The 72,089-nt window shown below is 35.7% G+C and overlaps 1 long non-coding RNA gene across 2 annotated transcripts; it reads right to left on the bottom strand.

The window, feature by feature from the left end:
- Positions 1 to 7,984: 7,984 nt before the first annotated feature.
- LOC124888530 lies at positions 7,985 to 55,006 on the bottom strand. Of its 2 annotated transcripts, none has more exons than XR_007046914.1 (3): positions 52,971 to 55,006; positions 51,343 to 51,428; positions 7,985 to 9,247 (listed from the first exon to the last, which is right to left on the bottom strand). It is a non-coding gene; the product is annotated as an uncharacterized LOC124888530 (long non-coding RNA). The 2 variants fall into 2 exon arrangements; XR_007046913.1 differs by lacking the exon at positions 7,985 to 9,247 and adding an exon at positions 14,401 to 15,022.
- Positions 55,007 to 72,089: the final 17,083 nt, after the last annotated feature.

Here is a 72,089-nt window from a genome sequence, read left to right on the forward strand (position 1 = left end):
TTCTCAGCTTTTTCTTGATTCTAAACCGTGCCTCATAAATACTTTTGCAGGTAGCTATCTGAAATTGTAGATTTTATTTTTTAATTGTAGCATCCTTGTAAGAGGGAAGAATCTATTCAAAAATTATCTACATAGCTTATTCCAAGTAGTGATTGAACCTCTCAAAAGTTTCCCTAACCATAGTGATGCTTCTTTAGTTAGTAAAAATGGGAGCAACCTTAACCTCAAAGCTTTTTGGTTCACCCACGATATAGCATACGATGTACATATCCCAGTAAAATTAGCAAGATGTATGTTTGCATCATCAGTTGCTGATCCCAAAAATACACCCTTCAAGTTTAGAAATTGGATCATTGTACTAGTAATGTCAAATTTAACATTGGGTAGTAGAGCAGAAGGAATGATAGATCCTATCTCAGCAGGTTTAACATATCCCATGTTGTCGTCTTTGTTATATGGCTGAGGATGCTAATATGGAGGAATCATCATAGCTCTTCCTCTTTGAACTCTATTTCAATACTCGGCCACTTATCTTAGCCTAGCTAGTGTTGTTTGCTAGGCTACCGTAGCCTCTTCAGCTAGCCGTTCTTCCTCTGATACTCTAGCTTCTTTAGTTATTGCTAGTAATAATTTCTTAGTCTATCTGTCAGCAATATTTTATGGGTCATTAGGTGGGGAAGGAGACACCATTTGATTGTCTCGAACCCCAGTAGGAACACCATCATGAATTTGTGCTACCATCCTTGACGATGTTTGAAGAATTCTTTCAGGCTCTGGATCAAAAAGGGAGTAAGGGATTGCCTCTTCTCATAGTGTTTGACATATATCAGTGTATGCCAAATTAAGAACAAGAAATAAAACTCGCAAACTTCTCCAACTTCAATCAATAATTCACATCTTCTTCCCCGGCAATGGCAATAAAATTTGATATTGGTAAAAAACTAACCTCCAAAGAAGTATGCTGTAGTTGATATCAAATATAGTAATCCAAACTAGGTTGGGGTCGAACCCACAAGGAAAACGTTGAATAGTATCTCAAACTTGACAAAATCCACGGGTAGTGCGAAAAAGTAAATGAGGGAATTTGAAGTAAACAGTAAGTAGTAACTGAACTTGAATGCTTTGAGTTTGTACACATTAAAAGATGAACACTAGGACTATTTTCCCCCTGGCTTCTCAACTCTATAAATTTCTTATATTCAACCAACTATTCTATTGCTCTGCATATAAAGTTCACAAGTTAGGTACTATTAACCGTCTTATGAACATGATGATAAATCTTACCCTATACCTTTTGAGTTTTAGGGGATCTCCTTATTGCTCCTTGTCTATAACCTCAGTTCAACTTTTACCTTTTGGGTCTCAAGTTTATTGGATGAGATGGCAGAATAATAAGATGGACGTGAATCTCAAATTACTATCTTTATCCTCTTTTCCTAATCTCAAACTCCTATGTGAGGATGTTCTAAAATATAGTCTATCCTCAAGATTCTACAGTAGCTATGAGGCCAGTTAATATGAAGAAGATTAAGATATATGCAATCACAATAGAAAATAGATGAATCTCCCACTTCTTTTATGTAGTTAATCTACTAGGGTTCCCACAACCCTAGTTAGGGAGATTATCCACTTATGTTCAAGAAACAATCCATGATCATCAATAAACAACACATGTAATTAATGGCACAAGAATAAGAAGAAGAAAATTTGAAGCCCTTAATTGAATCAGAACCCAAAGATCTTAAGAACACAATCTCAAAGAGCAAAGTATGTGGAAAATAGTAAAAGTATTTTAAAAATATGTAACCTAATAAAGGAATAACCCTAAGGTGTTTTAGCATCTCAAAATAACCCAGAAATCCCAATTAAAGAAGAATAAGAAAAGTAAGTCAGCACAAAGTATGACTCACGGAGTTCACTCGTAAGGTATTCTTATGAGTCGTACAGTGCTTGTCTATGTTCTCCAATGAATGATCTTCCAACGCTTTAAATTTCTATTATCTTTATGGTTCAGCCTCACGAGTGGTACCTGGACCATACAACTCGTGGTCTTCACTTATCACCACAGAGGCATTAATCTTTCCAAGCTCTGGAGACTGGTATTTTTATGATTTATCCTTATAAGTCATACTCAAAAATTCTGACTCGTCTTCTTCTGTGACTTTAACTCTGAATGACTAACTGATTTTCTATTCTCTTTATGGTTTCTCATCACAACCCAATCTACAACATATGGTTCATACTCTTAAGTCATATCTATACTTCACTTTGTTTTTCTGCTTGGTTTTTGTTACTGTTGTGCTTACGAGTAAAACTACGAGCCATATGCTGTGTTTACGACTTGTATGATGACTCGTATCATCCATAGACTTTATTTTTTTTATCTTCTTTATCCAATTTCATTCTAAGATTATTATTTACCAGTTTTACCTACAGCAATCACAAAACCACATTATATCTACCAAAATAACCCAAGTCCAAGCATAAATTCTTTGATTTTAGCATCGAAAGTGTCGTATTTCCATTCCGCAATAGTTTTTGTAAAGAAGGAAGGAATAAGTACTTTAAATATGGTTATACTAATCATCTATAGAGGTATTGTCCTTCTAAGGTTGCATTTAGGAAGAATAAGATTCCTATTGCTACTTTATCTGCTCCTGCACCAAGGGTGCTACTTTTGCCTCTAGCTTCGATGTGGGTCAGAACCGTCCGTATGCTCTTGCCACCCGTCAAGATTCTAAAACACCCCTGATGTTGTTACTAGTATGATCAAACTCTTTCCTCGTGATGTATATTTTATACTTGATCCTGGGTATACTCTCTCTTATGGGACCCCTTATGTGGCTAATCATTTTGGGTTTGATCCTAAGCGTATTCTTGATTTTTTCCTGTGTACACCCCGATGGGGGACTCCATTATGGCTTGAAGGGTCTATAGGGGTTGTGTGATGTAGGTCCATGGTAGGGAGACCTTGGTGGACCTTATAAAGTTGGACATGGTAGACTTTGATATGATTTTGGGGATGGATTGGTTACATTCAGTCTATGAGTCCCTTGACTGTTGGACCCACAGGGTCAATTTCCATTTCCTAAATGAGCTAGTGATTGAGTGGGAAGGTAGTTCCCTAGTACATAAGGAAAGTTTATTTCGTATATTAGAGCCTGGAAATTGATTTCTAAAGGGTACCTTTATCACTTAGTGCATGTTAAGGATTCTATATCTGAAGGCCCTTCTTTACAAACTGTCCCTGTGGTCTGTGAATTTTCTTAGTTGTTCCTTGTGATCTTCGTGGTATTCTTCCCGATAGGAAAATTGATTTTGGGATTGATCTTCTTTCGGACACTTATCCTATTTCTATTCTTCCTTACAAAATGGCTCCGGCTGAGTTCAAAGAACTCAAGGAGTAGTTAAAAGACCTCCTGGTAAGGGTTTTATCCATCCTAGTATATATTCAAGCATTTCTCTCATGCTTTTCGTGCGTAAGAAGGATGGTTCCCATCAAATGTGTATTGATTACCGCCAATTGAATAAGGTGATCATGACGAATAAGTATTAATTTTTGAGGATTAATGATATGTTCGATTAGGTTCAAGGTTCTAAGTTCTTTTATACGATTAATCTTCGATTTAGGTACCATCAATTGAAGATTAGGGAGTCAGATATCCCTAAGACTGCCTTCCAAACTCGATAGTCATTCTGAGTTTTGGGTGATATCAGTTGGCTTGAATAATGCCCCAATAACATTTATGGATCTTATGAATCGAGTTTTTTTATTAGTTTTTGGATTTTATCGTGATTGTCTTTATTGATGATATTTTTGCATATTCTAAGAGTGAGGTGGATCTTGCCGATCACCTCTGCCTTGTGTTGTGATCCTAAAGGATCAACATATGTATGCTAAGTTCTTAAAGTGTGAGTTATAGTTGAATGATGTGAGTTTCCTAGGTCATGTTGTATCTAGCGAAAGGATCATGGTAGATCCACAAAAGGTTGCGATGGTTAAGAAGTGGCCTAGACCCATGACACCAACTGATATTCGAATCTTCTTGGGTTTAACTTGTTATTATAGAAGGTTTGTGGAAAGTTTCTCTTCTATTGTTTCCCAATTGACTAAGTTGACCTAGAAGAAGGTGAAATTTTTGTGGTTTGATGCTTGTGAGGGTAGTTTTAAGAAGTTGAAGGATAAGTTGACTTTGGCTCTGATGTTGTCTATGCCTGAGGGCACGGATGGTTTTGTGGTTTATTGTGATGTGACTCATGTGGCACTGGGCTGTATGTTGATGCAGCATGGCAAAGTGGTTATTTATTTTTCCAGACAGCTGAAACTTCATGAAAAGAATTATTTGACTTATGATTTGGAATTGTTAGTTGTGGTGTTTTCATTAAAGATCTAATGGTATTATTTGTATGGGGTCCTTGTTGATATTTATTCTGATCATAAGATCCTGGAATATGTGTTCAATAAGAAGGAGTTATATCTCAGGTAAAAGAGATGGCTTGATTTGCTAAAGGACAATGACATGAGTCTCCACTATAATCCAGGTAAAGCTAACATGGTTGCCGATGCTCTTAGCAGGTTGTCCATGGGATTCAATCAACTGACTTATTATTTCACAAATATATATTATTATCATCCAATTTGAATATTGACTCATCTCAGAATTTCACATTTTAATAAATCAAATAGATAAATAATATATACAAATCATAATAGTTATATCAGGATTGAGAATATAAGTACATTTATCAATCTAGAGAATATATTTTTATCAGTTAGTCCAAAACAACTATTTCTACTCGGTCTCATTCAACACATACAAAATGCACAAGAAGAATAAGTTAGAACTATATCGTTCTCGTAATCAAGATAAATTATATATAATCTTGTGCTACAATCATTCAGATGGTTTGCCCAAATTCCCATCTACGATTGTGAGCTAAAGCATTAACTTATTAGAATTGATAATTTAATCTTCTGTGTATAATATACACCAAATTATCTACTATATATGTTGAGGACACATATATGGTAATGATATATTTAATGTAATGATTTATTGAATTAAATAAATAAATAAATAATTATTCAATAAATAATACTATTTCAAAATCACAAGGTTTATAGTATATCCTAACAATCTCTTACTTAGACTCATTACTATGCACCCACAACACTACCACCAACTACTTCTACATGTCTTTCAAAGGGCTTCTGCGGTAAAGATTTTGTAAAAGAGTCTGTCAGGTTGTTTTATCATTCAATCTTTGCATCTACCACATCTTTCTTTGCAATATTATCTATTGTTTGAAAATCAAGCACACACAGTGGAAGCAAATAGACACGATCACTTGCATGTAATATAGACAACCAACATAACACATAGTTCACACAAAAGATGCTTAAAATAATCAGGAACACTTCATTAAGTATGAGCAGATATCTTAAGGCAAATCTGTCTTCGAATCTACGATCTTCTACAATGATCCTAAATTTACAACAAAACTCTCTCAATACTTGGATAGGAAAGTATTGAATAGAATACCTAATTCTTTTTCTTATTATTATTGTTCATGAATTTCTAGTCTAGGTAAATTCCTATTTCAGCATGTTGACGTTACCTTGCTAGTGTAGTTGGTATGATGATACCAACAATGTATGATTAAATGTGTATTATGGTTAAATGAATTTGAGTTTGTGTTAATTGTTTTAATTTGGCTTTAATGAGGGTTGTGTAGTTGAGTCGTAAAAGTGGAGCACTCAAGGGACCAATAAGGGAAACCACAGTTGCCGATGCGGGGGTCTATATACCAGGTGGGTTGAGTTCCCCTGATTGTTATCATATGAGAGATTCGAGTCCCCCATATTATATTACATAATTGGGTGCTTGGATCACCTTGATATGCGGGGAGGTTTAAGTCCCCTATAGTGTATATGTATACCCTATGGTTTGTGTGGCCACATACATTAGGTCCCTACCAGCTGGGGGAGAGCTATGCCCATATATCTCGTGGGTGCCTGCTTATATTATGACGGTTCAACTACTTAATCCAGGATAAGTTTTAAAGTGCATGTTAATCCTTGTTCCCTATCCCAACATATTACTTATGTATGTATTCTGATGTGATTCATATGGTATTGAAATGATTGGACTTGACATTAGTTTATCCCCTTTCCCCGAGTTACATTCTAGTGTTCACCCCACTAGTCATTTTCAGATGCTGTATTCCCATGCTATGTAGGCACCAGAGATACCTCTACTTTTCCTGCATAGAGTTAGGTGGATTGGCTCAGTTTATCGATTCATTGTTGTGAATTTGTAAGTTTCATTATCCAAAAGACTTAGAAATTTCATCAGTTCTTGTCATAAATTAAGATTGAGAGTTTTCATTATTATTAACATTATCATGGTCATTGTTAGAGTCGGGGACATGTACCCCCCAAGATTGGTTTTTGGTTATTTTTGCATAGAAGCTTTGTAGGATAACAATGGACTTGAGCGTGTTGGTTGGTATGTTTGATCGGTTGCCGATTATTGGTTATTAGCATAACTTTTATTCTTTGAACTTATATTATGCTATCTTGTTAAATATTTGGAATATAACCATTATTGGGTGGTGTATGGTGTTTAGTTGGATTCAGGGGGTGGTCTCCGATCGATGGTGGATTGGAGGTGCCCGTCACGAATGACCTTGGTTCAGGTCATGACAAAGTTAGTATTAGAGCCTAGATTTGGTGTCATTAGGAGTCCACAAAGCCGTGTCAAGTTGAGTTTCATTTATGGGTGTCTTGCACACCATACTTATAATGGAGAGGCTACGAGGCATTTAGGAATGTTTTCCTTTCTTGTTGTTTTATTTCAAGCTATAGAGTTTGAGCTCATGAAATCTCCTCTAATCCCGGTATATTTTCTTTTTACATCATATCTCCTAGAAGATTTGACGCTCGTGGAAACTCTTCTATCCAGTCTGAGGATAATGTGGACGGAGCTCATCCTACTTAAGGAGTTCAGATCCGGTCTAGGATTACTGTTTCTGATTGCCCCAGTGAGTTCCACCGGTTCCCTCTATCCCTCCTTGGGCAGCTCAAGCTGATGTGTATAATGTTGTGTTTCATTATTCAATTCATTTTTTTACCCAGTTGGCCTCCTAGACTGAGTGTGTTGCTTCTGTTAATCGACCCTCTAAAGTCACTAGAGTTTGCCAATTTATAAGGTTGAGTCCTCCGACTTTCACCAATTCTAAAGTTGAGGAAGATCCTCAAAATATCATTGATGAGATAGAATTTTTTTTCTGTGTGATACATGCTACAACTGTAGAGGGTGTGGAGTTCGCTGCCTAATAATTACAGGATTTGGTTTATTAGTGGTATGAGGAAAAAGAACAATCTAGATAATGATGCTTAGTCTGCATTGTGTGATGACATCTTTAGTGCATTTCTTGATCACTTCTTTTATCAGGAATTAAGGGAGGCAAAGGCTGAGGAATTCGTGAACTTGAAGCAAGGTAGGATGACAGTGAAAGAGTATGCCTTGAAGTTTTATCAGTTGTCGCGATATGTTCCAAATTTGGTGTCCAGCATGAGGGATAGAATGAGGAAGTTTTCTTTTGGGTTATCCCGTGAGTTGATTTTGGAGAGCAAAGTTCCCATGTTAAATAAGGACATGTATATCTCTAGACTTGTGGTGTATATGCAACAAGTGGAAGATAAGAAGAAGAAGAAAGTTGAGATAAGTGAAAGGGAGAATAAGAAGTTTTAGTATTTGGATCAAGGTGGAGGTCAGCAATAGATTGGTAGAGACAGTGGAAAATGGTCTAAGAAGAAGTGGGGAAATTTTGGTTCCTACTCTACGGCTAGTGATCCTAATCCAAGGCCATCGGTTATTGTTGTTTTCAGAATAGTGTTGGTTCCGGGGTAAAGGGTGCCCAACCTTAGGCAAGTGGGGCTCAGTCAGCTCCATCATATCCCTCTTGTAGATTTTGTGGTCAAGTGCATCGTGGTGCTTGTGAAGAAGGGAGGAACAAGTACTTTAAATATGATCAGATTGGTCATATACAGATGGGGCTGTCCTTCCAGGGTTGCTTCTAGGGAAAATAAGATCCCTGTTGCTACTTTGTCAGCTCCTACACCAAACGGTGCTACTTCTGCTTTTGGCTTCGACACTGGCTGGAGTTGTCTGTATGCTTTTGTAACCCACCAGTGTTTTGAGGCGTCCCCTAATGTTGTTACTGGTATGCTCAAATTTGATCCTAAGAGCCTACAATGCGTGTTTGTCATGACCGGAACCAGTGTCTTTCTGTGATGGCCATCTAAAATCCCATGTGGACCAGAGACCGCCCCCTTTGCACCTAACCAAACAACACAATATCCCTGCTGTTGGATGAATTTCAAACATATAAAAAGAAAGAATGCAATAAGCTTAAGGGAAATTTAAAACATGTCTATCACCAATGACCAGCGACCGGCCAAACAACCAGCTAACATCGCCCAATATCCACAGTAATCCAAACAAAGACTTCTAGACAAAGAAGAAAAACTGAATATAAAAAAAGTATCGGGAATGCCCTCGGCTATAGCCAAAAATAAGTCTAAACAGTGTGAGGCATAAGAGACCAAAACATGAAATGTAGACTTCAAAAGTATGAAAACTCACCACTTTAATGTCAACTTATGAGCTGATCCTGAATTATAATCACTGAGTAGAAAAAGTAGGGGTATCACCAGTTTCTGCATCGCGTGGGGATACAACATCGGAAGACATTTAGCGGGATGAACGCTAGCATGTAACTCAGGGATAAGGATGAAAATAATGCCATAATCAATAATTCAAAATCATTCGAATCCAACATACATAATCAAATACATATACACATATATATCATATGCCGAGATAGGGAACAACGCTTAACAGGCACTTTAAAACTTTAGTCTGGATTGTATAGCTTAACCATCATAATATACAAAGGTACCTAGGGGCTATTTGTGCCCATGTCTCCCCCAGCTGATAAGGTGCTAGTGCAAGTGGCCGTACGAACCAAAGGGTAAACATATGCACTACGGGGAACTCGAACCTCCCAGCATATAAAGGTGACACATACACCAAATAATGTAATAAGATATGAGGGACTCGAACATCCCATTCATGTGTTGATAATAATAAGGGGGACTCAAACCTCACGGTCATATAGACCCCAGCGTTAGCAACTGCAATTTTGTGGGTACCTCGGGACCACCACTTTCACGTCTCATCTGCATAGTCCTCATTAAAGCCCAATCAAAACAATTAGCACATATATTACCATTCAATGATCCATGATACACACTTAGGCATATATTTTTTGTGATGTCATACCAACAACACTTGCAAGGTAACATCAACATGATGCACCAATTATTATCATTTGGGTAAATTAATAACTCCCTTGGTTCAATTATAATTCATTATACTTCATTAACCCTTTTCATTACGCAATAGTTTAAAAACAGTTTCAAATCCCTACATTTTCATAACTAAAGCCAATTTCACAATATGGGGTTGGGGTTATCCCTTCTTCAAAATTCACAAGTTTGGGAAATCACAATCCTTAGTTCATTCACCATTCCTATGCATCAAGTTGACTTTAAAACCACCATTAAAATATAAAACATACAGGGACAAACATGAAACATAACATTAACAATAGTTGTACAAAACCCTCAACCATGTCTTCAAAATCAACATCAATATCTCATGCACAATACTTTAAACATATGATTTTAACAAATTAACAATGAGGGAAGAGTAACATGCCTAAAATACCAAATTTCACAAAAGGAATTCAACCCTTAAGCCCTTCGATGTCCTACTTCTTAGAAACCCTAAGTATGGCTGCTTGAGAGAATTTGAGTGAACCTTTTGAAGTTTTTGAGTATGTTAAGGATGAAATATAACCCCATAAAGTGCTTTATGGCATGGGGTTTTGATTGGGAAAAAGGGAATTGTCTAACGTGCACTCATTGAAAGAACTAAAATTTAGTCGTCAGTGACTACGGGCCACTATACGACTTGTAAGGATACATTACGATTTATCACAAGGAGTCATCGTCAAGACAAAACCACCAAGGCCCATACTGGTTTGAAAAAAAATCATAACACCGACTCGTAACTACACTTAATAACTCTTAGCAACTGCTCGTACTCAAGACATCAACAATTTGTGATGACACACTAGACACCCTATGATTTGAACATAACAACTCGTCATGAGTCTTTATGACTCATGGATTCAAGTCATAATGAAGACATTGTCTTGGTCCAAACTTTTAGGAAACCTTACGACTTGGTTTTTATGATCCGTAAGAAGCCTGGACGACCAGTTGAAAGCCACTCGTACTCAGAGCAGGATACTAAGCCACTTGTTTTGATTAAGTTACGACTGAGTCCCTACCACTCGTCAATACTTCCTACGACTTATCATAAGAGTTATAGTCAGGATAGGGAGGATAAAAATTCAAAAAAAATTTCAAGGAACAAAAACCCGGGGCATTACATACCCCCCCCCCAAAGATCATTCATCCGCGAATGGTAGGACAAGGTACTTATTAGCATAATTTGACTCCAAACACATCCACATTACCTTTAATAAAGACAGAAAACTAAGATGGTGAGGAATACACATATCTTAAGCATAACTATCTAGAATAGTAAATAAGAATAAATACTTGGACTTCATGTCCTCCTCGACTTTCCATGTAGCTTCCTTAACCTTTCAGTTTCTCCAAAGAACCTTCGCTGATGCCACATCCTTGGTCCGCAACTAATGGACTTGCCTATCTAAAATATCAAACGAGAACTCCTTATAGTATAAGGAATTTGAAATATCTACCTCTTCTAAAGGAACAACCGTCGAAGGATTACCCAACACTTTCTCAACATCGAAATATGAAAAACCAAAAGAAAAAAGCTCAAACTAGGAGGCAATACCAATTCATATGCAACATTACCAACCCTCTTCAAAAACATGTACGGACCAACATAATCGGGACTAAACTTCCCTACTTTTGGCTAACTGCATCACCCCCTTCATGGGGGACACCTTAAAAAATAATCAGTCACCAACACTAAACTCCAACTCCCTCCGCCTCACATCCAGGTAGGAATTTTGGTGACTTTGGGGTGACCTTAAGTATATCCTAAATCACCTGCTTTTTCTCCATGGATTGGTGAACCAAATCAGGACCAAACAACTTATTCTCACAAACCTTAAACTACCTAATAGGAGACTTGCATCTCCTACCATATAAGGCCTCAAATGGAGCCATACCAATGTTAGAGTGACAACTATTGTTGCAAGCAAATTCTATGAGAGATAAGTGGTCAACCAAACTACCACTAAAATAAAATACGCAAGCTTGAAGAATATCTTCTAACACCTTTGTCTTTTCCACTTGCCCATCTTTCTGCGGGTGAAAATTGATACTAAGGGGTACCTTAGTCCCTAAACCTCACTGGAATGAACTCCACAAGTGAGATGAGAATTGGATACCTCGAACAAATATGATGGAGACTAGAGTACCATGTAAATTCATGATCTCCTCAATGAACAACTTGGCATAATCCTCAGAAGAGTAATTAGTCCTCATTGGAAAAAAGTGAGTAGACTTAGTCATTCTATCCATGATAGCCCAAATCAAATCAAACTACTGGAGAGACTACGGAAGTCCCATAAAAAAGTCTATATTAATTATCTCCCATTTCCACATCGGCAACTCAATCTCCTGAGTCAACCCACCGAGACTCAGGAGCTCTACCTTCACTTGCTGACACACCATGCACATAGCCTTAAAATTTGCCATATCCCACTTGTGATACCCTGAGTTTCCCATTAAATATTTCACTCCCAAATGTGTCGAGTTGTTAAAGCCTTTTTATCTTTACAAGAGTTTGTTAAGATCTCGGACGAAAATATATTAAATTCTATTCTTTATCGTGATTAATAATTTTTCTATGTGGAATTTCTGGATATGCGACCCGTCATTGCGTATATCATCGAATAAGATTTTCAACGATATGTGGATCATCTAAAATGGACACTCGAGTAATGAGTTATGATCATTTCGATCTAATCATGAATAGTGGTGAACAGTAAATGTGCAGGAAAAAAATATACTGTGGCCAGGTGAATTTTAGGGTCAAATTCAAATGATCATAAATCCTTGTACATAATGATCTAGATGAGCTACTATATATCAATAAAAATCTCTGAGAGTTCTCTTTCCAATGAAATTGGTTTCATCCAATTTGTCTATCGGAGCAAAAAGTTATGGTCGATCTACTTCAGCCTATCAAAACAGTCCACCAAAGGACAGATTTGACATTATTTGATTTTTAAGAGTATTTTGGTCATCCCACTCCAATGCATCCGGGTAAACCATGGATTTAAGTCCATTAAGAGTATGCAATAACTCATTTTCTCCAAAATTTCCTAAGGCTCAAACCCCAACCCTACTACTCTAAATTTCATCCTTCTATGTCTCTTGATTGAACTATAGAAATTTCAAATTGATTTGGGATTCGAGTTGATCATGCTAAGGGCTTCGAGAAGCACCCTTTATTTTCGTGAATAAAGTTCTGAAGTCGAAAGTTCATATTCATCTTCCATTTTTAGGTATGTGGGGCTTTGAACAAGAATAATTTTTTCATTCTTGCGCCCGTATCTTTAATTTTTATTATGGATTATTATGAGTTTGGCAAATGAATTTATTTTCAAAATATCCTACCATGAGATTTTGATTATTTATATATTTAAATTGGTCAAGCTTTCCAATTATGATTATTTAATGGATTCATATTGTTCTGTAAGTTGAATTATGTCTAAATAATTCGATTATGAACTTATAAAGATTTGAATTGTAAGTTTTGAATCACATGAGTATTTGACTATTTTCGTTCTATGAATTGAGATTTAATATTGGGATTCTTGGTGTTTCTATCAAGAATTGATATATTTTGAACATGTATCCACGTTTTTAGTTAAAGAATGAATTATTGGTATTTTCAAGTGTTTTCAAGCCATGTGTCAAATTTTGAGCTTCCTTATGATGATTTGAGTTATTGGGTATATTGATATCGAAATTGCAATGAGTTTTGGTATTTTCCGGATGATTTTGATGAGTTAAATTTTTGAAAATATTATGTATTAAGTCTTCATATCCTTGTCCAAATGTTGAGTCAGTTAAGGTTCAATGCATGGATACCTTGTTGATGTTGAGGAAGATTAAAATATTTTGAGCTAAAATGTGTTGAGTTAGGAATTCACAAATTGATATAATTTGATAAATGAGAAAGAGATTTGATTTGGTCTTTATGATAGACCCTAGTGATGTTGTGGTAGATTTTCTAACGCGTTCTGAGCTTGTCGGGGAGTAGTACTTAGCACCAAGAGGGAAGTTTGGTATTTCTCCAAACCTATGTACCATCGTAGGGTTGTTTGATGATGATATTATTGGCCAGAGAGCCCGATTGTGATTATTGCAGTTTTAAGGTCGTTCTTCCTGGCAAAGAGTATGACGCTCCCGCCAATGGGGGTTTTAAACGTTGGTATTCCACGTAGCTCATGTGGGGTTGTCAGTTATAGGAAACTCCCGTATCCATAAGATTAAGTTTCTTGAATTACCAAGTCACTCCGAGATTTGAGTCCAAGAGTTGAGATGTTTAAGATGTTTTATGGTCATTTATGATGATTTATAATTACCTATGATGATTTTTGATGATATGATAATTTATGATGATTTAGGATGATTTATCATAATTTATGATTTATAATGATTTACGTGGATTATGAGATTTTATCATATGAACTGTTTATTATGAAATTATGAAAATTATGATTTGATATAACTCAAGCCAAGTGAGTCATCATTGTCCATATGCATGTTTTCATGAAATTGATTATGCTATTTATATTATTGCATGCACCCCCACATACTCAGTATATTTCAAAGTGCTGACCCACATATTTCCATGGGTGATATTCTTACCAAAATATAGGTACAAGCTGTAGCTCACATATCATGTTCAGCTGGGTCCCAACTCTTGATCAGCATATAATTAGTCCTTTTGATTCAGGGACTTGAGTTGTTCAGATTTGAGGTATATTGTATTTTATGTATTCAGATGTATTGAGTAGGGATAGTTGAGAGTCATGACCCGGCTATCTTTGGTCAATGCTAGTAGAGGCTTCATAGACAGTCACTAGTAGTTAGTGTATTCAGTTTTAGATTTGTATATATATGAGTAGAATTATGACCATGTAAATTTACTTTCATGTTGGTCAGACTAAGTTATGCGTTGTTTCCGCATTATTCCTTCTATTTTATGTATTTTATTCAGTTGCTTTGGGTTATGCCAGATGAAGGGTTAGCTTGGGGTCATTTGTGACCTTTAGCACTGTGTGACGTCTCAGGATCCGATTTCAGGGCGTTACACCACTTCATGTAATCCCACCATTATATATCCTTAAGATCATGATACAATTTTGTTGAACTAGGATGAATAGTATAATACGACTCATGAGCTTTAGCCAAAATTCTTCTTCGCAGCCAATCAACATAGGGAACACCTAATTTTCCTTGGAATCTCAAGATACCATTACCATTAATCTGAAAAATAATCACTTTCTGTCTACCTACATCAATTCTTGATTTACGTCAGACTAGGATCCAACATATGCTTCTCCTTCACTTCAGCATAAAGAGATGACTTTTCCATCTCTTGAACAATTACGCCACCATCCTTGGCATCCAAGACACAAACTCCAAGAATACCCAAACAGTGAATATCCTTCACCAAATCCTTCTTCTCATCATCTATATAAGACAAGCTTCCCATGGATAACCTGCTAAGAACATTAGCAACAATATTAGCCTTATATGGATGATAGTGAAGATTCATGAAATAGTCCTTGAGAAAATCAAGCCATCTCCTTTACCTGAGATTCAACGTAGATGCTGATGTGGTGACTGAATAGGTAAATAGTAGAGTTGCTGAAAAGTTAAGAAAGTCTGAGTACTCAAAAAAAAGAATTGCTAAAGAAGTGAAGAAGATCCTACAACTACCCTTCCCGTAGAAGAACATAAAGGCAAAGGAGAATGTGTGCTTCAAGAAGTTCTTTGACATGTTTATAGAGATACACATTAATTTACCTTTTTGAGATGTTTTGCAGGGAATGCCCAAGTAATCTAAGTACTTGAGGCATCTGGTTACTAAAAAAGTAAAGTTGCAGGAAGTGGAGGCGGTAGCACTCACTGAGGAGTTTAGTTTTGTGGTTACTTAAAAGATGCCGAAAAAGCTAAAGGACCCTAGGAAGTTCACTCTCCCCATTCAGATAGGCAACAGTTAGGTATTTCAGGCACTTAGTAATTTAGGGGCAAGTATCAACTTTATGACCCTATCTCTGTTTTACGCATTGGGCTTGGGAAATCCTAGACCAATCTTTATGTTGTTACACTTAGCAAACGATACCATAGCCCATCCTAAATGAGTGATAAAGGATGTTCTCATAAAGGTTGGTGAATTTATTATTCCTACTAAATTTATTGTTCTAAATTTTTAGGTAGACAAATAGGTACCAATCATCTTGGAACATCCATTTTTAGCGACGGGTGGAGGGTGAAGAGGTGGTTTTTAAAGTGTATAAACCGCTTAACATACTATCCTATTATAAAGCCTTGTGTATGGTTACTGTGATTAAAGGGAATAAGTGCAGGGTGGTGGAGTCAATTCTACAAAAGACCTCTTTGCACACCCTCATTGAGCACCCTAAGTCATAACCACCTAAGCCCGACATAATGCAGATTGATGGGCCTGAAAAGGCTAAATTTTAGAAAGTTGTTGACCTTTAGAGTCCACGCTCAAGAAGTTAGAAAAAATAAGAAGATAGCCTTTAAGTGTAAGGAAAAGGCTAAAAGAACTTTGTGAAATCGTGCCGCGGCACTAAATCAGGCACATCTTAGGAGGCAACCCCAGTTAAATAGGTATGTTTTATTTTCAGTCTTTATCTTTTGCTTCACATAGTTTTTATTTTATTGAGTTGCAAGTTTATGGGAAATTTGAGTATCGAAAGCCTGAGCTAAAGAGCATGGCAAAGACTGAATATGGGGTCCTTAGACCCTCTTGATACAAAAAGATGCTACTAGCTAGGCCTAGAGGCCTCAGAGATTATTTCTATCTCTACTTTAATAGTAAACTTTAGGGACAAAGTAGATTTTTATGTATATGGTGGGAAAATTTCCATTTTTAGGGTAAATTTAAAATTTATTTATTTTTGTGTTAGGAATAAGTGAGATATTCTTGTTAGTGCTATAAGTGACTGTATGATGTATGTGTTTTGGTTGAAGAAGCATGTTGATTGTGTGAACTTCTACTTTTTAGACTTCTAGGCTCATGTTTGTGACTCTAGTACTTGTGGCTTAAATTTTAATTCATGCTATTGTTTGGTTGAGTCTATAATGATCCTACGTGAGTTAAATATGTGCCATATGCATGTGAGTTAGTTGTATATTCCTGGTTGCATATGATGTCTAGATCTTGCTGGTGTGTGTGTAAAGCAAAATAAAGAATGTGGATTTAGGAGATGATATAGGAACTTCTTTGATAGCCTTGTTTTATACCTTTTTTTTTACCCACCTTTGAGCATAATCCTAGTAAGCCCAGTTGATCCTTTAGCTTTTTCATTGGCAGTCTCATATGTAGCCGAATCCCTTCTTTTAGAAACCATACTTTGATTTAAAAACTCCTAGGTACTTTAATAAAAAATTAATTGAGTAAGGAGTTTGAGAAATAAGAGGAGAAAAGGTGAAATTAAAGCCCAAAGTAATAGTTAGTGGTGTTCTAAAGAAGTGTTATGTGTTATGGTGGGGAGTTGAGTAATAAAAGAATAGAAATTTGTTCTAATTGAATGAGTTGTTCATATAATACTCCCACTATAGTGTATGTAAATGGGCTTAATAAGATAGGATAAAAAACAAAAAATGGGGTAGACAAAAATAGAGTAATTTGGTTGTTTGGATAATGTTGTTAACTGTATAGTGTAGTGTATTAAGGCTCTTAAGGAAGATAGTTACTATTCCCAAAATAGTTCCTACCCGTCCCTTAGCCTACATTATAACCCAAAAAGACCTATTTGATATTATAACCCAAAAAGACCTATTTGATCTTAAGCTTCATCATTCTGATATTAGTGGAGTACCATACTAAAGGCAAGCCTATGGTTCATTGTGTGTAACTTGTGAATTCATTGTGAGAGTGAGCAAAATTTAAGTCTTGTATCCGTTATGTTATAAAATGCTATTATGTGAGTGATTATGGGTAACTCTCTTATTGTGAGGGCACATGTTTAATGAATGTGGGTGATTTGTATGATTACTTGCATTGAGAAATCCGCATGCGTTTGCTAATGTGGTGAGTTAATTCTTGAGGGTAGGATATTTTGGAGTAGTATTCATGAGCTTTCAATTATGTACATAACATGCTTAGTGTACAAACTTGCATTCTGTATAGTCATTCTAGTACTAGACTGAGTGTCTGTGTATTAGTAGAAGTGTAGAGTCTCCTCAGATTATAATCTTTAGAGTTAAGATTTGTTCAAGGATGAACAAGGCTTTAAGTGTAGGGTGGTGATATTGAGTGTATTTATGCACTATAGGATTACTATTCTAGATTATTTAGACTTATTTTGAGGATGATTCATGTGCTTTATGGGTGATGATGATATATATAAGCATATAAGTGTTCAAGAATGTGATTACAATGGCTAAAAGTGTTTTCAAACAAGTTTGTACTTAAATGGGTTACTTAGAGTTCAATCGACGAAACTAGTGTTACTAGCTTGAGCTAGGTGCATGTTTATTCTATCTTGATGTATTCTAGTATGTTAAATGAGCCCCATAAATGCATATTTATTTAAAATAAGTTAAAGAATAAAACTTGCCACCCTAATCAAGAAACCTCACTCCCTAACATAAACAATGCTCAAACCATCAACACACATTTTTCTATCTCCCCTCTTGATGACAAATTCCAACTACATTATTCAACCTAAAATGTAAAAAAAAGCAAGAAACTTCAAGAACTGCATAGCCGAAAAAAACAAGAATTTCAGTTCTCAGATGTACTTTAACATCCAAAACACATTAAGTTAAAATAAGAAGCTCCATACAAACAGGCAACAAGTTGAACCAGATTTAACTTAAAAAAACTGCTAAATAAGAAACCATACTCCCTCACACACACACATACAACACAACAATGCTGAAAAAACACCTTTATATGAAAATATTTTAAGTGCATTATTCCACCCAAAATATGAAAAAGCAAGAAACTTCAAGAACTACATGGCCAACAAATAAAAATATCAGTACTCAACTGTGCTTTTACACACAAAACACACTAACCTAAAATAGGCAGCTCCATGAAAGCATATTTAACTAAAACAAACAAGATTTTTAGTTCAAAAACAAGACTTGGAACCCCTAATCAAGAACCCTCACTCCTTTACCACAACAATGTTGCAACAACCAACAACCATTTTGTTACTTTCCACCTTTATGAAAAAATCCAACTACATTTTTCCATCCAAAATATGAAAAATTGAGAAACTTTGAGAAGTTCATAAAAACTCAAATTATCAACAATAAAAAAACTAAAAATATGAACAAACCCCACATCAAGAAAAGCCCTTAAAATTATATATAAAAAAAACTAACAATGTTGGTAAAGTACGTACCAGAATGAGCTGAAAAGTACAAGATCTTGAGAAATTTGAAGTAAATTAATCAACTAGATCCAGAAATCTCTGAATCATTTCACTTGGATTTTGTTAAAGTAAAAAATGAATCTTGATATATATTTTTTATGACCTTTTTTTTGGCTTTTTTGCTTGTTCATGAAATACTGGCTATTGTTTTTTTAGAAGTAAAGGGACAATGATGACATTGTAAAGGCCCATCCCTATTTCTTTGGAATTTCAGGTTTTAGTTTACTATTCTTAGAATTAAAAAAAATAAAAATGAAAAATAAATATTTTAATATAGAAAAAATGGATTAAAATGAACTTTTGTTTCTTTTTTTAAAGATGTTTTGGTGAGGGTGTGTTGGAAATAGTCTTTCTGTCTTCCTGATGTAGTGGTAAGATCTACGTATACTCAATCCGTGAAAATAGTTTTTCTATCTTTAGGATGTTTACGCTTTTTCTTTTGATGAGGTTGTGTCGGAAATAGTCTTTCTAAAGATTGTGAGATTTTAATAGTATTATTATTATTTTTTTTCATTAGCTTACTTGTAATTCATAATATTTGTGTATTATTCTTTTGATGAAAGTGTGTCAAAAATAGTTAATATAGATATTATGGTGAGGATGTATTGGAAACAGTCTTTCTATCTCGCTGAGGTACTGGTAATATCTACATATACTCAATCTTTTTCAGACCTTACTTGTAAGATTTTACTAGATATATTATTATTTTTCTTTAGGATGAGAGTCTTGAAACAGGTTCTATATGTTATGTTGGTGTTGGCAAGATTTACATATACCTTATCATCTTTAGACATAGCTTGTGAGATTATGATAGTATTTTTAATTAATGTGTTTTCATTAGTTTTCTTAATAATTTATGATATTTATGTATTTTTCTTTTGATGATATATTTTTTTAATGTTACATAAATTTTTTCTGTAAAGCCTAGACCGAGCTCTATGCTGTTACAACTGGAAAACGATATCATAGTCCATCCTAAAGGACTGATAGAGGATGTTCTCATAAAGGTTGGTGAATTTATTATTTCTGTTAACTCTATTGTCCTAGATTTTTAGGCAGACGAATAGGTACCAATTATCTTGGGATGTCAATGTTTAGTGATGGGTGGAGCTTTAATCGATGTGAGAGAGGGTACACACACATTGAGGTTGGAGGATGAAAAGATGGTTTTTAAAGTGTACAAACCGCTTAACACACTATCCCACTATAAAGACTTATGTATTATTACTGTGATTAAAGGGGATAAGTGCGGGGTGGTGTAGTCCATTCCACAAAAGATCTCTTTAGACACCCTCATTGAGCACCCTAAGCCATAACTACTTAATCCTGACATGATGCAGATTGATGAGCCTGAAAAGGCTAAAGTTGAGAAAATTATTGACCTTCAGAGTCCACACTCAAGAGGCCAGATATGAATAATAAGATGGCCTCTAAGTGTGACGAAAAGGATGAAGGAACTTTGTTGAGTCATAGTTGGGTCGTGCCGCAACACTAAATCAGTCACATCTTGGGAGGCAACCCAAGTTAAGTAGGTATGTTTTATTTTTAGTCTTTAGTTTTTACTTAACGTAGTTTTTATTTTATTGAGTCACAGGTTAATGGGAAGTTTGAGTACCAAAAGCTTGAGCCAAGGAGTGTGGCAAAGACTGACTATGGGGTCCCCGGACTCTCTTGGTTCAAAAAGATGCTACTAGCTAGGCCTAGAGGCCTCAGAGAGTATTTCTATCTCTACTTTTATAGTAAATTTTGGGGACAAAGTAGATTTTAAAGTGTGGTATGGGAAATTCCCATTTTTAGGGTAAATTTAAAATTTAATTTTTTTTGTGTTAGGAATAAGTGTGATATTCTTGTTGGTGTTATATATGATTGCATGATGCAAGTGTTTTGGTTGAAAAAGCATGTTGATTGTGTGAATTGCTACTTTTAAACTCCCAGTCTCATGTTTTTGAATCTTATACTTGTGGCTTAAATTTGAATTCATGATATTATTTGGTTGAGTCTACAATGATCTTACGTGGGTTAAGTATGTGCCATGTGCATGTGAGTTAGTTGTATATTCTGGGTTGAATATGATGTCTAGAACTTGCTGTTGTGTGTGAAAAGCAAAATAAAGTATGTGGGTTTAAGAGATGATATAGGAATTTCTTTGATAGCCTTGTTTTATACCTTATTTTTGACCAACCTTTGTGCATAATCCTAGTAAGCCCCGTTGAGCCTTTAGCTTTTTCCTTGGCAGCCTCATATGTAGTCTAATCCCTTCTTTAGTAGACCATACTTTGATCTAAAAGCTCCTAGGCTCTTTAATGAAAAATTAATTGAGTAAGGAGTTTGAGAAATAAGAGAAGAAATGGTGAAATTGAAGCCCCAAAGTAATAGTTATTGGTGTTCAAAAGAAGTGTTGTGTATTGTGGTGGGGATTTGAGTAATGAAAGAATAGAAATTTGTTCTAATTGAATGAGTTGTGCATATAATACTCCAATTATAGTTTATTTAAATGATTTTAATAAGATGGGGTGAAAAACAAAAGAATGGGGTAGACAAATATGGAGTAATTTGGTTGTTTGGATATTGTTGTTAACTATATAATGTAGTGTATTAAGGCTCTTAGCCAAGATAGTTACTATTCCTAAAATAGTTCCTACCCGTCCCTTAGCCTGAATTACAACCTAAGAAGACCTATTTGATCTTAAGCTGCATCATTCCGATATTAGTGGAGTACTACACTAAGGGAAAGCCTATGGTTCATTGTGTGTAACTTGTGAATTCATTGTGAGAGTGAGCAAAATTTGAGTCTTGTACCTATTATGTTATAAAATGCTTTTATGTGAGTGATTATGGGTAACTCTCTTATTTTGAGGGCACATATTTGATGAATGTGGGTGATTTGTATGATTTCTTGTATTGACCAATCCATATGAGTTTGCCAACTTGGTGAGTCAATTCTTGAGGCTAGGATGTTTTGGAGTAGTATTCATGAGCTTTCAATTGTGTACATAACATGCTTAGTGTTGAAACTTACATTCTGTATAGTCATTGCAGTACTAGCCTGAGTGTCTGTGTTTTACTATAAGTCTAGAGTCTCTTCAGCTTAGGATGCTTAGAGTTAAGAGTTGTTTGAGGATGAACAAGGCTTTAAGTGTGGGGTAGTGATGTTGGGTGTATTTATGCACTCTAGTGTTACTATTCTAGCTTATTTAGCCTTGTTTTGAGAATAATTCATGTACTTTATGGGTGATGATGATATAAATAAGCATATAAGTGTTCAAGGATGTGATTACAGTGGTTAAAAGTGCTTTCAAACAAGTTCATACTTAAATGGGTTACTTAGAGTTCAATCGAGGAAACTAGTTTGACTAGCTTGAGCTAGGTGCTTGTTTATTCTATCTCGATGTATTCTAGTGTATTTAATGAGTTCTAAATTATTTACTTGTATTTATATAAGTGGAACAAATTGTTTACAATGTGCAAAGTTCAATTTTAAGTCAAGTGTCAATACAATAAGTTGAAGATCAATGTGAACTAGCCTAGTCTTAACTCAAGTTTTTGGTTCATCGTTATGGATTGTTTGAAGTTTTGAGCTCTAATATGTAGTGAATGATGATATAGGATGCTTGAGGAGTTAACTTTGATGAGGAACAATCTGGAATTGAAGGAAAAATAACACCACAAGGCAAGAAGTACCCTAACATTTAGACAAGAATTTGGATGCAATTTCCAGTGAGCCAACATGAAATATATGTGACACATTGCTCTACCAACGTGATAACCAATGGCCCGCATTACATTCTCCATGAAATATCCAATGTGGTAAATTGAATTCTCCATGAAATAGGCAAGGTGGCGCGTTGGACATCCCATACAAGGCCAATCTTTAAATCCTACTCTTACACGGCTTAAACTTGGAAGCTTCAACTTAAATACAACATTGTACACATTATTCACGAATCTTTGGATGTCTTGGAAAATTGAGGAGGCTTCTGCAACTTTATTTTTAGCTTTTTCACTCTTTAATTTAGTTTCTTTATGGTTTTTATCATTTATACAATTAATTTGATGATGACTATGACTATTAGTGGCTAAGAACTCCCTTTCCGGGGTTAAAGCCAAGAACATGAAGACTATAGTTTTGAATTGATTTTGTTTAATTTGTTTATCATATTTGGTTACTTTTTTATCCTTGTTGTAATTATTTTAAGGATTGATAACCCTTAGAATGCATATACAGTCAACGTTGTGATCTCAAGAGAGGGAATAAGGAGATAGAATATGGGGATAAACAAAGATGGGTTCTTATTTTTTTCTGTAATAAGGAATTTGAATTGGCATCTAGGATAGGGATGTACCTAAGATCCTTAATTGATTCACATGTATTATGATATCTTAAAGAACTTAATTGGATTATTACATCCCCGCTCAACGAGGTAGTTGTAATGTCCAAGTTAGGTAAATGATTAGAGGTCGGGAGACCATGATCATGCAATTAACCCTACGAATAAACATCTAAGATAAGCAAGTTAACGAATGAAGTTCAATAATGTAGTAGGATTGTTCGAAGTGCTTTAACCCTGGGCTTTACTCCACTGATTGTCTCAAATCTTTTATTTTACACATTGCTTACTTTACTTGCAATTTATACTAATCAAAACTCTCTTTTGGTTACTTTTTCATCAATTGAATCTGAATTGTGAACTGAATTCAAATATTTGTTTGAAAAAGTCCCTATGGGATCGATATTCGGCTTTCTTGAATGTCACTATATTACTTGGTAGACGATATACACTTGCGTGTGCACTGTCAAGATTCAATTTTTGTCTTGGAATTTTCTTGTATTGATTTTATTTGATTAATTCAGTTAAAGTTATGGGTTTTTACTTGTGATTATTGTGATTGAATCTTATGCATTCAATCATGAATTTTCTTGATTACTTCATAAGCATGAGCATCTAAAAACACTTAGCCAAGGTTGTTGAAACTATGGCGAATTGATGAAGTAAGGGAAGTACTATTGTTGTTCTGAATCAATATCCATGCCTGCATTGTATTATACTTACTTCAATAGTTATCTTTAAGGTTGAAAACATTAGGATCCCAACTAGATTATTGCTACTTACTCCAAAAGAGAAGTAGCGACTAGAAAAAGATAATTACAACAATAATTTATAGTTTATCTATTCATCCATGCTACTAGGTATTATCTAAGTAAGATGGTTAGTTGTCATCTAATAAATAGAGTCTTAAATGGTAATCGTTAACTAGTATCAAGATAAGGGTTAGTAAGGCGACATCCCGAGACTCAAAAGGTAAAGGTTAAAATCCATCAACTCGTCCAAATGACCGTTGATGGTATATAACTTATTAGATTTTACATATAATATATTGAGTTGGTTCAACAAAGCACGAGAAGCCTACAGATTTCAGAAGCTAGGGGGAATACAATCCTAGTGTTCACCTACGAGTGATTACAATTGAAGTTGATATTAGCTATTTGTTCATTATTGCTACACAAAACCCCCTATTTATTTTTCCACTTATGCCCATTGATAACATAGATGAGAGCCAGGATTATACATATTCCCTTGGGATTTGACCTCAACCTTTGTTGGGTTACTATATTTAATAGTGACTGTATAATCTTCAGAGTTGTAGTTTGGGTGTTATCAAATTTTGGAGCTATTTTCGGGGACTATGGTGTTGATTTGCGAATTGAAGTTGTTATAATTTTTGGGTTTTTAATTTTGTTTTTGTTCTTAGTCGGGTATATGCTGGTGTATTCCTAGCACATGCATTAGAAAAAATCCCTTACTCCCATTAAATCAAAATATAGAGAGGATCCTACAAAAACCTAGTAGGATTATGGAACTGAAAAGAATGATATTCCTGAAGGGGTTTATGATGATGTGCCTCCCCCTCCTCCCAAACGAGTATATAATATTATTGATCAGCAGACATGGGTTATTTTAGCACAAGCTACTAATGAGAGAAGGGCAGTAGAAGAAGATCAACAGATAGCTATAGAGGCAGATCTAACTGAGTAGAGACAGGCAGCAGATCACCGGGCAACACTCAATGTTAATCTGAATAGAGTCAGAGGAAGCAATCCTCAAGTGATCCCAGCATATCATTATATGCAAATGTATGAGGATGATGAACAAGATCTGTGGTATGTTAAGCCTACAGAGACTAAAGCCATTGTTCCTCATGTTTTATCCCAAGCATTACGTTTGACATAACGAGTGCAATGATACAACTCTTAAATCTGAGAGGTGTATTTGTTGGTATGTTGTAACACCTCATATTTTGCTTGTACTTCTTCTAATTATAGAGACCTTGATATATAATTGTGGTATAGGTAACGGATGAGATTTTTTATGCAAATATTAATGGTGAAGATGGAGTTCTCGATGCTGCCCATATATTTTAATGTGATGCGACCAAGTTAACCTCGATACAACTATTTAACTTGGAATCTTAAGCCAGTATTTGAATCTAAATTTAAAGTGACCAAGTATATACAAGTCTTAAGTTAAAATAAAGGGATTACGAACTAAAAATGGAGTAATTTATTGAGGTGCTTGCTTGTCTTAATTAAGCTAGTAGGTGAGTCACCTACTTGAGTTACATGAACCAAGTTAATTGACCAAGTCCATGGATCAAATTTTGGCCTATATTGGTTTACTTATTTGGGCCCAAATTAAGTAAAAGAGGGAGGAAATAGAGAAAAGGCCCAATACTTAAATCTGCCAAGGCTTAATTTAATTGAGCCCAATAATGGATCAAGAAAGTAGGTGCATCACCTACTTTGACCAATTTGACCAATTTTGAGGTCCAAAATGCAGCTAAAGAGACAGCCAAAATAGGGCCTTTATAAGGCAAAGTTGCTGATATTTTTCTTTATTCCTAAGTCACAAAAAAGATCATATCTCACAAATTCTTTGTACTTTATCTAAAACTACAAGGGGTAGCCCTATATTTCCTTCTATGGTTCTTAAAGAAACCAAAACCTTTGCAGGCCAAGGTGAGTGAAAACACTTAAGGTTTAGCTCAATTATTCCATAAAAGATTTGGAAAACATGTTATTAACGCTTAATTATAAGTCCATGGAAAAATATAAAATAAGATACCTGCTTACTTTTCTTTGTTATTAACAGACCTCTTTTCTTCTTTCATTTAAAGTGTGAAGGAAAGTGAAAGTTGAAGATCTTGACGAGTTCGAATTGAAAGGATAAGTTGTAGAAAATTAAGATAAGGTGATTTCTCCATTTTTTTCCTCATATATGAATTTGGGAAAGAATTATGGATGTGTTGTTATTAAGGAACTTAAGAGATGATGAGTTCAATATTTGATTGCTACAATAAAAAGAAATTTAGGGCTATTTTGCGGACTGTTTTATGTGTATATGTTCGGGGCTTCTAGGTTGATGTTTGGTATAGGTGTAATTAGTTTGTATTGAAATATAGAAGAAGGGTATGATGGTACACCACCGAATGAATGCTTGTATACGTTTATTGCCCATTCTATTTTGTGTATTATTTTTAGGGTGTAATAAAGCCATGTTTGGTTGGAGGGGATGTTATAAGAATATGTATGATATATGGATTTAATTGGACGAGAAAAGGGTTAAAATAACACCCTTCAAAAATTAATGGTTTACTGCCCGACCACGATTTTGGAGAAGTTAACTAGCCTAAATGTGTCAGTTTGTTACTGATACTAGTTTTACCATATACTCTATTGTAGATAAGCAATCCTAGAGTCAGGAAGTTAATTGGGTTAACGTTGAAGTTGTTCGACCAGGTATGTAAGGCTACTCTATGTCGTATTCTTTGACATGAAATCCGACACTTTTGGTACAACGCAAGATTCTAAAGCTTTCTTATTATAAATGATAGCTAATAGAATCACATGGTCTCCGATATAGCTAATGACCTTTGTCCCGCTCCCTAATGTATTAAAATACCTCACCATATACTTATTATCAAGTCTATATTTTTACATTGATTGCCAAGTCTCAAAAGTTCTCCTTTAAGTCAAATAAGACCCGTATGTTATTTTCAGCTCCCAAACATTTCATTCGTGTACAATCTACTCCATACCTCTTTTTCACTGCATTAGGTGTTTATTCATACGTCTCTTATTGGTAGATTATTGTTCCAAGGTACCATAATGTTACGACCACCAAAGTAACATTCTCAAAGGCTAAATAAACTAAGTAATGCAAAATCTTAATTGAATAGGTGGCAGCTTAGAGGTTTAGTCATATCATGGGACGATCCCTATACCTTTATATGTGGGTGGCAGCTTAGGGACCAAAGCCTAGCATGGGCCGATCCAATGTTTATATATGGGTGGTAGCTTAGGGGCATAAGCTTAGGTTGGGACAATCCTAATTTGTTTATTTACCACTCATCAGCTTATCATTTGTATCATACGGCTTAAGAAGATTATAAAGTAAGAAGGGTAAAATGGAAAAATAAATGTAACTTACCTAATCCTACAGTCATACGTAAAGGTGGTCTATTAGAATTATTTATAAATGTTGATTTGAATTCAATTAAGCCCTTGTGTCATGTGTAATTACTTTTAGCTTATTTTCAGCCTTACATATTCAATACATATTTTTGTACTGATGTCCCTCATGAGGGACCTGTATTCCATACTGCAGGAATAGGTACTTCAGCTAATACACCTCTCCAGTAGGAGTAAATGCATCCAATGACTATTGTCACCAACATATCATCTAGCATCTCTTACGCAGTGTCCCACTAAAGACGGATAATGCACCTCCAAAAATAGTATCTTCCATTTCTCTTGAACTGCTATTCAGTGATCTATAGAAGATTTTCAATAGATTGAATCCTGTGATTCTGTGATTAGGTACCATTCCCAGCTTCTTCTTAAAAGTGTTGTATTTCCATGCCATAACCATTTTTGTAAAGAAGGAAGGAATAAGTGCTTTAAATATGGTTATACTAATCATCTGTAGAGGGATTGTCCTTCTAAGGTTGCATTTACGAAGAATGAGGTTCCTATTTCTACTTTATCTGCTCCTACACCAAAGGGTGCTACTTTTGCCTCTGGCTTTGGTGTGGGTCAGAATCGTCTGTATGCTTTTACCGCCCACCAAGATTATAAAACACCCCTGATGTTGTTACTGATATGATCAAACTCTTTTCTTGTGATGTATATTGTATACTTGATCCTAGGTTTACTCTCTCTTATGTGACCTCCTATGTGACTATTAATTTTTGGTTTAATCCTGAGCGTATTCTTGATTTTTTCTCCAGTGTACAGCCTGATGGGGGACTCCATTGTGGCTTGAAAGGTCTATAGGGGTTTTGTGATATAGGTCCATGGTAGGGAGACCTTGGTGGACCTTATAGAATTTGACATGGTAGACTTTGATATGATTTTGGGGATGGATTGTTTACATTAATGCTATGTCCCTTGACTGTTAGACCCGCAGGGTTAATTACCATTTCCCAAATGAGCTGGTGATTGAGTGAGAAAGTAGTTCCCTAGTATATAAAGAAAAGTTTATTTTGTATCTTAGAGCCTGGAACTTAATTTCTAAAGGGTAACTTTATCATGTAGTGCATGTTAAGGATTCTAGATCTGAAGGCCCTTCTTTGCAGACTGTCCCTGTGGTCTGTAAATATTTTGAGTTGTTCCCTGATGATCTTAGTGGTATTTTTCCCGATAGAAAAATTAATTTTGGGATTGATCTTTTTTCAGACACTTATCCTATTTCTATTCTTCCTTACAAAATGGCTGCAGTTGAGTTCAAAGAACTCAAAGAGCAGTTGAAAGACCTCATGGTAAGAGTTTTATGGTCATTCTGAGTTTTTGATGATGTCTTTTGGCTTGACTAATACCCCAACAACATTTATAGATCTTATGAATTGGGTTTTTCATTAGTTTTTAGATTTTATCGTGATTGTTTTTATTGATAATATTTTTTCATATTCTAAGAGTGAGGCAAATCTTGCCGATCACCTCTGCCTTGTGTTGCAGATCCTAAAGGATCAATATTTATATGCTAAATTCTCAAAATATGAGTTCTGATTGAATAATGTAACTTCCCTAGGTCATGTTGTATCTAGCGAAGGGATCATGGTAGATCCACAAAAGGTTGTGGTGGTTAAGAAGTGGCCTAGACCCATGACTCCAACTGATATTTGAAGTTTCTTGGGTTTAACTTGTTATTATAGAAGGTTCATGGAAAGTTTCTCTTCTATTGTTTCCTCATTGACTAAGTTGGCCTAAAAGAAAGTTAAATTTTTATAGTTTGATGCTTGTGAGGGTAGTTTAAGAAGTTGAAGGATAAGTTGACTTCGGCTTTGGTCTTGTCTCTGTCTGAGTGCACAGATGGTTTTGCAGTTTATTGTGATGCGACTCATGTGGGACTGGGCTGTGTGTTGATGCAGCATGTCAAAGTGGTTAATTATTCTTCCAGATAGTTAAAAGTTCATGAAAAGAATTTTTTGACTTATGATTTGGAATTGTTAGTTGTGGTTTTTTCATTAAAGATCTAGCTGTATTATTTGTATGGGGTGCTTGTTGATATTTTTTCTGATCATAAGATACTGGAATATGTGTTCAATAGGGAGTTATATCTCAGGCAAAAGAGATGGCTTGAGTTGCTAAAGGACTATGACATGAGTCTCCACTATAATCCAGGTAAAACTAACGTGGTTGCTGATGTTCTTAGCAGGTTATCCATGGGAATCTTGTCTCTTGTAGATGAGGAAAAGCAAGATTTGGTGAAGGATTTTTACCATTTATCTAATCTTGGAGTTTATCTCTTGGATTATAAATATGGTGGTGTGATTATTCAAGAGGTGGCAAAGTCATATCTTGGTGCTGAAGTGAAGGAGAAGTAGATGTTGGATCCTACATTTATGTAAATCAAGAATTATGTGGGTAGGCAGAGGGTGATGGTTTTTGAAATTGGTTGTTATGGTATCTTGAGGTACCAAGGTAGATAATATATTCCCGATATTAATGGGTTACAAAGAAGAACTTTTGTTGAAGCTCATGAGTTGCGTTATACTGTTCATCCTGGTTTGGTGAAAATGTACCATAACCTTAAGGAGATTTGTAGGTGGAATAACATAAATTAAGATGTGGACAATTTTATGGCTAAGTACATGGTATGTTAGCAAGTGAAGGTGGAGCACTTGAGGCCCAGTGGGTTGACTTAAGAGAATGAACTGCCAGTATGGAAATGAGAGATAATGTATATGGATTTTATTATCAGTCTTCCATGGTCTAGCTAATAGTTTGATTCTATTTGGGTCATCGTGGATAAGATGACTAATTCTGCTCACTTCCTGCTAGTGAGGACTAATTTCTCTTCTAGGGATTATGCTAAGTTATTCATTGAGGAGATCGTAAAATTGCATGGTACTCCAGTCTCCATCATATTTGGTCGAGGTACTTAGTTTTCATCTCACTTTTAGAGGTTGTTTCAGTGAGGTTTGGGGACTAAGGTGGCCCTTAGTACTGTTTTCCTCCCGTAGACGGATGGGCAAGTGGAAAGGATAATTTTAGGTCTTTGAAGATATTCTTGTGTTTGATTATGGTGGTAATTAGGTTGACCACTTACTTTTCATAGAGTTCTCTTGCAACAACAGTTATCACTCTAGCATTAGTATGGCTCCGTTTGAGGCTTTATATGGTAGGAGGTATAGATCTCCTATTTTGTGGTTTGAGGTTGGTGAGAATAAGTTGTTTGGTATGGATCTGGTTCACTAAGCCATGGAGGATTTGAAGTTTATTAGGGAAAGACTTAAGGCCATCCAAAGTTGCCAAAAGTCATTCACAGATGTAAGGAAAAGGTAGTTAGAGTTTAATATTGGTGATCTAGAGTTATTAAAAGTATCACCCATGAAGGGAGTGATGTGGTTTGTTAAGAAGGGGAAACTCAGTCCCCGTTATATCAGTCCATACTTAGTTGTGAAGAGGGTTGGAAGGGTCGCTTACGAATTGGGTTAGAAGGGTCGCTTATGAATTAGAGTTTTATTCTACTTTGAGCTCCATTTATTTGGTATTTCATGTTTCGATATTGAGGAAATTTATGGGTGATCCATTGATGTTTTTTCCCTTTGGAGAAAGTGGGTATTTCAAATTTTTTGTCCTAGAAGGAGGTCCCAATTTAGATTTTGGATCTGCAAGTCCGTAGTTTGCGGACTAAGGAGGTGGCTTCGGTAAAGGTTCTTTAGAGGAACCAAAAGGTTGAGGAAGCTACTTGGGAAGATGAAGAGGACATGATATCCAAGTATCCCTCCCTATTTTCCATTTTGGATAATCATGCTTGAGGTATGTTTATTCCTTAACATCTTTATTTTCTGACTTTGTTAAAGAAAATTTTGATTTTCTTGGCATCTTTGTTTTCTGTCTTTGTTAAAGGTAAGGCAGGGGTATGTGGAGTCAAATTTTTATAATAAATGCCTTTCCCTATCATTCAAGGATGAATGATCCTATAAGAGGGAATATGTAACACCCGAGTTTTTGGTCCATGAAAATTTCTGCAATTTTATCTTCACTATCCTAACTATGACTCACCCTACGAGTCGTAGGGTGTCTTGATGGGTCAGGAAACCATAGTCATAAGTTGTCCAATTAATGGATTTTGAGTTACTGTCCTAGGTATGACTTGGGGACATAAGTCATAAAGACATATGAGGAGCTATTGAGATCGAATCGTAACCAAATCACAAATTAAGTGGCAAATTTTTGCTCCGAGTACGAGTGCTCACTATGATTCATACAAACTTGTTATAATTCATTGGGTGAAAATCTTAGGATGACTAGTGTTTATCTAATTGGTTTTGTGTTGATTATGACTGGACCCTACAAGTCGTAGGGTCCCATGACGAGTGGTACCAGTTGAGTCATAGGATCAACAATGTGTAGGTGTCCTGGGGACTATCCTGGTTACGACTCAGGGTACTGAGTTGTAATGTATATATATGATTTGTATAGTGACCAATAGTCACTTCCGATAGTTTTAGTCTTTTCATTAAGGACACTTTGTATATTTACCCTCTACCCCAATTATAGCCCACGACGTAAAACCCTATTAGGGACCCCATTGGCATTGTTAACTCACTAAAACACTTTCAAAAAGTTCTCTTTAATTCTCTCAAGTAGCCACGCTTAGGGTTTCCAAGAAGCAGGTTATCTAAGGGCTTACGAGCTAAATTCTCTCCTTAATCTAAGGTATTTCAGGCATGTTACTCTTGTTTTATTGTTAATTTGTGTAAAGCATGTGGTTTAAAGTATTGTTCATGAGATTATGTTGATTTTTTAAACAAAGGTTTAGGGTTTTGAATGCTTGTTGTTGAACAATGTTTTCCCATGGCTTACAAATAATTTTTCATGATTTAATTATGGTTTTGAACTTATCGGTGCATGGGTATGGTGAATAAACTAGGGAATTGTGATTCTCCCAAACTCGTGACTTTGAAGTGGTTATGAACCTAACCCGATATTGTGAAATTGCTTTTTAACTATGCGAAACGTAGGAATTTGTAAAATTCAACCAAGGAGATTGTAAGTTCTTTGAAGTGATGTAATTATTTTTGTATGATGTTGATACCTTGTAAGTGTAGTTGGTATGACGATACCAACAATGTATGCCTTAATTTTAAATATGGTAAAATGACTGGGAATGTGTAAAGAATGTTTTAATTAGGCTTTAATGGGGGTAGTGTAGCTGAGTCGTGAAAGTGGAGGTTTAAGTGACCGATACTGGAAACTATATTTGCCGACGTGGGGGTCAATATGACCAGGGAGGTTTGAGTCCCCCTCATTATTGTTACATGATTATGGAGGTTTGAGTCACTTACAAATCATTACATGATTGGGTGTTTAAGTCACCTTAGTATATGATTGGGAGGTTCGAGTCCCCTTGCATAAATATGAGATTATTCTCCTATTCATGCAACTACACACGCTAGGCCCCAACTAGAGGGTGAGAGTTGGGGCCCATATTTCCCATGGGTATATGTTATGATGATTGAGCTACACAATTCTGGCTAAAGTTTTAAAGCGCATATTAAGCCTTATTCCTTGTCCCAGCATGTGATATATCTATATGTATATGCATTTGATTATGTTCATTGGTTTTCACTAATTTTGAACTGTTGATCATGGTTTTATGTTATCCTTAGCCTTAAGTTACATACTAGTGTTCACCCCACTAACTGCCTCCGAACGATGTATCCCTACGCGATGCAGGCACCAAAGCTTCTTCGAATTTTCTTGCTCAGAGTTAGGTTGATAAGTTCGATCTATTATTTCGTGATGTTGTGGTGAAGTGGTGAGATTTCATCCCCCGGAAGGCTTAGGTATTTCACCAGCATTAATTCTTATATATGAGTTGATAGCTAACTTTATTATTATTATTATTAACATTATCATTTTCATTCTCACCATCATCTGTCAGAGTCGGGGACATGTCCCAACTAAGATTGGTTTTGGTTCCTTGTTTAGAAGGCTTTGTTTGGTTCACTGTAGATATTGGTTGGTTGTTTGGCCAATCATTGGTCGTTAGTTATGGACTTGTTTTGAATTTCTGTAAGCTTGTTCCATGCTATCTTGTTATATGTTCAAAATTCATCTAACATTGGGAGTGTTGGGTTTGGTTTGGTTAGGTGCAGCGGGTGATCTCCGATCCACGTGGGACTAGAGATACCTATCACTGCCAGGCCTTGGTTTGGGCTGTGAAAAGGGGGAACATAGTTGTTGTGTTCTTCTTGAATTGCTTAAAACCAAAAGTATTCTCAATTGGTTACTTTTACATATTACTAAAGTCCCATTTACTTTGTCGCACTTTTGGATACTTCAGTAAGTTTGAGATAGGAGTTCAACCTTTTCTCTGTGGGACCGACCCCAACCTAGTTGTCTTACTATATTTGACTTTGTCCAAATTGTTTCTTTCTAGAGCTATAGTTTGCGAGACATCAATATGTGGTGGTGATATTGGGGTATCATATGCACAAAATATAAAGGTAATTACAACTTCCAATGGTTGAATGAATGTGGAGAGCTCGAGGTGAGAAAAGAATGTATGATTTCCTAGTCTATTGGGGAATATTCTGATGAAGTTCTCTATGATGTTTTACTAATGCAAGTTTGTTATATTTTGTTAGGCGACCTTGGCAATACAATTAGATTTGCCTTCCATGATGTGAGGAGAAATAATACTCTCTTGAACATAAGGGGAAGTATATTCTTGCACTTTTAACTCCTTCCTAAGTGTATGAAAACAAACAAAGATTGAAAGAAACAATGGGGAAAACATGGGGAGGGATTAAAAAAGAGTGATAAAGAATAAAGAATTGGTGAGAGGAAGGAGAAAGAGGCTAAGGGTGATGAAAATAGTGTATCTTACAAAAGCCAAAGAGTGTCTACTTTAAAAAAATAAAGGGATGCCCATTGTCTTACTTACTTATAGGGAATTTATGATAAACACTAATGATATAAATCCATATTTGCCTAGTGTTGTTTCAAAACTTTTCCATGATTTTGATGATGTCTTTTCTGAGGATATCCCTAAATGGTTACCTCTTTTGAGAGGAATAGAACATCAAATTGGCTTTGCTTCCGAATCTCAACTTTTGAATAAGACCACTTACATAAGAAATTTTGATGAAACAAGAGAACTACAAAGACAAGTAGAAGAGTTGATTAAAAAGGGATTTGTGAGAGAAAGTATGAACTGATGATATGTTCTTGGGCTCTTGGTACAAAAAAAGAATGGCACTTCGAGGAGATGTATGAATTTTTGCGCCATCATTAAAATAACGGTAAAGTATCACCATCTTATTCCTCATCAAAATGATGTTCTTGACAAATTTCATGTCTCTAAGATGTTTTCTAAAATTGATTTAAAAAGTGGATTCCACAAAATTCTAATGAATTCAGGTAATGAGTGAGAAACTGATTTCAAAATGAAGTATGATTTGTATGAGTGGTTAGTGACCTCATTTGTCATAAGGAAGTTTTTGTATGTGGTTTATGTTTTGGAATCATGGTTAGTTTGATTAACCTTAGTTGGGCTAGTCTAGTGATCTTGAAATCATAATTTCGGTAGAGATGACTTGAATGGCCATGTTTTTAGACGAAGTTCCTATCATAGATTGGATTTTGTTCATAGATTGGATTTTGTCTTACTTTACATCTAGAAGTTGAAATAGATATCTTAGTTTACTAATGCACCTAGTAATTTCATGATAATTAACCATATCTTCAAAGATTTTCATGGCAAATTTGAAGTTGTCTATTTTGATGATATTCTGATCTTTTCTATCTCCTTGGAAGAACATGTGGAGCACTTGAGGTTAGTTTTTGATGTTATAAGGGAGTAACAACTGTATTTAAATCTCTCAAAGTGCATAATTTGTCTTGATAAAGTAATCTTTATTGGTTTCATTGTTAGCTTGAATGGTGTTGAAGTTGATGAAGATAAAACTAAAATAATAAAATAATGGCGTACATCAAATGAAAAAATAGAAGTTAGGAGTTTTCATGGATATGCTAACATCTACAGAAGATTTGTGAGGGACTTTAGCATAATTTCTTTGCTCTTAACTGAAGTCACTAAAAAGGATAGGAATTTTAACATGGCACAAGAACAAGAGAATGCATACAAAGTCTTGAAAGATATGTTATGCTCTACTCCTTTATTACAGTTACCTAATTTTTCCAATTCTTTTGAAATTGAATGTGATGCTAGTGGAAAAGACATACGGGCTATTCTAATGCAAGATTCTAAGCCTATTGCATGTCTTAATGAGAAATTGATTGGGGATACATTGAATTATTATACTTATGATCGTGATTTGTACGTCTTTGTAAGGGCATTTGCCACATGGGTTTGTGACAAAAATTGACCACGAGTCATTGAGATACTTGAAAATCCAAGCTAAGTTAAGTAAGCGACATGCCAAGTGGATGGAGTTCATTGAGATATTTACTTATGTGATTTCATACATACAATGTTGGGACAACGTAGTGGCCGATGCATTATCCCAAAGGCACATTCTTGTTTCTACTCTTTCTTGTAAGCTAATGGGCTTTGAACAAATTAAATATATGTATGTTGATAATTCATACTTTGGAGTTGCTTGTACTGCATGTTTAAGGGACCCTTTGAGAAGTTCACTCTGCATGATTGTTTTCTTTTTAAAGAAAATAAATTGAGTTTGCCAATATATTAATTATGTGAAGTTTTTGTAAGAGGGCCACATTGTTGGGGTCTAATGGGAAAATTTGGAATGCCAAAGACCTTAGATATAATTGATGAAAAATTCTTTTGGACTGGTATGCGCAAGGATGTAAAATATTTTTGTGCACAGTGTTTAGAATGTAAGCTTGCAAGTCTAGGATCTTACCACATAGGTTGTTGATATTCCGTTTTTTTACGGAACATTTAGCATCATATTCTTGGAAAAATTGTATGTTTTCAAGCAACCAAAGTGGTATTTAATGAGTTTTTTTTAGTGTTTTAGGAAAATGAGTGAACCATAGAAGAAACATGGAAAAAGTAGTAGAAAAGGAATTTGACGGTCAAAATGGTGGATCGTCTGTCTTGCGATGGATCACCAGGTGGATTGTCAGGCTTAACTAGAACATGTCCTCCCAAAGGACTTGGTGATGGATCAAATTGTGTACCATCAGACTTTTGACAAACCACCAGTTGGACCGTCAGGCTTTATCCAGAAACCACTTTTCTGAGGGACTCAATGACGGACCAAATGGTGGACCATCAGACTTTCGACGGACCACCACTTTGGTCACCGACTTGGAAGCGATTTTTTTGATTTTAAATTTTAAATTCCTTTTTAGCTGGGAACATACAAATACTAAATATTAGGGTTAGTGGAGCAGTTTTTTTTATCTTCTACAAGTTTTTCATCTATAGAAACTTTCTGTAACCTAGTACTTTGGGGATTGATGCATATCTTTGGGGATGTTAATCATTCAATTCTTTATTCAATATTCAAGAATTGATTCTTGGATTTTTATAAGTGAATTCTAAATTTATTTATGAATAATACAAGAATTATTTCTTCTTTTTTTATGGAATTTTGTGGCTAAGTTCCTATAACTAGGGTTATGGGATCCTTAATGTGAAAAGAATCTATGGGTTTGAATCAAATTGAGTTCCATGAATAATTGATATTGTATAAACCTTTCTTCAATTTAATGACTTTTCTTGGTTGCAAACTTGAAAAGTGAGCCCAAGATCATCACTTGTCAGAAAGGAAAGTGTTTGTTGGGAAAAAGGAAGTGTTTACATGAATTCTAAGGGCTTTAACCTTTAGAATAATGGCAAATTCTATAATAGGATTATCTTACATGAGAAAATGGTTGAAAGAACAATGTATCCTTTGAGTTTGAGAGAATTAGAGCATAATGTATCTACTTAGGTTGAGAAACTAAGGGATAAAGAATAGGATTCAACCCTTCTTGCAATTGAATTTGCTAATTTGAACTCTTAAGTGATTCACAACCCTAGTTGTGCTAGCATTTTTGTAACCATAGACCTGGTTTGTTTAATCTTATTAAATTACTAATTGTAAAGAGAATCATTCATTGCAATACTCTTGTTACAATTAATTACTTTATAAGTTACAAATCAAAACCCCCTTTATTCAGCAACCTCTAATCAATAGTTTAGTGACGATTACAATACTTAGTGAGCACAGTATTCCCTATAGGATTCGACACCCAACCTAGTTGTGTTTTATATTTGACAGTGACCACTTTCACTTTCTAATGAGAGTTTTAATTTGGGTGTATCAGTTTTTGGCGCCGTTGCCGAGGAATACGATTGTCAATTAAGTTTGTGATTGTTTATCGATCCTTTGGTCAAAGATTCCCAAATTTTACTTTTTATTTGTTGTTTTTGTTTTGTGCAGGTTAAGTGTCTTGTATGCCAAGTATGTGGAGATCAGGTCAACCATTATTACCTATTCATCCAGAATTGCAGCTCATTGGCAGAATGGATGGTCAACAGGACCTGGAAAGAATAGCTGCTCAGCAGGAGTAGGCTAGATTAGTAGCCTTGATAGCCGCACAAATAAAACAATAGAATGCAGACAATGATGGTCAGGAAGTAAACCCAGATAATGAGGAGTTGGGCGATGATGAGTTATTAAACCCAAGGCGTAAATATAGAATACACGTAATCCCACAGAAGGATTTCTTTTTATGAATTGTTCATTTTACATTTTCAATTTAAATAAGTCGTATCTTGCTCAGACCAATAAATAGAGTTGAGGTTATAGTTAAAGCCGCTAATAGAAAATCGAAATAACTAGTTATAGTAAGCATGAAGGGGCTGCAGATGATGTAGCCATACTAGTGAACAGAAATATCAAAAAAAATTGCCAGGCTAGGATGAGACCTGAACATCGAGCTATCCAGTTTGCTCTAGACGATGATGATGAGGACTTGGATAGGGCTGGTGCTACAGGGGCTATTATTTCTCCTCCCTTAGCACCCGGAGCCAAGTTTAATATCACGAGTACTATGATCCAGTTATTGCATTTGAAGGGACTGTTCGGTAGACTTGGGGATGATCAATAATTTTAGGCAGCTTCCAACTGAAGCTCTCTATAAAACATGGGAGAGGTTCAAAAAGAAGCTCACACAGTTCCCAAATCATCAGATGAACAACATCCACCTAAAGAAGATACTATATAGGGCCTTGAATTCGGTGACTAAGCCAGTGGTGGATAATGCTGTGGGTGAGTCATTTATGGACCTCAATTTTCTTAAGGTGTCTGAGATGCTAGATAGTATGACAAAACAGAGTAGATCTTGGCATACCAGGGATTCTAAGGTAGCAAGATCTACTGTATCTATTGGCATGACTGTAGAACAGAGGCAAAGGAAAGAGGAACGTGACCAAGAAATGGCTCACTTAAAGACACAGATGGACCTTCTTACTAAGCATTTATTATCAGGAAAGATAGAGAAGGTTAAAGCTGTTGCATCACAGGGAAGAGCTGACTTTGGTTCTGAGGAGGAAACTAATTATTTGAACAATTAAGGGGTTTTTTGAGGCAGTGTCCAAGGAAACCAAGGTCGGACTACTATGATAAATCTGGTTACAAGGACTGAGACCTAGGAAATTAGAAAAATAAGAATGACAGGAGTGAGTTGTATGTGCCTCCTAGAAATCGTGAGGCTACTACAACTAGCTCTAGAAAGATATCCATGGATGATATGATGGATAAATTATTGAAAGGGGTGGAAGAAACCAATACTGCAGTAGCAGAGATGAAAAATGATTTATCCTCGATAAATCAATTGGTTGAATTGCACTCTACTTCAATTAAATAGTTAGAGCAGCAAATGAACCAACTTTCTATTGCGTTTAATTAGAGGAAGGCTGACACTCTACCAAGTGACACAGTTTGAAATCCAAGAAAGGATGGTTCGTGCATGACAATTACCACTAGGAGTGGTAAAGTACTGGCGGTAAGCCTGTGGTTGATATTATGGCAGAGAATGTTGATGAAGTAGCTATTGATCATCTGATAGAGTCTGAAAAACTGGATGAGGTTATTCATGATGTTGCATTCAACTTTTGGCAGGCTGATGAGTTGAAAAGAGAGGAAGACAAGAAAAAGGAAGTAGTGGTGAACACTCTGCCAAAACCACCACCTCTATTTCCTTAAAGATTGAAGAAGAAGGCTGAGGATACAAAGTTTCGTAAATTTATGGCTATGTTAAAGTAGTTGATGGTAAATGTGCCTTTAGTTAACGCACTTGAGCAAATGCCAGGGTGAGCTAAATTTACGAAGGACCTTTTGACAAATAAAAGAGTGGTGAGCTACGAATCAGTGGATAATATCCATCATTGCAGTGCTATTATTACAAGGTCCTTGGTGCAGAACAAGGTAGACCCAGGAGCGTTCACTATTCCTTATACTGTAGGGTCTTTAGAATTTGCTAAGGCGTTATGTGATCTGGGAGCTAGAATTAACCTGATCTCACTAGCTGTTTATAAAAATTTGGGTTTAGGAAACCCCACACCCACCAACATGAGACTTGTGATGGCGGATAGGTCGGTAAAATGACCTGTTGGTATTTTGTATGATGTGCTAGTAAAGTTGGCTACCTTTGTATTTCGTATGGTTTTCATAATTCTAGATTACGAGGTGGACTTCAAGGTGCCCATAATCTTGGGTCACCCTTTCCTCTCAATTAAAAGTGTGCTGATTGATTTGCGAGCTAATGAGTTCTTATTTAGGATGAATAATGAAGTGGTGCATTTTGATGTGTGAAAATCAATGAAACAACATAAAGAGATGAGCGTGTTCTCAATTGTAGGTGTATATTATGAGGACGAGTAGGAAGTACCAATAGAGGAGCAGCTTGCTGTTGAGCCATTAGTCGCAGTAGTTATGAATTTTGATTGTGAAGATATTGAAGATTATGAAGAGAATGTTTGTGCTTTGATAGGAATGGGATAATACTCTTATGCTCCTAAGAAGATCCATCTTGATCTTAAGAATTGACCAATACCACTGGCAAAGCCATTTATCAAAGAGCCACCGATGTTGGAATTGAAAGAGTTACATGGTTATTTGAGGTACGTGTTCCTGGGTAGTGGTAATTCACTACCCATCATTATTGTTACTGATATGGGTGAGCAACTGGTGGAAGCTATCATCACTGTTCTTAAGAGATATAAGAGAGCTATTGGTTGGACTATTGCGGATATCATTGGTATTCCTCTGGGTATATGCATGCACAAAATTCAGCTAGAGGAGGATTGTATGCCAACTATTGAGCATCAGCATCAGCTGAACCCACCTATGCAAGAGGTGGTAAAGAATGAAATCATCAAGTGGTTAGATGCATGGGTGGTATATCCTATATCAGATAGTAAATGGGTGAGACCTGTGCAATGTGTGCCTAAGAAAGTGGGTATGATAGTGGTAGCCAATGAGAAAAACGAATTGATCCCATTCAGGCCTGTTACTGGGTAAAGGGTGTGTATGGATTACTGAAAGCTCAACTCGTGGAAATTAAAGGATCACTTTCCAATGCCCTTCATGGATCAAATGCTTGATCGATTGGCAGGAAAGGGATGGTATTGCTTTTTGGATGGTTATTCTGGATATAACCGGATTTGTATTGCTCTCGAAGATCAGGAGACGATCACTTTTACATACCCGTATGGCACTTTTGCATTCAAGTGGATGCCATTTTGGTTATGTAATGCACCTGCCACCTACCAATGGTACATGATGTCTATTTTCTCATATATGGTTGAAGACAACTTGGAGGTGTTTATGGATGATTTTTTGGTTGTAGGAGATTCATTTGACTTGTGTTTTGCAAACGTAAGTATGGCCTTGCAACGATGTGTGGAGTTTAATCTTGTACTTAATTGGAAGAAGTGCCACTTTATGGTTAAGGAGGGCATTGTTCTCGGGCATAAAATTTTAACAAAAGAAATTGAAGTTGATCGATCCAAGGTTAAAGTTATTGAGAGACTACCACCTCCAATTTCTGTAAAAGGGGTTTGTAGTTTTCTCAGCTATGCTGGTTTTTATCGGAGGTTTATTAAAGACTTCTCCAAGATTGCAAACCCACTCTGCAAACTTTTGGAGAAGTAAGCAAAGTTTTCCTTCGATGAAGATTTCTTGAAGGCATTTTAATGCCTTAAAGGGAAGGTGGTTGAAGCCCCTATCATTGTAGGACCGGATTGGTCCAAGCTGTTTGAGATCATGTATGATGCAAACAATGTTTCTCTTGGAGCTACTTTGAGGAAAAAGAGGGACAAATTATTTAATCCAATCTACTATGCCAGCAAACTCTGAATGGAGCTCTAAAGAACTACACTATCACCGAACAGGAACTCCTTGCTGTAGTGTATACTTTTGAGAAATTTAGAGCTTATCTTCTTGGAACCAAGGTGGTGGTCCACACTGAACATGCAGCCTTGAGATATTTGATGGCTAAAAAAGATGCAAAACCAAGGCTGATTAGATAGGTGTTACTACTCTAAGAATTTGACTTTGAAGTCAAAGATAGAAAGGGTTGCAAAAACCAAGTGGTGGATTATCTTTCTAGGATGGAAGGTGAGCAAGAAGTTAGAGATGATATGGAGATCAATGATGCATTTCCGGATGAGGAGATCTTAGCTGTTGCTCTAGAGAAACTACCTTGGTACGCTAATTTTGAGAATTATGTGGTGAGCGAGGTGATTCCAAAAAATCTTTCTTTTTATCAGAAAAAGAAGTTTCTTCATGATGTGACACACTACTTCTGGGATAAGCCATATCTTTTTTGGTGATGTGCTGATAATATAATAAGGAGATGTGTTCCAGAGGTGGATGTATTGAGAATATTGGAAGCATGTCATCCTTCCCCAATTGGGGGTCACCATGCAAGTGATGGAACTGCGAGAAAGGTGTTGCATAGTGGATACTATTGGCCATCATTATTCAAGGATGCTCACGAGTTTGTGCTAAAATATGACCAATGTCAGAGGCAGGGGTCGATCTCCAAGAGGCATGAAATGCCTTTAACTAAGATGCTTGAAGTGGAATTTTTTGATATCTGGGGCATCGATTTCATGGGTCCTTTTATAAGCTCATATGGAATGAAGTACATTTTAGTTACTGTGGATTATGTATCAAAATAGGTCAAAGCTGTTGCCTTGTCTGATAATGAATGGAAGGGAATTGGTGCATTTCTTAAGAAGAACATCTTCTCTTGCTTTGGAGTGCCAGAAACTATTATAAGCGATGGAGGATCCCATTTTTGATACAAAGTGTTTCGGGTGGATTTAGTGAAATATGGGGTGAAACAACATAGAGTAGAAACTCCATATCACCCAAAAACTAGTGGGCAACTGGAGGTGTCGAATCGGGAGATTAAAACCATTCTAGCCAAAAACAATGAATGCTAATAGGCAAGATTGGGATAAAAAGCTAGATGATGCTTTATGGGTGAATCAGACTGCTTTTAAGACTCCAATTGGCATGTCCCTATATCAGCTAGTCTATGGAAAAGCATGCCATTTATCGGTTGAGCTGGAACACAAGGGTTTGTGGGCTCTAAAAAGGTTAAATCTGAATTGGAAGGAGGTAGCAGAGCTAAGATTAGGGCAACTGAATGAGATGGATGAATTCCATCTCGGGGCTTACAAAAGAGCGGACCTTTACAAAGAGAAGATGAAAAAGTATCACGACCGAAGCTTGAAAATAGAGACTTTCAGAAAGGTGATTTGGTACTTCTGTTCAATTCCAGGCTCAAATTTTTTCCAGGTAAACTCAAGTGTAAGTGGTTAGGACCATTTAAAGTTAGTCAAGTCTACTCATCTGGAGTAGTCGATCTTGAAAATAAAGATGAAAGCGTCTTTAAATTGAATGGGCAACAAATAAAACTTTATATAGGTCCAAAAGACTCGATAAGAAGTGCTGATATCTTTTATCTTGATAAAGTTTAAGAAATTGAGATAACTGAGTTATGCCGCGATGATAAATCAGGCGCTAGTGGTAGGCAATCCACAATGTGTTGTTGTAACGATAGTTAGAGTCCATTTCATGTTTTTGTGCAATTTTGATGTGTTTGTGAAGAGTGCAGGACCAGAAATGCAGTAAAAAGGGAAAAGAGAGATATAAGTGAGCTACTGGAACAAGGTGACAGACGACTTGGCGGACCACCAGTCCCCTGACGGACCACCACTTTCACCCATCAAGAAATGGTAAGAAAGTTCATTTGCTGGATAAGGCACGACGGCCTAAGTGGTGGACCGTCACAAACCTAGTGGGCCATCATAAAAGCCATCAAAAGTAAGATCAACGATCTACATTCTGGTACGAATAACGGTTAGGCTGGTGGACCATCACATTCTTGGTGGACCATCCCATTGACTGTCACATTGAAACAGAAACACCCAAACTCTGGTGATGAGTGACGTTCAAGTGGTGGTCCTCCATACTTATGACATACCATCAATATCACCGCCACTTTAATGCTAATTCTAAATCAGGTCGGATTAAATTGGTACTCTTTATAAGTACTCCGTATTTGACCCAAAGTGAGATTTTAAGGATAAAATTGAGCAGGTACATTTATTGTAACCGTTCCATGACCTTTAGCTATTCCACTTCCTTAAGATTCGAAGAACCTAAAGGGAGTTATCCCAACTGAGGCTCCCTATCTCCTCCATTTTTATCTTATTTAAACTAGCTCACTTCTTCCATATCTTCATCACAAATAAAGAGGAATGCAAGAGCTAGAATCTATACGTTACCTTTGTCTCTAAACTTTCAAGCACGTAGCGTACCTGCAAAATCAAGGTATGTGCATACCCTACTCTTCTAGTTGTCCATATTAAGTGTAAGAGCATGATTTATTTTTCTTAGTTTGTTCCTATTGTATTGAGTTTGAATGACTTGAGTTGGACTTCAATGTTCCAATTTGTGTGAAATCTGAGTAGAACAAGTTGTAAAATTCGAAGAATGTGCCTAAAATATGAGTTTAGTGTTGTATTAATACCTGGAAATTGATCTGATATGTAATTGCTCGACAAAAGGGTCGAACCCAAAACTGTGGCTAAAGACGAAGGTGCGATGGTTGAATTGGTGGACCGTCAACTTGATATCGGACCCCCAACTTGACCATCACCAAGCACTGTGAGATGGCACTCTCTGGATAAGTTTTAACGATTGAATTGGTAGACCATCAACTTTTCGATGAACCACCAACTTGACCGTCATGAGGCAAAATTACATAATGTGACTATTTTTGACTTTTGAACTAATTCATGACTTTTTTTTAGGTGTTATTGCCCCTAAAATTCCATAAACCAGAGGAGGAAGATTTCAATAAGGTAGGAATGCATCCGCACCGGCTTACAACACCAGACAAAATGAAAGAGAAACTTCCATATTCTCCAAGTCTGAGGAGAAGAGTGAGAGTACCCCTAGCAGTACAAGTTCAAGCCTCAATGAGGAAACTATTGCTGCAACTCAACCATTGCCTGTAGAGGGTGAAACTAAAACTGTTAACATAGAGGATCAAATGAAAGTTCCTGATGCTGAAGCTAAACCAGAGAGTGATAATGTTATCAAGCAGAAAGATCCACAGATTTAAGAGGCTATTAGGTGGCAGATAGAGGGAGCACAAAAAGAGTTCTATGACGGGTTGACACCCATAGCTCGAGGGATCAGAATATCATTCATAGAAGAACATAAAATTATGACAACAGAGCTTCATGAATATCTCGAGTTAGAGCACGGATTCAACAAATATGGACTAGCATGGATGAGCAGACCACTAGGAGAGTACCAATCTAACTAGGTAAGGGAATTCTGTATAAATTATCCTTGTTTGGTGAAAGAGGAATGCCCAAAAGGGACTCCAATCCCAAATAGACCAAATAGGGAGTTTGTCTTGGTCCGAGGGGTCACCGTTGATATCTCAGCCCGAATAATTAATAGGATGCTATTTGGGCTAGGATATTAGGCTCCACCCACTATCCCAGATTTTGAGTATAGAATGAGAAATGCTTCCAGTCAGAGACATTGGGCAGCTTCTTTATTGACTGATGATGGAAATCCTTTCTGGTTGACTAATTCCAAAGAGCGCATTGCAAAGTTCACTCTTAGTTTTGAAGCTAAGTTCTAGTGGGCTATTTTTTGGTTAAGGTTAATGCCAACTAAAGAAAATGGGAACCTGGATCATCACAGAGTAGTAGCAGTAGCCAGTTTGGTTTCAGGGCTACCAATTGATTTTTTCCAGCTAATTGCAGATGAGATGTTCATGTGGGCACATAAAGTGACCACTTCTGTACCCTTCCCATGTTTGATCACTGAGTTATGCAAATGAGCGGGTGTGCCACTGATTCGTGGGGTTGATAATAAAGTACAGGCTACACATAAGTAGGACATTGAGAAGTTAAAAGACAAATCAAAGTTTGAAATTCGTATAACCAAGCCTCCAATATATCAGCCTTAGTCTGCACCTACTCCCGAGGACACAGAAATGCCTGAATATATGCCTTTATCCATCACCACGTATGTACCACCTGATTATGTGCCCCAGGGTATGTCTGTAGGGTCAGGTTCTACACAGTCTGCTGGTGGAGAAGAGTTTACTGAATATAGCTTTGACCTTGAAAATTTTGTTAAGGTGGTAAAGAATCAAAAATGGTTTCAAAAATAATTAGCAAAGTAGGCTAGAGATTTCAAACCTTTTGTGGATGAAATTGTAGCTGAAGCAGTCAGGACATTTCAAACTATTCAAGTTAGGATGGATAACATGGAAGCCTGCATCAATAAAAGGCTAGATTCATTGTCTCTCCCTGATCTTGCCAAGCTCATGGCAGAGTCGGAGTAGGCAAAGGCTGACATAGTAGAGTTAAAGGGAAAACAATCATATCCGCCTATATTTGATCCGACTTTAGTGGTAAGTGATGATGATGAGGGCATTCTAGATCTGATAGGTAGACCCGTAAAGGACAAATCCAAGAAATAAATGGATGAAAAAGCAGCAAGGAAAGAAGAAAAAAAAGAGAAGCAATGTCACCTACGGAGTTAGACCGGCATAACCTGAAAAGAGATATAAAGAAGTCAAAGAAAGAAGCTAAAAAAAAGCAAACAGAAGTAGAAAATGAAGTAGCAGGAGTCTCTATTAGTGCTACCTCATCAGGGGGGCGAAGTACAGGTTCATTTCGGGAGATGATCCCTTAAATTATGGGGCCAACATTGTGTCGGGTGAGGACACAGGGACCTCACCCCACCTGATAGGTGCCTCAGAGGAATAGGAGGCAAAGTAAATATACCAATCCAACCATATATGGTAATTTATTGTTTTGAGGACAAAGCATATCTTTTTATGTGGGCGTGGGTGTATTTACATTATGGTTGGATGTTGTTGTTGATATTCTGAATCCAATTATATGCTATCTAGTAGAAGTGGCATGTCTAGGGTGTTTTTATTATTGCATTTCAAATTTTGCAACTTGTGATGTGAATATCTATGTTTAATGATTATCTATAAAATGTTTCTATTTCAGTACTTCGTTGTAAATATGATATTGAATGATGTTGGCATAAGACTATGAGTATGTGTATGTAATTATTTACTTTATTCATGCAAAAATGTGTACATAACCTTCAGTAAATCTGCATTTGGCATTATTCTGTAAGAGGTGCATGAATTATGTGATGAACATTCTAAGAGTTGCAGAAGAAGTTTAGCTCAGTTGCCTGTGGGTATGAGGATTTACCTTCAGTTCTTGCATAGTCTAATGCTAGAACTTGCCTGATTCATTGATATGGTCTTTCGGTGGATTCAATAGGATAGGATAATAGGACTCCTTGTACTTTTAGCCCACTTAGCCTAAATAAATAACCCCACCAAAAAGATTTTTATCTTATTTGAACCTGCCTTGTGCCTTTAGGACCATTTTTCAATTCCAATAACTTTTATTTACTCTTCATAGGGCGTTAGCATCCTACTCTGGCCTTGGCCCAAAATTAGGGTATTGTGCACTTTAACTTAGGCAAAATACCTAAGTTGAGGGTGACTTTTTTCAAGGTGCAAATGCCAAATGGAAAGTGAGTGTAAATTTTAATCTAAAACCTTTTGGCCCTGATCAGTTCAAAGATATTGTGCACCTTAACTAAATGCATCAGCATAAGTTGAGGGTGGCTGATGCTTGTCTTCTTCCCTCTAAAAAAGGGGTTTATGTCTTAAGAAGAGCCTATTATTAGAAGTAGTAAATGAGCTTATCTAGGCTACAGCAATGCCAAGTCAAGGAGAGTTAAGCCTTAATGAGTCACTTTAACCAAAAGAATATCCTTACCTAACCAGAAGCCTCATTATAAGGCTTGAAAAGACCTATTTGATCCTAGCGAGTCAACCTTGAGGAGGTGTTGGGCAAGCCTATGGGTATTTTGGACTATGCTTGTAACTTCTTTGATGAGTGTGAGATTTTTAATTGTGTCCACATCATTGATGAGTGGTGGACTTCATTGTGGTGAGGGCAACTGGAGTTTCACTGAGGTTTTCTATTCTCTGTGGGATGTAACATCCATGTTTGTGTGCTGAATTATGATCAATGCCGGATGTAGACCCTGATGTGTTAAATTCATGTGAGTGAAATGATAAGTGAATAGTTGCATCAAGATGTTTTAGTGGTTACTTGCAGGCCATTGTATTGTTCATGTTCACAATTAGGTGTTGAGTTGCTTAAGGACAAGCAATTATCTTAAGTTAAGGGTATTGATGTTCCAGTTTTTAAAAAATATTTAGCATCATCTTCTTGGGAAAATTGTATGTTTTCAAGCAACCAAAGTGGTATTTAATGAGTTTTTTTAGTATTTCAGGGATAGGAGTAAACCACAGAAGAAACTTGGAAAAAGTAGCACAAAAGAAATTTGACGGTCAAAATGGTGGACCATCAGTCTTAAGACGGATCACTAGGTGGATCGTCAGGCTTAACCAGAACATGGCCTCCCAAAGAACTTAGTGATAGACCAAATGGTGTACCGTCCGACTTTCGACGGACCACCAGTTGGACCGTCAGGCTTTATCCAGAAACCACTCTTTTGAAGGACTCAGTGACGGACCAAATGGTGGACCGTCAGACTTTTGACGGACCACCACTTTGGCCATCAACTTGGACGCGGTTTTTTTTATTTTAAATTTTAAATTCCTTTTTACCTGGGAACATATAAATACTAAATGTTAGGGTTAGTGGAGCAGTTTTTTTAATCTTCTACAAGTTTTTCATATATAGAAACTTTCTGTCACCTAGTACTTTAGGGATTGAAGCATATCTTTGCGGAAGTTAATCATTCAATTCTTTATTGAAGATTCAAGAACTGATTCTTGAGATTTTTGAAAGTGAATTCTAAATCTATTTATGAATAATACAAGAATTTTTTCTTCTTATTTTATGGAATTTTGTGGCTAAGTTTCCATAACTAGGGTTATGGGATCCTTAATGTGAAAAGAATCTATGGGTTGTGAATCAAATTAAGTTCCATGAATAACTGATATTGTATAAACCTTTCTTTCATTTAATGGCTTTTCTTGGTTGCAAACTTTAAAAGTGAACCCAAGAACATCATTTGTCAGAAAGGAAAGTGTTTTTTGGGAAAAAGGAAGTGTTTACATGAATTCTAAGGGCTTTAACCTTTGGAATAATGGCAAATTCTCTAATAGGATTATCTTACATGAGAAAATGGTTGACAGAACAATGTATCCTTTGAGTTTGAGAGAATTAGAGGATAATGTATCTACTTAGGTTGAGAAACTAAGGGATAAAGAATAGGATTCAACCCTTCTTGCAATTGAATTTGCTAATTTGAACTCTTAAGTGATTCACAACCCTAATTGTGCTAGCATTTTTATAACCATAGCCCTAGTTTTTTTAATCTCATTAAATTACTAATTGCAAAGATAATCATTCGTTGGAATACTCTTGTTACAATTAATTACTTTATAAGTTACAAATCAAACCCCCTTTTATTCAAGAACCTCTGATCAACAGTCTAGTAACGATGACAATACTTAGTCAGCACAGTATTCCCTATGGGATTTGACACCCAACCTAATTGGGTTCTATATTTGACAGCGACCACTCACACTTTCTAACAAGAGTTGTAATTTGGGTGTATCAGTTGTATACACCTTTACTTGTCCTAATTTCACCTTGGATAGACATCTCTATGAATTTTGTCTTAGGTTTACCAAAAACAAAGTATGATAAGGACGATTTTTTTGTTATGGTTGATAGATTCTCTATGATGGATTATTTCATTCCATGCTTAAATACTAATGATGCTTTTCATGTGGCTGATCTATTTGTTAAAAAGTTGTGAAATTATATAGAATACCTAAAACTATTATCAGTGATAGGTATGTTACGTTCTTGAGCCACTTTTGGCGTGTTCTTTAGGAAATGTTAGGAACCAAATTGTTGTTTTCTACTTGTCACCCACAAACTGATAGGAAAACTGAAGTGGTGAATACAATATTAGGTAACATGATAACGACCATTTTGAAAGGTAAATTAATATTTTGGGAGGATCACTCGCCATTGGTGGAATTTGCTTATAATAGAACTATTCATTCTTTTACTAAGTCTTCTCCTTTTGAAGTTCTTTATGGATTTAATCCCCTTACCCCCTTGATTTAGTATCATTGTATACTAATGATATTGCTAGTTAATTGGAAAAATAAATCTAAGGTGATGAGAAAGAACTAGACTGGGCATTGAAAGGAGGAATGAACAAGTTGATATAAGAAGAAACAAAGGGCAAAAAACAAGACATATTTGAGCTTGGGGACTTATTTTGGATTCCCATGCACAAAGAAAGGTTTCTTTCCAAATGGAAATATAAATTTCATCCCAAAGGTGATGACCCTTCAAACTTCTTGAGTAAATTAGAGACAATGCTAATAAACTGGATTTGCCTATTGACTATCAAGTGAGTTCTACTTTCAATGTTGCTGACTTGTCCTTGTTTGATGGTGGATCAAATTTGAGGGTGAAATTTTTTCAAGAACTAGGGGATGATAACTCCCTGGGTAATGACATGATGCTATAGAAGCCCTAAAAAGACCTTCATCAAAGTCTCAAGCCCAAATTGTTTAGCTTCAGTATGAAATTAAAAAGATGCTTATAATGGAAGAAGATCACAAGAACGAGTCTAAGAATTATAGAGAAGAATGGGATAAGTGCTACACATATTTCATAGTTCAAGTCCATTCCCATAAAGAAGATTGGATCCATACAGATTTTGATCAAATTTGAATCCTTATTTCCTAAGGGGAGAATTTTTGGTATTATTTTTACATGCTTTTAAGTTTCCTAGTTTAAAAGCTCCTGGTTTAACTTTCCTAGTTTAAACTTTCCTAGAATACGAGTCCATGCTAATTGGGATAGGTTTTTTTCCAATATATAAGGATGGATTTTGTTATTTTCCATTAGACAACATTATTATTAATTGAGAGTTTCTCTTCCTTACACCTTGGTGTGTGTCTACTTGGATTTATCTTAAAACCTTATATGAATGATTTTTTAAGAGGTAAGATTAAATCTTAGTTTGATATCTTTGGCTTCCATTAAAGTTAATTACAGAAGCTGATTAGTCTTATACTAATTATTGTCTTTAGTTTCTTCAAAATAGGGGCATAGATCACTTCCTAAATAGGACTCTATAAGTATCATAATTAGTCTTAATTTGCTACGTTTGAATTCTAAGATCAATTAGGGTTCTTATCATATAATCTCAAAATTGGAGATTTTATTCTCAAAGTTTGCAAATCTTTAATTTCTTGTAATTAATATTAGTATTTTTGGTTCTACATTATTTCCTTGTTTATTCAAGTAACCTAATTATTATCAATAATAAAATATTTTTAAATCTGACTTTACTACTAATGAAGAGGCAACTGACCTTGAATTACTGAAAACATGAGAAAATTGGGACACACAGAAACTAAGGGGGTGATAACAAAATACATCATTTAGTACATTATGGAGAACATACCTATCAGTCAAAAGGCATCATCATGGGACATGCTTAGTGGATTCCAAACCACAAATGGGAAGTTTATAGTGTGTAGTACATATCATCTGGTCAGACATAGGAAAGAAGTTAAGGATCAATGGAGGTGCATATGGTATAAAGGGCTACCCTACAAGATAAATTTCTTTTTATGAAGGCTATAAAAATTTAAAATTCCGGTAGATTACCCCATGAATGATGTGGCATCAATATGGTTTTTATATGTAGGTGTTATGTTAAACCTCACATAGAAATATTTCATCACTTATTTATTCTATTAACTTTTCTTTAAGGGTGTGGAATTACAATGAAGTGATAGCAGGTATTGAAGGTCTAGTTATAAGTGTCACCAAGCTTTTTCAAAATAGTAGAGTACAGATTTTGGTGGAAGACTTAAGCCTATTGCATAGGTTGTTCCTAGTATGATATGCCGGCAGTTATGGAAAGAAGAATCAAATTAAATATGTGTTAATGCATAGGGTTATACATGATATCAATGAGAATCTGAATCTCCTAACACCAATTAGATATCCATGGATAAAAAAATGCAAAAAAATTGCCCTCTATTATTAGATTTCTTTGTAGAATAATAGGCTATAAGTGAAAGAAATTTTCGTTAAGTGAAGCAAGCCTACACCAGGGTGATAAAAGTGCAATTTAGATGGTATTTATAGAGGAAACAACTTTTTATATTACAAATTAAAAGGGTGACTTTATCTATGCCTCATGTAGATAGTTGCAAAATAGTACAAGCATTTATGCCGAGTCATTGGCTATGAAGGAAGGTTGTGAGTATTGTGTGGAACATTATCTTCTGCCTCTAGTCCTTAAAACTGACTCATTAGCATTGGCAAAAATACTAAAATGGAAATGGGAGAGTCCATGGAGCATAGGGTGATTATCAAGAGAATAAAGGAGTTGATGAAGGTGGGCCTAATTCAAGTGCAACACAATTTAAGAGAAGGATAATCTCCAAAAAATTTTCTTGCTTACTAGTGTTTTAGTTTTTCAAGTGCAACAAGCTTTAACACATTTATGTAACTCCCAAGGGGATTAAAAACCATAATAATAAAAGTTAAACAACTATTAGCACAACTTAGAATAAAGAAAATGAAGAAGCAAAAACTAGATTAAATAAATAGTTTAGAGACACAAAAGTGCTCCCAAAGACTGTAATGTAAATACACAGGGGAAGCTCAAGTACACCATAAAATTTAAACACAATCAGGATTAACAGATGCACATGATACATAGTTTAACAATAATAGTAGAGTAATTATAAGTTTACCAAAAAGTTAGGATTGTTTAAATCAATATTAAGGTAGTATTAATCTATATGAGGTTAATGCCTTTGTAAAGGAATAAATAAGACTAAGAACTAGTAGCTTACAATTAATGGAAACTCATATTTAATCTACCATGAGCTAACATAACTAAACAAACTTGGAATTTCACTTTACTAGCATCGATTACACAATACCTGGTGAGAGATTTAGGTGACTTAAAGTGTAATTGATCAAAATCTTTTTGAAATTTATGTTAGTTTAACAATATTAGATCGATTCTCAATGATTTTAACCTTAAACAATTACACTAGTTATAGTCCTTACCTGAGATGAGTAGATTCAAATGACTGAAGAGGTAGCTGGCATTGAGATAAGGAGACATGTAGAGATTCGTTAGCCTTTCCCAATTCCTATTTTCCTTATTCATTGCTTTCTAGAATAGAATAGAGTTTTTTATTTTTTTGTTATTTTTTGTCGAGTTGGTCCTTTATTTGATTGACCCACTTTATTATTGTAAATATTTTATCAATAAAATAGGCTTGGGCCAGTCATTTAGCTAAAAAAATATCAATTATACCTTAACATAGTCATTCAATGGATTCTATTAGAGAACTATTTGTTGGAATATCAGGTACACACAATGAAAGTAAATAGACTGGATCTCTTGCATGTAATATAGACAACCAACATAAACACTTAGTTCATGAAAATAAAGCTTTAAGATAATCAGGAATACCTCTTGAAGCATGTGTAGATACTTTCAACTGAATCCATTATCAAATCTGTAGTCTTCTACAGTGATCCCAAATTCTCAGTTGAACTCTCTCAATACGTGGGTGGGCAAGTACTGAATAGAATACCGAATTCTTTCTATGTTTTTGTTTTTCAATTTCTAGGCTAGGGAAATATCTATTGATAGAGATACTTCCCCAGTCTAAGGAGGAAAGAAAAATACACGCCTATTTCTACTTGAATAAGCACAGGTGGTTTCTTATTTTCCCATAGAAAATAGAATTTCAAGTTTTAGTATAATATTGGCGCTGTAGGGACCACATAATTAATTATTGAGGCTCCCTATTATGGAAGTAATTCAAAAAACCAATTTGAATTATTCTTACCATAGTAAATTATAAATTATTCACTAAAAATTTGTAATTTTACTTCTTTATTTTTATTTCAAATTCTCCATTAAACACTTATGTAATTTCACATATTAATATTATAGATACTAATCAATAAATTAAATTATAGAAGAATTTAATATAATGATTAATTTCCTTTATAGCAATACTTCACTTATTTCATATGTCGGATTCGTAAATTCAATGATACACATGAAAACTTATAAGCTTCTCATAAAAGACGTATCATCAATCTCTATACCCAAATATGAACTCCATCAACTAACTTATTATTTCACCAATATATATTATTATCATCCAATTTGAATATTGACCCATCTCAGAATATCACATCTTAATAAATCAAATAGATAAAGAATATACACAAATCATAATAGTTATATCAGGATTGAGAATATAAGTACATTTATCAATCTAGAGAATATATTTTTATTAGTTAGTACAAAACAACTATTTCTACTCGATCTCATTCAACACATACAAAATGTACTAGAAGAATAAGTTAGAACTATATCATTCTCTTAATCAAGATAAATTACATATAATCTTGTGCTACAATCATTCTGATGGTTTGCCCAAATTCCTATCTACGATTGTGAACTAAAACTTTAACTTATTAGAATCGATGATTTAATCTTCCGTGTATAATATACACCAAATTATCTACTATATATATATTGAGGACACATATATGGTAAAAATATATTTAATGTAATGATTTATTGAATTAAATAAATAAATAATCATTCCATAAATAGTACTATTTCAAAATCGCATGGTTTATAGTATATCCTAACAATCTCTTACTTAGACTCATTACCATGAATCCACAACACTAGCACCCAATTCTTCTACATGTCTTTCTAAGGGCTTCTGCGGTAAAGATTTTGTGAAAGAGTTTGTTAGGTTGTTTTCTCATTCAATCTTTGCAACAACCATATCTCTTCTTTGCAATATTATGTATTGTTTGAAAATCAAGCATGCACAATGGGCGCAAATAGACAAGATCACTTGCATGTAATATAGACAACCAACATAACACATAGTTCACATGAAGGATGCTTAAAATAATCAGGAATACATCATTAAGTGTGAGCAAATATCTTAAGGTGAATCCATCTTTGAATTTGCGGTCTTCTACAATGATCCCAAATTCACAACCAAACTCTCTCAATACTTGGATAGGAAAGTATTGAATAGAATACCTAATTCTTTTTCTTATTATTATTGTTCATGAATTTCTAGGCCAGGAAAATTCCTATTTATAAAGACTCCCCCAGTCCAAGGAGAAAAAAAATACACGCCTATTTTTACTTGAACAAGGACAAGTGGTGATTTCTCCTTTTCCCATAGAAAATAAGAGTCTGAGTTCTAGTATAATATGAGAACTGTAGGGTCCATAGAATTAATTGTTGAGGCTCCTAATTATTAAAATAATTTAAAATACCAATTTGAATTATTCTTACCATAATAAATTACAAATTATTCTACTAAAAATTCATAATTGCACTCTATTTTTCTTTAGTAATTCCCCATTAAACACTTATGTAATTCCTCATGTTTAAATTATAGATACTAATCAATATATTAAATTACTGATAAATTTAATATAATGATTAATTACCATTAGAGAAATGCTTAACTTATTTCATATGTCGGATTCATAGATCCACCGACTAGGTTTACAAATGAAAACTTATAAGTTTCCCATAAAAGGCATATTATCAATCTCTATATCGAGACATGTATTCTATCAGCTAACTTATTATTTCACCAATATATATTATTATCATCCAATCTCTTAGGAATATTCACCCATCTCAGAATCACACCTTTTAATAAATCAAAACGATAAATAATATGTACAAATCATAATATCTATATCAAGATTGAGAATATAAGAACATTTAATAGTTTAGAGTATATGTTTTTGTTAGTCTGTCCAAAAAAAAATACCTCTACTCGGTCTTGTTTAATACAAATGAAATGTACTAGCATGAGAAGTTAGAACTATACCATTCTCATAATAAAGATAAATTACATTTAATCTCATGCTATAATCATTCTAATGGTTTGTCCAATTTTTTATTTACAATTGTGAACTATAACTTTGACTTATAAGAACTGATGATTTAATCTTCTATATTGTAGTACCCTAGATTTTGGTCCTTGAAAATTTCTTAAATTTTATCCCCATTGTCTTAAATACGACTCACCCTATGAGTTGCAGGGTGTCTTGATGGGTCATATGACCCTAGTTGTAAGGGGTCCAGTGAATGGTGCTTGATTTATTATCCTTAGTATATCTTGGGGACATGAGTCGTAAAGACCCATGATGAGTCATTGGACTCAAATTGTAGCTTAAACATTGTGTGTGTGGCTAAGTTCTACTTTGAGTATGAGTGACTCACTAAGAGTCATGAGGACACATTATGAGTCATTTGGTGCAAATTGTAGGTGTCTAGTGTAAGTCCTACATGGTTCTATCTTGGATACTACTTAGAACCTACGAGTTGTAGGGTCACAATACGTGTCGTATGATATAAGTCATAGTTTCAATAGTATGGGTGCCCTCTGAAAGTGTCTTAGCTATGAATCCTAGTGAAGAGTCATAAGGTGTACGATTCATCATGTGACCCATAGTCATAGGTGAAACTTTTTCAGTTTTTAAGTTGAGGGCATTTTGGACATTTACCACCTTAACCACTTAGACTCCACGTCCATAAAAACCCGTGTCATTCTTTTCACACTTTCACAAATCAAAGATTCTCTTTATTCTCTAAATCCCCTCAATTAAGATACTTAGGGTTTTCAAGAAGTAGGTCATCTAAGAGCTCAAGGTTTGGATTCTCTCCATAATTTCTGGTATTTTAGGCATGTTACTCTTCCCTAATTGCTAATTTTCTAAAATCATATTTTTAAAAGTGTTATTCATATGGTTTTAGTGTTTTTCTTGAAACACGGGTTGAGGGTTTTGAATGCTTGTTGTTGAATAATGTTTTCCATGACTTACGTATGATTGTTCATGCTTTACTTTTGGTTTTGAACTTATGGGGTGCATGGGCATGGTCAATAAACTAGGGGATTATGATTTTCCCCAACTTGTGACTTTTAAAGTGGTTGCTACCTTGACCCTATATTGTGAAATTGGGTTTGAGTATGAAAAATATGCACATTGAACTAATCTTGAATTATTGCATGATGTGAAAGGCTATTGAAGTATAATAGTTTAGAATTGAACCTTATGGGTTGTTTAATTCCCCAATATAATGTATAATTAAACCAAGGGATTATAAATTTTCCTAAATAATGAAATTATTTCAGCATGTTAACGTTACCTTGCAAGTGTAGTTGGTATGATAATACCAACAATGTATGATTAAATGTGTATTATGGTTCAATGAATTTGAGTTTGTGTTAATTGATTTAATTTGGCTTTAATGAGGGTTGTGTAGTTGAGTCGTAAAAGTGGAGCACTCAACGGACCAATAAGGGAAATCACGGTTGGTGATGTGGGGGTCTATATACCAGGTGGTTTGAGTCCCTTTTATTGTTATCATATGATTGGGAGGTTCGATCCCCCATATTATATTACATGATTGGGTGCTTGCGTCACCTTAATATGCGGGGAGGTTTGAGTCCCCCATAGTGTATATGTATATCCTATGGTTTGTGTGGTCACATGCACTAGGGCCCTACCAGCTGGGGGAGAGCTATGCCCATATATCTTGTGGGTGCCTTCTTATATTACGATGGTTCAGCTACATAATCCAAGCTAAGTTTTAAAGTGCATGTTAATCCTTGTTCCCTATCCCAACATATTACTTATGTATGTATTCTGATGTGATTTATATTGTATTAAAATGATTGGACTTGACATTAGTTTATCCCCTATCCCTGAGTGACATTTTAGTGTTCATCCCACTATCCATCTTTAAATGTTGTATTCCCACGTGATGTAGGCACTCGAGATACCTCTACTTTTCCTACACAGAATTAGGTGGATTGGCTCGGTTAGTCGGTTCAATGTTGTGAATTTGTGAGTTTCATTCTCTAAAAGACTTAGACATTTCATCAGTTCTTTTCATAAATTAGGATTGAGAGTTTTTATTATCATTAACATTATCATTGTCATTGTTAGAGTCGGGGACATGTACCGCCCAAGATTGGTTTTTGGTTATTTTTGCATAGAAACTTTGTAGGATTACTGTGGACTTGAGTGATGTTGGTTGATATGTTTGGTCGGTTGTCGGTTATTGGTTATCAACATAAATTTTATTCTTTGAACTTATATTATGTTATCTTGTTAAATATTTGGAATATAACCATTATAAGGTGGTGTATGGTGTTTAGTTTGATTCAGGGGGTGGTCTCCGATCGATGGTTGATTGGAGGTGCCCGTCACGGCTGACCTTGGTTTAGGTTATGACAAAGTTAGTATTAGAGCCTAGATTTGGTGTCATTAGGTGTCCATAAAGCTGTGTCAAGTAGATTTTGTTTTATGGGTGTGTATCACGCCATACTAGAGGCTACGAGGCATTTAGGAATGTTTTCCTTTCTTGCTGTTTTATTTCAAGCTATAGAGTCTAAACTCTTGAAATCTCCTCTATTCCTAGTATTTTTGATTTTTAGATCATGCCTCCTAGAAGATTTGATGCTCGTGGACACTCTTCTATCCTATCTGAGGACAATGTGGACGGAGCTCATCCTGCTCAAGGAGTTCAGACTCGGTCTAGGGTTACTGCTTCTGATTGCCCTAGTGGAGTTCCCCCAGTTCCCTCTATCATTCCTTGGGCACCTTAAACTGATGTGTATAATGTTGTGTTTCATTATTCGATTCATTTTCTTACCCAGTTTGCCTCCCAGACTGAGTGTGTTACTTCTGTTAATCGATCCTCTGAAGTCACTAGAGTTGGCAAATTTATAAGGTTGAGTCCTCCGACTTTCACCAATTCTAAAGTTGAAAAAGATCCTCAAAATATCATTAATGATATAGAATTTTTTTTCATGTGATGCATGCTATAGACGTAGAGGGTGTGGAGTTCGCTGGCTAATAATTAAAGGATTTGGTTTATCAGTGGTATGAGGAACAAGAACAATCTAGATAACAATGCTTAGTCTGCATTGTGTGATGACATCTTTAGTGCATTTCTTGATCACTTCTTTTCTCAAGAGTTAAAGGAGACAAAGATTAAGGAATTCGTGAACTTGAAGCAAGGCAGGATGACAGCGAAGGAGTATACCTTGAAGTTTTATCAGTTGTCGCGATATTCTCCAAATTTGGTGTCCAGCATGAGGGATAGATTGACGAAATTTTCTTTTGGGTTATCCTGTGAGTTGATTTTGGATATCAAGGTTGCCTTGTTCAATAAAGACATGTATATCTCTAGACTTATGGTGTATATGTAACAAATCGAAGATGAGAAGAATAAGAAGTTGAGATGAGTGAAAGGGAGAATAAGAAGTTTCAGTATTTGGATCAAGGTGGAGGTCAGCAATAAAGTAGTAGAGACAGTGGAAAATGGTCTAAGAAGAAGTGGGGAAATTTTGGTTCCTACTCTACGGCTAGGGCTCCTAATCTAAGGCCGTCGGTGATCTTTGTTTTTAGAATAGTGTTGGTTCTGGGGCGCAGGTTGCCCATCCTTAGGAAAGTGGGGCTCAGTCAGCTCCATCATATCCCCTTTGTAGATTTTGTGTTCAAGTGCATCGTGGTGTTTATGAAGAAGGGAGGAACAAGTACTATAAATATGGTCAGATTGGTCATATGTAGAGGGACTATCCTTCCAGGGTTGCTTCTAGGGAAACTAAGATCCCTGTAGCTACTTTATCAGCTCCTACACCAAATAGTGATACTTCTTCTTATGGCTTCGGTACTGGCTGGAATCGTCTGTATGCTCTTGCCACCCACCAGTATTTTGAGGCGTCCCCCGATGTTGTTAGTGGTATGCTCAAATTTGATCATAAGAGCTTGCAATGCGTGTTTGTCATGACCAGAACCAAACAACATAATATCCCTACTGTTGGATGAATTCCAAACTTATAACAGGATATCATGCAACAAGCTTAAGGAAAATTTTAAACATGTCTATCACCAATGACCAGCGACCGACCAAACAACTGGATAACATCGCCCAATATCCACAATAATCCAAATAAAGCCTTCTAGACAAAGAATAAAAACTGAATATCAATAAAGTATTGGGACATGCCCTCGACTATAGCCAAAAATAAGTCTAAACAGTGTGAAGCATAAGAGACCAAAACATGAAATGTAGACTTCAGAAGTATGGAAGCTCACCACTTTAATGTCAACTCATGAGTTGATCCCGAATCCTAATCACTGAGTAGGAAAGTAGGGGTATGACCAGTTCCTGCATCATATGGGAATACAACATTGGAAGACGGTTAGCGGGATGAACGCTAGCATATAACTCAAGGATAAGGATGAAAATAATGCCATGATCAACAATTCAAAATAATTCGAATCCAACACACATAATCAAATACATATACATATATATATCACATGCCGGGATAGGGAACAACGCTTAACATGCACTTTGAAACTTTAGTCTGGATTATAAAACTTAACCATCATAACAGACAAAGGTACCTAGGGCTATATGGGCCCATCTCTCTCCCAGTTGATAAGACACTAGTGCATGTGGCCGCACGAACCAGAGGGTAAACATATGCACGACGGGGAACTCGAACCTCCCTGCATATAAAGGTATACAAACACCAAATAATGTAATAAGATATGAGGGAATCGAACCTCCCATTCATGTGTTAATAATAACAAGAGGGAATCGAACCTCACAGTTATATAGACCCCAGCGTTAGCAACTGCAATTTCATGGGTACCTCGGGACCACCACTTTCACGTCTCATCTACATAGTCCTCAGTAAAGCCCAATCAAAACAATTAGCACATATATTGCTATTCAATGAACCATGATACACACTTAGGCATATATTTTTGTGACATAATACCAACAACATTTGCAAGGTTACATCAACATGATGCACCAATTATTATCACTTGGGGGAATTAGCAATTTCCTTGGTTCAATTATAACTCATTATACTTCATTAACCCTTTTCATTACGCAATAGTGTCAGAACAGTTTCAAAGCCTTACATTTTCATAACTAAAACCAATTTCACAATATGGGGTTGGGGTCATCACCACTTCAAAATTCACAAGTTTAGGAAATCACAATCATTACTTCATTCACCATTCCCATTCATCAAGTTGACTTTAAAACCACCAATAAAACACAAACCATACAGGGACAGACATGAAACATTACATAAATAATAGTTGTACAAAACCCTTAACCCATGTTTTCAAAATCAACATCAATATCTCATGCACAACACTTTAAACATATGATTTTAACAAATTAACAACGAGGGAAGTGTAACATGTCTAAAATACCAAATTTCACAAAAGGAATTCAACCCTTAAGCCCTTCGATGACCTACTTCTTGGAAACCCTAAGTATGGCTACTTAAGAGAATTTGAGTGAGCCTTTTGAAGTTTTTGAGTATGTTAAGGATAAAATATAACCCTCTAAAGTGCTTTATGGCATGGGGTTTTAATTGGGTAAAAAGGGAATTGTCTAACGTGCACTTTTGTAAGAACTAAAATTTAGTCGTTAGTGACTACGGGCCACTATATGACTTGTAAGGATACATTACGATTTATCACAAGAAGTCATCATCAAGACAAAACCACCAAGGCCCATACTGGTTTGGAAAAAAATTATAACACCGACTCGTAACCACACTTAACAACTCGTAACAACGTCTCGTACTCAAGACATCAACAATTTGTGATGACACACTGGACACCCTACTATTTGAATATAACAACTCGTCATGAGTCTTTACGACTCATGGATTCAAGTCGTAATAAAGACATTGTCTTGGTCCAAACTTTTTGGACACCTTATGACTTGGTTTTTATGATCTATAAGAAGCCTGAATGACTAGTTCAGAGCCACTCGAACTCAGAGTAGGGTACTAAGACACTTGTTTTGGTTAAGTTTCAACCAAGTCCCTACCACTCATCAAAACTTCCTACGACTTATCAGAAGAGTTGTAGTCAGGATAGGGAGGATAAAATTTCAAAAAAATTTCAAAGAACAAAAACCCGGGGCATTACATACTCCCCCTAAAGATCATTCATCCGCAAATGGTAGGACATGGTACTTATTAGAATAATTTGACTCTAAGCACGTCCACATTACCTTTAACATTGACAAAAAACAAAGATGATGAGGAATACACATATGTCAAGCATGTGGAATACACATATGTCAAGCACGACTATCTAGAATAGTGAACAAGAAATTATACTTGGACTTTATGTCCTCCTCGGCTTCCTATGTAGCTTCCTCAACCTTTTGGTTTCTCCAAAGAACCTTCACCGATGCCACATCCTTGGTCCACAACTGATGGACTTGCCTATCTAAAATCTCAAATGATACCTCCTCATAGGATAAGGAATTCGAAATACCTGCCTCCTCCAAAGGAACACAATCAAAAGATTACCAAAAACTTTCCCAACATCAAAACATAAAAAATTAGATGAATGGAGCTCAAACTAGAAGGCAATTCCAATTAGTATGTAACATTACCAACCCTCTTCAAAAGCATGTACGGACCAACATAACCGGGATCGAGCTTCCCCTTTTTGACAAACTACATCAATCCCTTCATGGGGGATACCTTAAAAAACACTTGGTCACCAACACTGAACTCCAACTCCCTTCACCTCACATCCGCATAAGACTTTTGGTGACTTTGGGGTGGCCTTAAGTGTATCTTGAGTCACCTGCTCCTTCTTCATGGATTGGTGAACCAAATCAGGGCCAAACAACTTATTCTCACAAACCTTAAACTACCTAATAGGAACTTACACCTCCTACCATATAAGGCCTCAAACAGAGCCATACCAATGCTAGAGTGATAATTGTTATTGCAAGCAAATTCTATGAGAGATAAATGGTCAAGCTAACTACCACCAAAATAAAATATGCAAGCCTAAAGAATATCTTTCAAGACCTTTGTCCTTTCCGCTTTCCCATCCATCTAGGGGTGAAAAGGACACTAAGGGGTAATTTAGTCCCCAAACCACACTGGAATGACCTCCACTAGTGAGATGAGAATTTGATACCTCGATCAAATATGATGGAGACTAGAGTACCATTTAAATTTATGATCTCCTCAATAAACAACTTGGCATAATCCTAAGAAGAGTAATTTGTCCTTATTGGAAAAAAGTTAGTAGACTTAGTCATTCTATCCACGATGATCCAAATCGAATCAAAATACTGGAGAGATTGCGGAAGGCCCATAACAAAGTTAATATTAATTATCTCCCATTTCCACATCGGCAACTCAATCTTCTGAGTCAACCCACCGAGACTCAAGAGATCTACCTTCACTTTCTAACACACCATGCATATAGCCTCAAGATTTGCCACATCCTACTTCATGTAATTCCACCATTAAATCTCCTTAAGATCATGATACAGTTTTGTCGAACTAGGATGAATAGTATAATGCGACTAATGAACTTTGGCCAAAAATCTTCTTCGCAACCAATCAACATATGGAACACATAATCTTCCTTGGTATCTCAAGATACCATTACCACTAATCTAAAAAATAATCACTTTCTACCTACCTACATCAATTCTTGATTTGTGTCAGAATAGGATCCAACATATACTTCTCCTTTACTTCAACACAAAGAGATGACTTTGCCAGCTCTGGAACAATCACACCACCATCCTTGGAATCAAAGAGACGAACACAAAGATTAGCCAAACAGTGAATATCCTTTACCAAATTCTTCTTCTTCTCATCCATATAAGACAAGCTTCCCATGGATAAGCTGCTAAGAGCATTAGCAATAATATTAGCCTTACATGGATGATAGTGAAGATTCATGAAATAGTCCTTGAGAAAATCAAGACATATCCTTTGCCTGAGATTCGATTCTTTCTGAGTGAATACATATTTGCTGTCTCTGATTATCAGAATAAATATCAACATGGACCCCATACAAATAATGTCGCCAGATATTTAATGCAAATAACATAGCTAACAATTCCAAATCAAGAGTTGGATAATTCTTTTCATGAACTTTCAACTATCTAGAAGTATATACAACCACCTTGCCATGTTGTATCAACACATAACCCAGCCCTATGCGGGCCACATCATAATATACAACAAAATAATCAGTACCCTCGCACAGAGTCATGATCGGAGCCAACATCAACCTATGCTTCAGCTTCACAAAATTACCTTCGTAAGCCTCAAACGACAAAAATTGCACCTTCTTCTGAGTCAACTTAGTCAATGGGTGGAAATAGAAGAGGAACACTCCACAAACATTTTATAATAGTTGGCTAAACCCAAGAAGCTCCAAATATTGGTTGGAGTCACAGGTCTTGGCCACTTATTAACCACCATAACCTTCTGTGGATCCATGATGATCCCTTTGCTAGAAATATGTCCCGGATAAGTCATAACATTTAGCCAGAACTCATACTTAGAAAATTTTGCATACAAACGCTGATCCTTTAAGGTATACAACACAAGGCGGAGGTAATAAGCATGATTCGCCTTGCTCTTAGAATACACAAAAATGTCATTGATAAAGACAATCACAAACAAATCCAAGAACTGATAGAAAACCCAACTCATAAGGTTCATGAATGTTGTCGGGGCATTAGTCAAACCAAAGGACATCACCAAAAACTCAAAATGACCATATCGAGTTCGGAAGGAACTCTTAGGGACATCTTCCTCCCTAATATTCAACTGATGATACCCAGATCGGAGATCAATCTTATAAAAAACCTTATCATCCTAAAGATGATCGAACAGATCATCAATCCATAGAAGCGGATACTTATTCTTTCCAATTACCTTATTTAATCGTCGATAATCAATACACATCCAAAGGGAAGAATCTTTCTTACACACGAATTAAATAGGAGCACCCCATGGAGACACATTGGTGTGCATAAAACCCTTATAAAAAGATCTTTCAATTGATCATTGAGCTCTTTTAACTCTGTTGGATCCATTCTGTAAGGAGGGATAAAAATAGGACGAGTGTTCGGAAGAAGATCAATCCCAAAATCAATTTTCCTATCGAGAGAAATACCAGGAAGATCATTAGGAAACATCCAAAAAAATTTATAGACAAGAGGGACAGTCTACAAGGAAGGACCTTCGGATCTAGAATCCTTAACAGCAACTTAGTGATAGAAGCACCCTTTAAAAACTAATTTCCAGTCTCTAAGATATGAGATGAACCTTCTCTTTTATACTAGGGAACTTTCTTTCCATTCGATCACTGACTCATTAGTGAAATGGAAACTAACCCTTCGGGTCTGACAATCAAGAGAAACATAGCATGAATGTAACCAATCCATCCCCAATTTTACATTAAGTCTAACATGTCCAACTCTATCTGATCTACCAAGGTCTCTCTACCATGTACCAATATTACACAACCCCAATAAATCATTCTAGCTAAAATAGAGTTACCCACTAGGGTAGACACAGAGAAATGATTTGAAATACATTCAGGATCAAAACCAAAATGGATATCCATATAAGGGGTTAAATAAGAAAGAGTAGACCTGGGATCAAGTAGACAATATACATCAGATGAAAAGAGTTTAAACGTAATGGTAACAACATTGAGGGATACCTCAGAATCCTGGTGAGTGGTAAGAACATACAAACGATTCCATCTAGTTCCAGAGCTAGAAACAGAAGTAGTACTTTTTGGTATAGGAGCTGATGAAGTAGCAACAAGAACCTTATATTCGCAGAAGCAACCTTAGAAGTACAATCCCTATGCATATGGTCAATCTGACCATATTTAAAGCACTTGTTCCTCCCTTCTTCACAAACACCATGGTGCACCTGACCATAAAATCTACAAGGAGGATACAATGGAGCTGACTAAGCCCCACTAGCCTGAGGCTCTGCTCCTGGTGCTCTAAACCCACTATCATACTGAGAATAATAATTGGCCCAATGGCTTTGGATAAGGAGAAATAGCTGTAGAGTAGGAACCAAAATTGTCCCACTTCTTAGACAACTTTCCACTATTTCTACCACTTTACTGCTGACCTTGACCCAAATTTGAGTAGCGAAACTTCTTATTCTGTCTTTTACTCATCTCCGCTTGCCTCTTCTTTTATTCTTCCACTTGTTGAATATACACCATAAGTCTAGAAATATCCATATCCTTATTCAACAAGGTAGCCTTACTCTCTAAGATCAACTCAAATAAGATAAAGTTAGACTTTCTCATTCTAGACACCAATTCTGGAGCATAACACGATAATTGATGAAACTTCAAGGCATAATTATTCACTCATATCCTGCCTTACTTCAGATTCACAAACTTCTTGGCCTTTGCATCCCTTAACTCCATAGAAAAGAAGTGATCAAGACAGGCATTAGAGAAGTCATTCCACAAAATAGATTTAACATTATCTTCCCTAAGCTGCTCCCACTCTTCATACCACTGGTATGCTACATCTTTCAACTGATAGGCAGCGAACTTTACACTTTCTACATCAGTAGCATGCATCACATGAAAAATATTTCAATCTCACTAATAAAATTTTGATAATCTTCCTCAATTTTAAAACTAGTGTAAATAGGAGGAATCAACCTCATAGATTGACCAACTCCAGTGGCCTCAAATGATAGAGCAATAGAAATAACACACCTAGTCTTAGAGGCCACCAACTGGGTAAGCAAATGAATCGACTGGTGATACTCAACATTAGACATGCCATCTTGGGGTGCCTAAGAAGGGATGAGGGACTGGTGGATCTCTATTAGGGCAATCAGAAGCAGCTACCCAAGATCAAGTTTGAACTCCTGGAGCTAGACAAGCTATGTCCATATTGTCCGTAGATGGGCAGAAGACAATTATTAGATCTTCTTAGAGGCATGATCTCAAAACCGAACAAATAGGAATTAGAGAGATTCAAGACCTTAGACTCCACAGCTAAAATATAATAATAAGAAAGAGAAATATTCCTAAATGTCTTGTAGCCTCTCCCTTATAAGTATGTTGCGCTACATACCCATAAATAAGATTTAACTCGATACGACTTTGTTGGACACCCAATGACACCATACCTAGGCTCTGACACCATCTCTATCATGACCCAAACTAGGACATAATCGTGATGAGCATCTTATATCCTATATAGATCAGATATTACCCACATCGCACTTATCCAAATAACACAATATCCCTAATGGCAGATGAATTTCAAATATATAATAAGATAGCATATGACAAACTTAAGGAAAATTTAAAATATGTCTATCACCAACTATCGGCGATCGGCCAAACAACCAAACAACATCGCCCAATATCTATAGTAATCCAAACAAAGCCTTCTAGACAAAGAACTAAAACTGAATATCAATAAAGCATCGAGACATATACCCGACTATAGCCAAAAATAAGTTTAAAGAATCTAAGGCATAAGAGAAAAAAATGAAATATAGACATTCGTAGTATGAAAGCTCACCACTTTAATATCAACTCATGATCTAATCCTAAATCCTAATCACTAAATAAGAGAAATAGGGGTATGGCCAGTTCCTACATCGCATGGGAATACGACATCTGAATATGGTCTAGCATGTAACTGAGGGATAAGGATTAAAATAATTCCATGATCAACAGTTCAAAATCATTCAATCCAATACATAATTAAATTCATATACACACATATATATATATATCACATGTGGGGATAGGGAACAAGGTGTAACCTGCACTTTATAAACTTTAGTTTGGATTGTGTAGAACATACAAAGGCACCCATGGGAGTTATGGGCCTAGCTCCCGCATCTTGTAAGGCCTTAGTACATGTGGCCGGACAAACCATATGGTAAACATATAAACTATGGGGGACTCAAACCTCACTTCATATAAAGGTGACACAAGCACCAAATCATGTAATAAGATATGATGGACTCGAACCTCTAAATCATGTGTTAATAATAATAAGGGGGACTTAAACCTCTCAATTATATAGACCCCTACGTTGTCAACCGTAGCTTCTAGTGTGGGTTCCTCGGGACCACTACTTTAACGACTCAACTACACAACCCTTATTAAATCCTAATTAAAATAATTAGAACATACATTGTCATTCATTGAACCATGATACATACTTAGGCATACATTTTTAGTATCTTCATACCAACTATACTTGCAAGGTAACATCAACATTCCACACCTATTATTATTACTTGGGGGAATTCATAACCCCCTTGATTTAATTATAAATCATTATGCTTCATTAACCTTTTTTATTATGCAACAGTTTAAGAACAGTTCAAATTCCGGCATTTTCCATAACTAAACCAATTTTGCAATATGGGGGTGGGGTCATAACCACTTCAAAATTCAAAAGTTTAGGAAATCACAATCCCTATTTCATTCACTATTCCCATGAATCAAATTGAATTTAAAACCACCATTAAAATAGAACCCATGCAGGGACAAATATGAAATGTCACATAAAAAATAGTTGTACAAAACCCACAACCTATGTTTTCAAAATCAACATCAATATCTCTTGGAAAACACTTTAAACATATACTTTTAACAAATTAACAATGAGGGAAGAGAAACATGCCTGAAATACCATGTTTCACAAAAAAATTCAACCCTTAAGCCTTTTGATGACCTACTTCTAAGAAACCCTAAGTATGGATGCTTATGAGAATTTGAGGGAGCCTTTTGAAGTGTTTTAGTATGTTAAGGATTAAATATAACCCCCTAAAGTACTTTATGGATGTGGGGTTTTAATTGGGAAAAAAGGGAATTGTCTAAAGTGCCTTCAATTTAAAAACTTAAATTTAGTCATCAGTGACTACAAGTCACTATATGACTCATAAGGATATATTACGACTCCTCACAAGGAGTCATAATTAGGATAGAACCACCAAGGCCCTATACTAGTCTGGATACGATTCATAGCATCGACTCGTAACCACTTCTCATACTTAAGACAACAATAATTTGGGATGACACATTGGACACCCAATGATTTGAACATAACGACTCATCATGAGTCTTTAGGACTCAGAGACTTAAGTCATAATGAAGACATTGTCCTAGGGAAAAACTTTCTTGACACCTTATGGCTTGGTACTTATGACCCATTAGAAGCCTAGATGAATTATTGAGATCCACTCATACATAGAGTAGGATACTAAACTGCTTGTTCTGATTAAGTTATGATAAAGTCCTGAAAACCCATCAAAACTCCCTACGAATCTTCAGGGGAGCCATAGTCAGGATAGGGAGGATAAAACTTTAGAAAATTTTTAAAGACCAAAAACTCGTGGTGTTACAGTGTTTACCCAGAAGGAGCTAAATCTTAAGCAAAAAAACTATGACATTAATCTTCACTATAACCCAAGTAAGGCTAACATGGTTGCTGATGCTCTTTGAAGATTACCCTTGGGGATTTTATCTCACGTGGATAAGAAGAAGCGATATTTTGTGAAGGACATTAACTGTTTGACTAATCTTGGAGTCCGTCTCATAGATTTTGATGATGGTGGTGTGATTGTTCAAGAGGTAGCAAAGTCATTTCTTGGTGTAAAGGTGAAAGATAAATAGGTTTTGGATCCTATCCTAATGCAAATCAATGATGAGGTGGATCTGATGTGCTATAGAAATATAGCATTTTTGATACTTTAAACTATAAAAACATGCAAGATTCTTATGTTGTTTTGTTATATTTGATGCATTTTGGGTATGTAAAATAGTAAACTAGGTTTTAGATGCTAAGATCATGAAAAATATGAAAAATGAAGTTTTTGGCTAATTAATTTATTGATTTTGGGTATTTAAGACACTTTCTGAATTGTAAGTGACCAAAGCATGTGATAAAAGTTGATGAGTTGAAGCTTGGTTGCAAGTATTAGAAGGCTTGACACTTACCTATATCTACATATAAACAACATGTAGCACATGCGGTCTTTATAAGACTAAGGTAAGTACCTAAATTGAAGATCTCGAGAGTAAAAGAGTTGAACAAGAGCTTTCAAAACTTACTTATATTAATATGTGGACAACATGTAGCACATATGTACCACATGTAGGTAAGGTAAGTTCCAGATGTCCAAAATCCTAAGAGCAAAAGCTGCAAGAAATTTTCCTACTCATGTTGGTGTCTACATGCACCCAGCCTCAGGTCGCATTTGGCATTTACGCCCCAGGCCAGGCCGTATGTGGACACCTACTGTGGACAACACTATTTTTTTGTCCTTTTTTGTCTGGGATTTGATTTTAGGGATTATTCATGTATTATAAATACCCATATGTGTTTTTGGTAGAATTTATGCACTCTTGATACTTACAAACATATTCTTAGATTTGATGTTGGGTATATTTATGCTCTCTAGTATTACTATTCTAGCTTATTTAGCCTTTTTTTGAGGATGATTCATGTTCTTCATGGGCGATGACAATAGAAGTAAACATATAAGTGTTCAAGGATGTGATTACAATAGTTAAAAGTGTTTTAAAACAAGTTCGTACTTAAATGGGTTACTTAGAGTTCTATCAAGGAAACTAGTGTTACTAGCTTGAGCTAGGTTCTTGTGTAGTCTATCACGATAGATTCTAGAGTGTTAAATGAGTTCCAAATGGTTTATTTGTATTTTTATAAGTGGAAAAACTTGTTTAGAATGTGAAAAGTTCAATTTAATTACTTTAAGAGCTGAAACAATAAGATGAAGATTAACATGAACTAGCCTAGTCTTAACTAGTGTTTTTGGTTCAACGTTATGGATTGTTTGATGTTTTGAGATCTAATAGGTAGTGTATGATGATATAGGGTTCTTGAGGAGTTAAAGTTGATGATTATTTGATGAGTAAAAATCTGGAATTGAAGGCAAAATAACACCACAAGGCAAGAGGTATCCAAACACTTAGATGAGAATTTGGATGGAATTTTTAGTGAGCCAACGCTAAATAGGTGCGACACATTGCTATACCAACGTGATAACCAATGGACCGCACTGTATTCTCCATGATATAACTAATGTGTCACATTTCATTCTCCATGAAATAGGCAAGGGGGTGCATTGGACATCCTACAAAAGGCCAATCTTTAAATCCTACTCCTACACGGCTTAAACATAGAAGCTTCACCTATAAATACAACATTGTACATGTTATTCACAAATCTTTGGATGTCTTAGACAATTGAGGAGTTTGCTGCAACTTTATTTTTACATTTTTCACTCTTTAATTAAGTTTCTTTATGCTTTTGATCATTCATACAATTAATTGGATGATGACTATGACTATTAGTGGCTAAGAACTCCCTTTCAGGGGTTAAAGCCAAGAAAATAAAGACTATTGTATTGAATTAATTTTATTATCATATTTGGCCGCTTGTTTATACTTGTTTTAATTATTTTGAGGATTGATCACCCTTAGAATGCATATATGGTCAACCTTTCGATCTCGAGAGAGGGAATAAGGAGATAGAATGTAGGGATAAGCAAAGTAGGGATCTTATTCTTTTATGTAATACGAAATTTGAATTAGCGTCTAGGATAGGGATGTACCTAGAAGCCTTACTTGATTCACATGAAGAATAATAGCTTGAAGAACTTAATTGGATTATTACATCCCCGCTCAACTATGTAGTTGTAATGTCCAAGTAAGGTAAATGACTAGGGGTCAGGAGACCATGATCATGCAATTAACCCTACGAATCAACAACCAAGATAAGCAAGTTAATGAATGAAGTTCAATAATGAAGTAGAATTTTTCGAAGTTCTTTAACCCTGGGCTTTACTCCATTGATTGTCTCAAGTCTTTTGTTTTACGCATTGTTTACTTTACTAGCAATTTATAATAATTTAAACTCTCTTTTGGTTACTCCTGTATCAATTGAATCTGAATTATGAACTGAAGTCAAATAGTTGTTTGAACAAGTCACTGTGGGATCGCTATTTTGCTTTCTTAAAGGCCACTATATTACTTGGTAGGCCACGTACACTTGTGTGTACACTTGGGCACTGTCAAGTTTTTGGTGTTGCGGTCGGGGAATTGTAATTTGGTAGCTGTTTTATCTTTAGTTTTGCTTTATAGATTTTTTTGGTGTTTTATGCTTGGTCTTGGTTTTTTATTTACAGGAAATAGGTTTTAAAGTTAATAAGCAGGAAAGGGCTTGGTAATTGGTTGAACCAAGAC

Source organism: Capsicum annuum, chromosome 11, assembly GCF_002878395.1.
Source record: "Capsicum annuum cultivar UCD-10X-F1 chromosome 11, UCD10Xv1.1, whole genome shotgun sequence".
Lineage (NCBI taxonomy): Eukaryota > Viridiplantae > Streptophyta > Magnoliopsida > Solanales > Solanaceae > Capsicum > Capsicum annuum.